We start from the raw sequence: 72089 nt of genomic DNA on the forward strand, positions 1-72089 counted from the left end.
GTCAAGGTTAAATGCATGCTTAACACCTAGGGTGTTACACGCTTGGATTCAATCTTCCAGACCAACTATAAATGCTTATCCGACCCTAGCGAGAGCAACCCAATGACTTAGTTATGTTTCACTTCTGCTTGCCTCATCGAGTGCACTTGGCTCTGCTAGACCCTCCATGGTCTAATTCCTTACTATGAGGGTCTTGAGTGGTTAGAAGAATTCTTGTGCATAGGGCGATTGTGTCGCTCATTTCAGCACCTTATCGAGCAAGAGGATCAGCTGCTGCGGTTGGAAGAATTCTTGTGATGTCACCTGAGTTTTCTGACCATTAGCATAGAGTTGTTCTAGTGTTTACAAGGGTTCAAATGTGTGGACACCTTCCCCTTGTTCAATCTATCAAGTGCTCATGCTGAGAAATTGGTTGGATATATGGGCATGTTTTTAGCAGGCGGCCCTTTCTCTCCCCTAATGCTACTTCTATCAGCAGGACGATATGACTCAGTTCATGATGACCTTAGGCCTTATGGGGATCCAGACTCCCTTCGATCTAAGGAAGTCTTAGTGGGTCAATTGTCGATCAATGTAAACCCTTTGTATCAATCTCATGGTATCTATAATTATGGGAAGCAATAAGTCAGAATTCCGTTGTGCTTCCATGAACCATTCCCTGAATTTCCATAGTGTTGATCCGTTTCCATAACTAACTTCTATTCGATACCCCTGATGAAGTCTATCTTCTCATCTCCCAGGCTATATATACGGGCCATGGTTGTGGATCAAAAAACAACCTGCTTTGTCCCAAACCTTCTATGCCTTCGATGTGTTTTGCTTTCTAATAGGCTTGAAGACATGGAGAATGGCAAAGACATCTGCCAGAGAGGCCCTTGATGAGTCTGTGCCACCATACCAGCGTCTTTGTCACCAGGAGAATGCAACCCATGATCTTGGGCAGATGGACTTTCATCTAAATACGCTCTAGGATGCTCTCATCATCTCGAAACATGGGGCCAACTCCACTCAAGTGAGGCTAGCCGAGGCTAAGGCCAGAATTATGGGTGAGATATCCACCACAATTCTTTATTTATTTTAGTGCTATCTTAAAGATCTTAATTATCCCTTCCTTGAATATTTCAGAACCTATCGGCATAGTTGGAAAGCCTTCGATCAACTATAGGGTATGCGGTAGGATTCATCAACGCGAGGGGTGCCATGCCGGTGGTTCGCCTGTATGATGTCCCAAACCACGTCAGAGAAGTTGCCCTTCATGGTGTTCATCATGGTGCTGTCATGGCATTGGCTATTATGCAATCTTGCTCTAGGCCACGAGCTTTGACATCTTCCCCATGGTTTCCCGGCCACCGGACACCCTAAGGACCATGAGTGCCTGGTCAAGGACTTCTTCAACATCGCCAACTCTGTAGCCCTTGCTTCCCAGACCGAAGACATAGTGAACAAAGTATTCCCCTGACCCTTAGTTTGTAACCATAGAAGCTAGCAAATAATTTCTTTGTTTTATGTGTCTCCTCTTTTGCCCTATACTCATGTTCCATGTACCAATTTGTAACTAGTTATCTAGCCTATTGCCTGTCTCCTCAAGGTTCAATAGAATAGCCATTTTGGATTAGCAGATTTCAACTTGCGATTTGATCTGACTCGATTAAATCTAAAAACGGCTCTCATGGTAAAACATTTTCAAATTCCTCCCCAGTCATCAATCGCTGCATTTTCCCTCGGTACTAGTAGAATGGTGCTCCCTCTTACATTAATTGGGCTTGCCTTTGCATATTCTAAGATATCTATCATCCCATCTCTGTGGCTATAAACACCGACTAAGGGCATTGGCTTCAAGCATATCTACACTTGCAACTGCCTCTATTCTCTATACTTCTCTACCTTCACAAACCCTATAGCAGTTTCCCTTCTCCTTCCATGATCTAGGCTAGCATCCATGGTAGGAGAAGATCACCGTGGCAAGTGCGTAAGTGGAAGATCTCCTAGAGGAGGAGCTCCCGGTTAGCCAGCAGCTCCATCGCATGAGGTAAGACTGAATGCTCCCATCCATAGTGTGAATCATCTCCTAATGCATCTGTAGGCTTGTCCTCAATGTCAGCCTTCGGTCACTTGCTCCTAGGACCAGTGAGCCTTCTATCACCGCATCTACTAGTACCACGCTAGACTCATCGTCAGACTCCTCTGACTCCTACAATGGCGATAATGCACGACATTTCCTCTAGGAGATGAGGGCTGCCAAGGACCATTACTCCTAGGCGACTCAGGAGAATGGTCAGCTTGAGAGCCACCTTGAGGCTTCTCAAGCTACCCTCCTTGCTGCTGAGGAAGAAGCCAATGCCGCTCGAGTGTGGATGGCTAGGTCTGACACAATGGTGGCGGGTAAGGGGAACTCCAAGAAAACCTTCATTTCAATTTACACTGTCTTTATCTTGATAGCTCCTTTCTTTCTGTGGTTTCTAGCCTTGATAGTGCAGATGGAGAACCTCCAACTGGCGGTGAATGCGGCTATAGCGGCCATCAACGCTCGTCTGTAGGACGTCCTAGTGCGCGTTCAGGAGATCACCCTCCATGGCGTTCACCACGGTGTGGCGATGGCTCTAGCAATGGCATAGGTCTAGACCAGACATGACTCCACACCATGGAGCCAAGCTTTCCGATGTCCGACGACCCCATCACGCATGAGGACCTAATCAAGGACTTTGAAGACATCGCAGCAGCCATCATGGACATCACTTCAGCTTAGGACGTTGTAAATAGGGTGTTAAATTAGCTTGTACCCAGTACAAACTAATCAATGAATAAAATCCCTATTTTTCTATGATTGCATCTTAGTGAACTTCCTACAATATCTTTGTATACATCATGATTATCTCTGTGTTTGTTTTTGCTCTATAGGCGATACATATCTTATCAGCTTTTACCCCTTTGGGTTCTTTTTTTGAACTAGAGGCGATACCCTTCCAGTACTGCTATTAGTGCCAATGACTAAACAAACCGGCTCTCAAGTATTAGTCCAAATGCTAGGATAATATTTGTTCAGACATTTTCCATTGATCACTTCTTGATAGGTTGCATCAGAACTCTTTAGACCAAAGATCATTACAACCCATTCAAATAAGCCGATTGCGCCAGGGCAACTTAAAGTTGTCTTCCTTAGGCCATTATATTCTACATTGTCACCCATAAAAACTAATAACCTTGTGCCCAGCTACTGAATTTACCAACATATTGGCTATCGGCATTAGATAACCATCCATGGGTGTAGCCTTGTACAGATCTCTGAAATCGATGCAAACTCCTAACTTCCCATTTTCCATATACATAGGAACAACACTCGATATCCATCTGCATATCAGCATGGTCAGAAAATTTTGCTCCTAGTAATCCTTTAGTCTCCTTTTTGACATCATCAAGAACATTTGGGTTAAATCTCCTCGAAGCTTGTTTAAACGACCGATATCCAGGTCTGATTGGTAACCGATGTTCAATAATTGATTGATCTAGACTAGGCATCTCGTAATATTCCCAAGCAAAACAATCTTTAAATTCATTTAATAAATAAATCAACTCTTGCTTATACTCATGATCCAACTTAGCACTTACATACATTGGCTTAGGCCTATCTCCAAAGCCAATATCTATTTCCTCTAATTCATCGGCCGATGTAAACCCATGTCTTAGTTTACCATCTGTACCATCTATTGGATTATCCATTAAAACAAACTCTTAGAGCCAGCTGCTTGGATTGGCTGTTGGCTTTCATCATTGATTTTAATGAAGCCTCCTTCCCATAGCTTGCAAGAAAAACATTCGAAGTCTTCTAGTTCCCAATACATTGGATCAGTTGTTGCTATACTCATAGAATCATCAGCATGAACCATCTCAACATCATCTCCATGCCACTAAATCAAGCATTCATGCATAGTCAATGGTACACAACAATTTGCATGAATCCAATCATGACCAAGGAGTAAACTGTATGAACCTTTTCCATCAATGACGAAGAATGTGGTGAGCAAAGTCTTACTTCCGATTGTCAATTCGACATTTATTGCCCCCCTGGTCTTAGAATGCATTACCCTCAAAATCCTTAAGCATCATGTCGGTCTCAATCAAATCTCCTGGTCCCTTGCCAAGCTTGCAAAAGGTAGTATAAGGCATAAAATTAATAGAAGCACCTCCATCCACCAATATTTTGCTCATCGCCTTCCCATCAATGAAACCTTTTACATATAAAGCTTTTAAGTGTAGATGCTTGACTAGCTTATCAAATATAGCTTGCTATATAACTATCAACTTGGCAACTATCTCCTCATATTCTGATTCGTCAAAATCTGAATAGACTTCTTGATCTACTAGAGCTCTGAATTCTGACGGCAATAGAAAAGCCATTTGAATATTAGCCAATGGTTGACCCCTATCAGTTGTTTGTTTAGCACGCCACACTTAAGGTTTACCAGGTTGCTGAGCCTGTTCCAACTCTCTATTCCTTAGGCATTGTACCCTTCTTTTTTTACTTCTTGTCAAACCTCCTAGACACCATTGCCCTTCCTACCAAACATACTCTTCCTCATTACCTTCTTCTTCATAATCAATCCAGTTTTGATCAATAACTCACTTCCCAAGCCGATCATGAACACTTCTATTTTTAAGTGTCGATCTATATTATTATGATGATACTCATATCGAGCATGGACAGACCGACGATTGACTTGAGATTACCTAAACTCCTAATATTGCTCACTGCACTCTGGGCAATTATTTCTAGTAGGCAATTTCAAACCTTCATTCCAATAATGTTTGAAGAAAGAACAATTCCAATGTGATTTAGCTTGATTTCTTTTATACCTCTCTTCCTCCTATTGATGCTGGTATTCTTTCTATTCTAACCGATGCTAATAATCCTTTTCCTTCTGTTCGCTGCCACTTATTCAACAAAATTCGAGATGTCACATGTGGCCTTATCGCCCTGTTCCTTGATGTCTCTCCCTACGCATATTGGCTCTTCTGTCGATCATGATGCCTCTTAATTTCTCTATATTCATCAGCCAATATTTGCATCTCTGGATCAACTCTTCCAGTTTCTTTGGCCCTATTTGTTCTTAGGACTTTAGTCTTCCCTTTGAGCATCTTAGCATCAACCATGTTCTGATCTCTTGGGAAAGGATTATCATCAACTTTCATCTTCTGAGGTGCATCAAATTTAAGCTTTCCTTACTGAATAGCCCTCTATATATATTGCTAGAAAATTATGCACTTGTTAGTAGAATGAGAAGTAGCATTATGAAACTTGCAAAACTTCTTATTCTTCAACTAATCAGGAGGTAACATAACATGATTGGCTGGCAATTTGATCTAGTCCTCTCTCAAGCAAGAAATCAAAGAGCTTGTCTGATTTTGTGATGTCAAAATCATAGCTCTCCTCAACTCCTTTCCCTAAGGATTTGGCACCATCACTGTCTTCTTACCCCAATTCCATTTGGCCATAGCAATCTCTTCTTCTTCATCGTCCTCATCACTGTCATCAACTGAATATGGATTATAAGCTTCAGCAATTGAGGCACTTTTCTAGAATCGGGTATCTATGCATATAATGGAATTGGCTATTGAGTGATGCCACTCATTGAGCCAACTGACCTAAATTGTCAAACTCTTGCCCAAGCAAGCTTCTCCCTCCATGTTGGCAACATTCCTTGAACAGCTAAAGCAACTAGCTGATCATCAGTCAGATTCAATGAGAAGCATAAATTCCTAGTCTCTTAGAACCTCTAAAGAAGCTCGGCACCCGATTCATTAGTTCTTTGCCTTATGGTCACCAAATCTGTGATTTTCTTTTCTCTTGTCCCAGTATAGAAATATGTATGAAAGTTCTTCTCTAGGTCAGTCCAATTGGTAATGGAATTAACTAGCAACGATGAAAACCAAGTTAATGCTGGTCCTGACAGGGACAAGGAGAAGAAATGAACTCGATGTGCCTCTTCAATGGATGCTTTGCCTAACTATGTAAGATACTGATTGACATATTCTATTGTACTTGTGCTATCTTGACCAGTGAACTTAGCAAATTCTAGGATATGGATGTTTGTACAAAAACCTCTGCCCTTTTGGTTTCAAACCAAACTGATTCTTCATCATCTTCGGTCACTCTAAGCAACAACTCATCAGCATTTGAATCTAGATTTCTCTACAATTGTTTACACATCTACGGATTAAAATTTTGGGTACCTTGATACCCTAGATTTGGAATCATATGAAGGGTATTAGTAATATGTGCCATAATGATATCCTTGTGGAATCTCTATCTATTGGGTCCATTGTTGATTTGCTGCTTGAAGTCTCTAGGTTGTAATGTTGGGATATGTATCTCTATGAATCCTTTGAACTGATGGCGCTATTTTTTGAGCCAACGGCAGGTATTTGGCCTGATGTGCCAAAATTAACCACTTGATTCTAAACTTTCCCTAATGGCTATTGCACATGCTGCACTGATGGTCTAGGATTGTATTGTATTTCATTAGTATCAATACCCTGAACTTGCCTAGATGAGCTTTGAACTACCTGGACATCATCGTTGCCAGCTAGTGTTGCTTCTTGAAGGCTAGTACTGGCTTGATTAGTCCCCTGAGTCAATGGATGTGGAATGTTGTAATAATCAGGCCCAACATGATCAATTGGATATCCATGAAACACCTCCTTCATGGTATTGTGGAATGTGTTTAAGAAAGTTGTATTATGGTTCAACATGGCATCATGAACAGATTTGTTTACAGCATCTACGAAGAAACACCTATCATCAGCTTCACCTACATCTGACTGCCCATGCATCAAAACTCTCGGTAGTGGATATTTCTAGATGACCTTGTTGTCACATGTGGTGTAGGACAACAGACACTTGTTCTGGAATTCTTCTATAGCTTTTCTAAAGATGTCCTTATCCTCATCAGGTAAGTTTTCATAAGGCACCTAAGAATGTACCTGTTGTTGTGAGTTGCCATTAGGCAATTATGGGTTCGAGTCCCACCGAGCATGCTAGAACGCGTGTCAGCGCCAAAATGTGGTAGCCGCGCCGGGTTGACACGTAGCATGCCAGAACAATCTAGAGATCTATCTAGCTTCAACGTAGAACCAGTCAATCCTACGAATTTCTCGAGAGCGTGCCAATCAATTTGACCTGTAATTGACTAGGAGAGAAAGTTTATTAGTAATTTAGGGTGGAACATGCTGGTTTTGCCCCAATAGTTCCAAGTGTGCCACTTCAGGAGCAGCTAGATGGAAAAAATCAACTAAATAGCCGACACGAGAAGAAATCGACTGTTAAGGACTATAACGCTCGTGGGTCATGATTGATTTTATAGTAAGAAATATAATGCACCCTAGTTTTAATCATCCTTTCCCTTAAAATATTAATATGTATGCATCAAAGATACATCACTGGCTAAATTAGATTTGATCAATACGTAGTGTAGAGCCAATGAATCCGGTGAAAAGTGATATGCCACAGAAATAATCGACTGTTTGATATAGATAGATCTACAAACTATCTAGATATAATCTATTACGTCAACAGTGAGGTTCGACCATATCAATGCAGCTATGATGATGATGATAGTCTAGAACCAGAAAATCCATAGAACCGACCATACTTTAATAGGTTCATGAAAGCTGAGCCATATCTGTGAAAGCACAGGCAAATTGGCTAAAATAGCCGATTCAGGTAGAAAAGGGATTACAGCATGTGAACAATCAACTCTTTAATATGGACAGATCAATAAACTCATCAAATCTAATATGTTATCCTTAACAGTGGGGTTCGACCAGATCAATGGTAGCCATGATAAAGATAGCAGATCAAACCTTTAAAATAAATAGACCTATTACATTTAACAGAATCATGAAGACAAACTATAAGCATTGAAGTATGGGCAATTGTCTATTTAGACGATGTAGGCATATCAAACAGTTAAGGTCATGCCTGGTCGAAAGCAAATCTACCAACTAGCATACTCCGATTTAAAGTGCTAACAATGGGATCTACCAGATCGTTACAGCCATAATAGCGAGCTATAGACCAGATTCAACTAGCTAGTAAACCTTCTCAAGATCAGACATGCCTTAGCCATGTACTATGCACGATCAAGATCGAAAGTAGAATGGCCGATAAAATATAATCTGTCATTTAAAAGAACCATCGCAATGTGACAAAATAAACAATGGACTAAAAGGATGTGAGGTCAATCTAGATCGATCTCGATCGGGCAAGTTGATATTGCTGAAAACTAATGACAACAAGAACATCAGCAAGATCAGTAACTTAATGAATCTACCCAAAGGATGCCACCCTTAGGTAGAGCCGATAACTTGACCTTAATCTAATTCGAGTAGTGGAGGTTGAACTTAACTGATGCTGCCATACTTGAACTAGATAAGGATCAATAACTAACTTATACTAGAGCTCATAAGATGTCGACCAGACCGATGTAGCCTTACAAATAAAAGTATAAGCCATGATGGTACTTATAGACAAGCCAAAGGTCGATCGGATCGATGCATCCCTACTTGTTGATGAACTCATCGAGATCTACAGTACTCCTACTCCTAAGGGTTGGCATGAAGCCAAAAAAAAGTAATTGGTATTAATTGATTGGATTCCTCTTTTACAATAGATAGGGACAAATATTTATACCCAGAACCTAAATATGAATCCTACATAAGTATGATTCATTACAATCTTTGGTATAAGAGAAAACATTCCTAACTGAAGATAACTTGGACCCTAATCTTTCCCTTTTTGTAGAGTCCAACATGTTTCCCCCTCAACGCCATCCATACATAGTCTGTTGATATTGTCTACTGACATCATCTATAAAATAGCCAATTCCAACACTACATCAAAACTAGCTGACCTCGATTCACACCCAATCGGTCCCTTGAGGATACAATTTTATAAGCCTTGAGTTCTCACGTTCTTCTTTCCCAAATTTTGGTGTAAATAGCGGTGAGGATGCGGTCGGTAGCTGGCGAGTGCACCTTGGCATGATGCAGCTGGCACACCTAGTATGGCCCATAGCTGGCGCTAGTCCACGGCACACGCTCGAGGTCGACATGGCCCGCGCACTGCAGTGCCATAAATGGCATGGCGACGGTGGTCTAGCCCTGCGCGCACAGTGCCTAGGTAGAACAGAGGCACTAGCACAGTGCAAGTGCAGTGGCAGGCAAGAGTGAGATGATAATGCGACAGCAGCAACAACGTCACGATGCGTGGTGGGGCAGCGCGTGGGTTGTGCGAGCAGCAGCAACGCATGACAACAGCAATAGGTGGTGGGGCAGCACGACGGGATGAGTCAGCATCCATGACTCTGCGCGGTGGCAGGCCGAGGAGGCTAGTGATGCGGCTAGAGCAGAAGCATGGTAGCGGGATGGGATGTCCACAAGGCATGGCGGCAACAGTGGCTATGACGACAGGGCCTACATGGTAGCAACAATGCACAGCCTAGGCCAACTGGCCCACGGTGGACAACCAAGTGCGCCAACACGCGCACGCACAGAACGCCCGACGCGGCAGCGATGACCACTAACGCGCGGTGACTGTGCCCACGCGAGGGAAACAAACCAGAAATGTGTTATGCACAAATTTTAAAGCATTGACCATGACTAAACCGTTGATCCATTAACCAAACCACTTTCGCTATACCAAAGAGGTTACATTAGGCTAATAAAATAGGCCCTGACACTACTCTGCTTCTTAACTCAATTTTTCTACAAAAATTGATGAACAAAGCAATGTCTACCCTTTCCAAAGTTCAAGAAATTTTCTAAGTTTTTAGTTGAACTCTATTTCAAACTGCATTTCTAAGCTATTGGAAATCTTATCTAGTAATATCATTTTTCGACCGCATGTATTTCATTGTCATCTACAAAGTTTGTACTTCAAACTTTATTCAAGTATCACATACATGTTCTATAACATTTTTGCTTAATAAAAATTGGGTTTAAACCCTAAGTGATATAACATGACTATGGAATTAACTTTCATTTCACATTTCTGTTGATCGTTCTGAGTTACGAAAATTGATCTAGACACTCTATTACATGCATTAGCACATAAACATGATGCTCATGACATGTTTTAGTAAATGATTTATGGTGTAACACCGAGGGTGTTACTAACCTACCCCCTAAAACAAAATCTCGTCTCGAGATTTCACGTGCCTAGTGTGGGAAAAGAGATAAGAAATCAATTCTAATTTAAACAATTACCTCGGTTAACTAGAAAGAAGGTGGGGATAATGCTTCAAGATATAACTTTCTTGCTCTCATGTTGCTTCGTCCTCCGAGTGGTTTTGCCACTAAACTTTATAGAACTTCACCACACTGTTTCTAGTCACTCTTTCTTTCTCATCTAAGATCTTGACCGGATGCTCAATATAAGACAAGTCGGGCTGGAGGGAAAGCCCTTCAATTTCAACAGCTTCATCAGGGACCCGCAAACATTTCCTTAACTGGCAAACATGGAAGACATTATGCACAGCTGAAAAAATATCCAAGAGTTACAGACAATAAGAAATAGGACCACATGGCTCCAAAACCTTATAAGGCCCAACATAGCGAGGGGCTAGCTTCCCACGTACACCAAATCGATGTACACATCTCATGGGAGATACCTTGAGATACACATGATCACCAACTTGAAATTACAAGGGCCTTCTTCGCTTGTCTGCATAAGTTTTCTGATGACTTTGAGCTGCCTTCAAATGGCTCTAAATAATACTGACTTGCTCTTGAGCTTCCCTGATAAGTCTTAGAAGTATTTGTTTATAGACAACTAGTTGATTATTGTTTTATAAATCACTTAGATGGCTGCATATGTAGTTTCTGTTGTGGTAATAATTTCATGATTATAATGACCTTTTCTATGAAACTTGTTAACAACAAAGTTGTAAATAACTTACTTATCTACCTTCTGTTAAATTTTCATAGTCATAGGACTTATGGTTTAAGAATTATAGCTGTTAGAAGTCCGCTGTCAGAAATGCTTGCTCCCTAGACAGATCTGAAAGATTGAACTATTTGACCTAGATAACTATTGAATCACTATTATATGATTAAAATAAAGTTTTAGACAATTTCATAAGATTTCCAGAAAATCCACAACCAAATTATTTAGATGTGTATAGCTCCAATTATGGTCAAAACAAGTGGTTGTTGTCTTGCAGTCCAGAAAATTGCTTAGATGCGAATTTGTTTAGTTACTAGAGACGAGATATGCACCTACTCAGTAAAATAAGATGTAACTTGTTGGGTTCATAAACCTAGGGTCCCTCACGGACCAGCTTCCCCGCAAAGGCTCGGCCCAAGTAGACAGCGTGCAACTCATGGGCCGGCCTAAGAGTCTAAACAACATGCTAGAAGGGCGGTCCAGTCACCGACCGGAAGGTCTAGCCGAGGAGGAACAAGTGCCCGCTTGTTGACTCTAGGCCCACCTCTCCTGACCCCAAGCGCTCACTTTGGTCTCTAGCCACCTCCGAATAGTCTCTTCTGACCAGAAGGCCTGGCAAAGCACCACCTCTGACTCCAACCCCACGTCTTCGATAGAGGTATGCAAAGACCCTGCTCACTGCTCTTCTCTGACTGGCATAACCAGAGCCAACTGGGACCAACCGACCGGGGATGCCCACCCAGAAAGGACTAGGGAACAAATGGAGAAAGCAAGGCAAGGCACTCAAGTCAAACCATGATACTAGGGACCGTACCCTGTACACCTACAGAAATAGTACTCTGCAATCTCCCTGACACAAATAGTATTGTAGGCACCGACATTTCCCTCTACAGTATTGTGGGCGTCGTTAACTCCCATACGGTAAGGCCCCCCACATGCCTCTAGGCATCGACAATATTGTAGGCGCTGGGATTTACCGTATCGAGTGAACATGGTGAAAGTCCTCACATGCCTCTAGGCATCAATAGTATATGTAGGTGCCGACATCTGTCATACCCAAAACAAGATGATGTAACCTCCAACGTACAACCAACATCCAATAGTGTTGTGGGTGCCTGCCATCCTCCTATACCTATCAGCATGGGCAACAAGACTTAGAAGCATACGTACTCTCTCCCTCTCACTTGTAAGGCCATCCCCTTCATCTATAAAAGGGGATGCGCTCTCTCCCAAGAGACATAGTTGATTCAAGTTCATACAAGTTAATTCAGATCGATCAAGTTCACTAGCTCACAACCACAGAACCGCCAGGTTCGGACCTCAAGCACACGCTTGAACACTTAGCTCATAGAGGAGCTCCTATTGCTCTTGGCCCTTCCGATCAGAGCCAACCGGACCTCTCGTGCACCCCATCTTTCTCCTTCTCATTTGTAACCCCACTGCAAACTTCGAGCACCTAGGCTCAGGAATAAAGTCACCGACCGACTCAAACTGGACATAGGGCACATTGCCTGAACCATTATAAACCCTGTGTCATTGAGTGCTAGGCCACCTCCAATCACAATATACGGCAAAACTATGAATATTTACTTGTTGGTCACTTTTTGCACCAACAGTTGGCGCCGTCCATGGGGAAGACACTGTATGTTCAACACTTTTTTTGTCATCGGATGGCCCACTTTTCCGCCACCCTCGCCGTGGCGGGCTCTGGCGATTCAGTTCGCTTCGGTTGACTAGAGTTTCTCATGCTCCCACCTATTGGGATGTGGCTTCCACCTGTCTTCGAGCCATCCTAGGCCTTCCTCCTCAGAAGCCTAGACTTCGTCGCCAACCGGCTTGGCAAACTACACCTCCACGAGGAGGCACTTGTTCTGGCACCCATCAGAGGGGCGCCCTCCATCGACTCCGGGATGCATGACTTCAATGATGTGGCATTCGCGCTTCATTCCGAGCAAACTCTCTGCTCAAAACCTGCTGTTAGTAATGTACATATTGTTATTTACTTACTATTCTCTATCTTCCACCGATTACCTGGAGCGACCCCATTGTCCCCGATGCGACTGCCATACGACCGGTTCCCCCATGGCCTCGCATCTCCTACGGACATGTACGCTCGAGGGCTCCAAAGGATGCTGACATCGCACCCTCTCACATCCGAATTCATGGGGATGGCAAGCTACGCCCCCACCTGTTTCCTCGACCTCATGGATGACGATGTTGAGAATGATGGCTCCAGCATCAGTGACGTGGCGCCTAGCCACCGTCCATCCTAGGAGTGTGCTATGGTAGACGCTCTAGGATAGCCACCGGTGGTAATGTAGTCCTTGTAGACTCATGCCCCTCTAGATCCTCATGTGGGGACCCTCGAGCTCACACGCGAGCATGGAGAGGAACCATGACAACAGGGCTGCACCAGCCACTGACTGCGCTAGTGATGTCGGCACACCACACTGTGCCCTATGCACATAGACCAATGAGCGGCGCCCGGGGTCGTGCCCATCGGGTCTAGCACAACACCATGGATAGGGTGAAAGATCCCCCAATGTTCACTCAGGCCAATCAAAACATCGCCGCCATGGCAATGCTTCTGCATGGCCTATCCGAGCCAAATGAGCCTCATGAACAGGTGATACACCAGAACCTCAGGGCACTAGTGGAGACCGCCGCCATTCAACAAGCGGATAGCTCAGTATCGTGATGCCGACTCGCGGCCTCACTCCCAACCAGGGGAATGGGGACGTAGCATATGGGTCGCTCCACCAGATCATCGCTACAACTGCCGAGCATGGCATAGGAGGCCGCATTGGCACCTCATCTTGACTTGACGATTGCTCCACACCGACCGCCTATATACGCGTGGCTCGGACCAAACTAAGACACACGCAGCAGCGACTGGAGTCCCAGCCTTGATAGCCTAGGATGATGGACCTTTGTCCAACACCTCCAGCAAGCACCGCTCCCATCGTGCTCCAACGAAGGCCAGGGCAAAGGTAAGGCCAAGCACCAAGATCAGGATGAGGGCCCCTCCATGCAGAGGGGAAAAAGAATAGAAAGGATCACCGCCAACCGGCCAACTCCGCGTTGGTCACCACGGCTGATCACACGGGCACGCAACCCTAGCAGGACCCTCTAGGCCACTTCCACAAGCTCATGGAGAGCCCTAGCAGGACCCTTTGGACCAATCATGGCTACCCCATCAAACACCTCTACAAGGACTGTTAGCTCCTCAAGCGCCTTCTGCAGCAGGCCAGCAGGCCAAAGGAAGAAAAAGGCGAAGAAGCAGCGACCGAGAAAGGGGGTGTAGCGGGCAAGGATCCGGACGACTGAAGGTTGAAGTGATCTGATCGGACGCCTACCGACTGAAGGACAACAATGACGACATTCTCTCTGAATGCTTGGAACAGCTATGTCATTTTCTTCCCCTAAGTTTCAGTCTTACCATTATTTACTTAGCATATGCTCCTATAAAAGCTCCCCGACCCGAACACTTTTTGGCCCAAGGTGCTCGGGGGCTCCACTGTCGCAGAACCGACCAATTTATAAGAATACAAGTATAATGGCAATCCGCGAGCGGTCGCGCTGTCATACTTGAACCCATATAAACCCGGTAGTCCGTCGAGTACCACGACGGGTCTCGATAAACGATTTACAACAACCAAGACCGTACAGGATTCAACATACATGCCACATATTACATAAAGTTCACAGATACGTTTCATCATCAGAGTACGAATAAAAGTTATTACAAAACAAGTTTGATAAACAAAGCGGAAGCAAATAAGTTTGAGATAAAGTTTTCCAACATAGTTTACTACAGTGCCAAACCAGATCACGGTCCACAAAAGCAAAGATAGGAATTACTAAAGAAGCCTGCCCACGGCTTACTCCTCATCCACAGCGGGATAGAAGCAACTCTTGCAATAACCATGATACACAGTGCCATCTGCAACAATGGGAAAATAAACCCTGAGTACGAGAAGGTACTCAGCTAGACTTACCCGTCATGAACCAGAAATAAAATGACTCCAAGGATTATGCAAGGCTGTATAAGTGGACGTAACTTGACAACATTTTGCGAAAAAGGCAATTAACCGTTGTACAGTTGTGATTCTTTTATCAAGTTAATTATAACTATCCAGTTCTAGGTTAGCAACTATCCTATGCCAAACATGTGGTATATTATTTAGAATCATACAATAGTAACCATAGCAAGTATTGTAATTCCATATTCATCTGAACCATCATGTTTCATAACACAGTTACTACGATGTTGGAGCTAGCCAAGTTTCTCACTATCCGGGAGAGACGGCGATTCGAATCGATTTCAACCAGCTGGGAATTTATTCCTAACACAAACCCAGATCTATCAGCCACGATAGTCTTAGGTCACCTTTGGTACAACTCCGGTACACATTTCGCGGGTTCGTACTGCGCCGCACAATCTGGAACACCAGATGCCAGGATGCTCAGGCCAAACCTGCCCTTGGGCTCAGTCTGATCGTTCCCCGGAAGGAGCGCACAACAGAACGATTCCCGGCCTGAGTTGAATTACTCGGCTTCGCGGTCGGAACGAGTTATCCGGCCAGCTAAGTGAGAGGCATGCGTTCAATCTTGTCAGAAGTTCCAACAACGGTACGGTCCTTAATCGACACAGACGGGGATAAGTCCACACCCAAGACCTCCATGCCTTGTTGCTTCCCTATCGACCTCCCGTCCGGTCTCAATTTACTTTTACCACATGGTTCTGTTCCACGATAGCAGATATAGCCAACCGTGCTCCGGTATCCACCTATATCTCGCAGGTGACAGGACATCACCCGACTTCTACCAGGTCTAAGCATGGCTAAGCATAAATTCGATCCTGGACCTATACCGGTTAAAGGTGTAATTTCTGGACAAGGAATGTACATGCATCAAGTGGTTTCATTCAACTCTTATAACCTAATGCATCAATCATAAATACGTAAGTAAACATTTGTAAATTACTGGGAGACTTATAATGCTCCGGGGCTTGCCTCGCAGAAAGGAAGTAGGACGATGGTCAGGGCACTCCGGAAGCTCTTCAGGGTTCTGCTCCACGCCTTCGGGAGCGGGGACTTGCGGATTCTCCTGCGGGTTCCCTTCCTCGGCTTCTTCGAATTCCAGCAACGTGATCTCTTCCTCCGATCCTAGATGCATGAGTATGGTATGAGTATTACGAATGCATAATGTTAACAAGTGCATCACGTTGTTTGAGTAGGTGCATATCTCTTCTCGCTTACTACTTAACTACTTCTACAAAGCATCGACTATGCCATTAACAGTATCTACTTGTTTTACTCATAACTGGAGTTCTACAAATTCAAAAGCAGTGATCCTAGACTTTCTGGAAAGCTTATCAAATTTTCTACAACTTTGTTATTAACCATTTTTACAGTCTACATCAGTTTCAACATGCAACTCATCATATTCTAGAATCAGTCCGGAAATGACTTAACATGCAATATAAAGTAATAACACCTCTACTTCATGTAATTTTTCACAAATTGACAACCTAGAACCTACCAACAGTTTAAGCATACCAAACATAGTTAAGATAATATAATGGCAAAGCCCAAACTATTTATTAAATTGCCTTTATTATTTTATTTAGATATCTAGGTTAAATAATAAATATATATCAGATGTGCTTAATAAATTCCCAAAATTTTACAGAGCCTTACTAATGCTATCAAAGGACTACTATAAAAATTTCATGTCATTTTACTAAGTAGAACATCCTATGCAAAAATGATAAGGAAGCAAGGCTTGAAATAGCATAAATGGAAAATCCTATTGAAAAGTGTCAAGCAACAGATTTCTTATTTTTCCTAACATCCATATGGTACTAGTATCACCTCAAACAAATTTCATGAATTTTGGACTCATAATTAATTTATAAAAATTCATGCAAGGATTAACTATTTATAAAAGAAAAATCTATAACTATAGATCTACACATGCACTGGTCCTCAAATTTTTATCCAAGCTCATGTATAACAAGAATAGCCTACCACAAAAATTTCATAATTTTTGGAGTACAGGAACTCTAGATATAAAATAAACAAATTTGAATGCATTCAAAAGCACATTTGAAATCCCTATTTAAATCTCCAAAAATTTCTACTGTTGAAGCCAAGAACATATTTTTCCTAAATACTACACTTCCTAAGGAACACAACCATATTTATTTCAACATTTTTGGAGTTACCAATCTGCAGATACAAAAATAACAAAACCACTCAAAAACTGGATTCAAAAATGGTTTAGCCTACACTACTGCTGTCGCTGACAGGTGGGACCCGCTGGTGCAGGGGACCCCACACGTCATCGACACAGAGCAGAGCAGCGGCGCTGCTGGGCACTGCGCGGCTGCGGCTCGACGGCGGCGAGCTTCGCCGGCGGTGAGGTCATCAGGGTAGGACCTACATGACCTGGCGAACCTATAGAGCCACATGGCCGGCCCTATTGCTGACCCTAGAGCTAGCGGCGGCGGCCATGGCGGAACGGTGACGCTGGACGACTGGCGCTACTCCGGTGACGACCTCGGCGGCTCAATCAAACGCGCGGACAAGCATCTACGAGCTACTGGAAACCTAGCGCATCAACTAACGCGTGGAGTGGTAGACTAAAACGGCGTGGCCGCGACGACGAGGTTGGCGGCGGAGCTCCGGCGAGCTAGCGCACGGCGCTGGGGCTTACCGAGTGCTAACAGCGGGCACGGTAGGGCGCAGGGGGGTTGCTGGGAAGACGGTGGAGGGTTGCGGTGGGGATGGAGGAGCTAGGCGCGAGCTGGCGCCTCCAATGGCGATGGCGGGCTCTCGGCACCGGGGTTGCAGCGGCTGCGGCGAGGGAAAAGGCCGAGGTGAGGCGACTGGTGAGCTCGGCTGAGTGCGGGCGAGCGCTGGGAGGGTAAAGGCGCGAGCTGGCCTGCCCTGGCCGCGGTGGGCAGGGTGCTGGTGACGCGCGGCCGCCGCTGGCTCCACGCGGCGCGCACGCCCTGACGGTGTCGGCCACCGAAGCCGATGTGCCGGACTTGATTCAGTTCGCCAGAACGCGATGGCCGAGCCTGACGACGAGATTTGACGCTGAATTTCCCGCTAATTAGTTGCTCCAAAGCATCAGTCGTCTAAACAAAATTTATAGCCCTATGTACCAGCTTCAATTGTTGTTCAATGATCGAGCTCTAATTCTCACCCAAACTCGAGTTATAAAGCCCTGAAGGTTAGCTTGTCAGGCTGTCAGGGTTTCACGACTTAGCAAAATTTGCTAAGTGTAGAATTTGTGATTTCTCTGATTTTTGAAACCCAATTTTACACATGTTAGGAGCTGATTCAGTCAAAGGCCCAAAAATCAAAGTTGTTCCTTATGTCAAACACTACAACTTTGCTTTAGTGAACTCCTCCATGCAAGGTTCCTAACACCTAGTTCAACTTTAGTCAAACATGTCACTTTGAAATCAAGATACACATTCAAACTATGGCTAAATGACCAAACTAGCCCTAGCACTAAATACCAAAGTTGTTCATGATGATACTCTAAGCATGTTAAAACAATTTGCAAGGTCATTTAAGCATTTCAAGTAGTTGTCACTCATATAGCTATTTAGTTCAACACATGAAATAACACTTAAGTGCTTGATCATGAAATATGGCCTTCGTGAACAAGGTTCCTCTTGTTAACCTAAGTGTGGCTAAAGTGTTGTAGTGACTAGCATTACCCACTTGCATTCATTTATACATGATCATATGCATATGTTCTAAGAAACATGAAATAACAAGCAATGTTTCATATGTTTCGATCAAATGTTTCAATTGTAAATGATGATTTATGGATGCTTGATGCTCATGCTCATTTTATGCAAGTCAAGTTATGCAAAGCTAACACCCGAGGTGTTACAGCCCCTCCCCCTTATAAAAATCTCGTCCCGAGATTTGCAAGACCTACCATTCTTGGAAAAAGGCGGGGTAAACTTCCTGCAGATAATCTTCTCTTTCCCATGTAGCATCTTGTTCACTATGATTGTTCCACACCACCTTATAGAACTTAATGATCTTACTCCTTGTTACTCTCTCCATCATTTCTAATACTCGAATTGGCTTTTCTTCATAAGTCAAATCCGATTGAAGCTGCACGTTGGTGGGTGCAATAGCTTCTTCCGGTACTCGAAGACATTTCTTTAGCTGCGAAACATGGAACACATCAAAGATTGCACTCATCTCTGATGGTAGTTGTAGCTTGTACGCAACGTTTCCTTTTCGTTCCAAGATTTTGTATGGCCCTACATATCTTGGTGAAAGCTTCTTTTTCATCCCAAATCTCTTTACGCCTTTCATGGGTGATACTCTCAAGTACACATAGTCACCTACTTCAAAAGTTAGTGGTCTTCTTCGTCTATCGGCATAACTCTTCTGTCTTGATTGAGCTGCCTTCATGTGTTGTTGGATGATACGTACTTGTTCTTCGGCTTCATTGACAAAATCAATCCCAAAATATCTCCTTTCACCGGGCTCAATCCAATTCAATGGAGTTCTGCACTTTCTGCCATACAAGGCTTCAAATGGGGCCATCTTGATACTCGCTTGATAACTGTTGTTATAGGAGAATTCAGCTAACGGTAACCATTTCTCCCATGACCCTTTTGAAGATATAACACAAGCCCTAAGTAAATCTTCTAGGATTTGGTTTACTCTCTCTGTCTGTCCTGAAGTTTGCGGATGATAAGCTGAACTTCTGATTAGCTTGGTTCCCAAAGCTTGGTGTAAGTGCTCCCAGAAACGAGCTATGAACTGCGGTCCTCTATCCGATATTATGGTCCGGGGTACTCCATGCAACTTCACGATCTGGGAAACATATAACTCAGAATATTTACCCGCGTGATATGTTGTGTGAACTGGTACAAAATGGGCTGACTTTGTGAGACGATCAACAATGACCCAGATTGAATCGTGACCTTGGGGCGTCGTTGGAAGGCCTGTGATAAAGTCCATACTGATCTCCTCCCATTTCCATCCTGGAATAGGCAATGGCTGAAGTAATCCAGCGGTTTTCATATGGACGGCTTTCACTCTGCTGCAGTTATCACATCTAGCAACATAGGCTGCGATCTCTTTCTTCATCTTAGTCCACCAAAAACGATTTCTTAGATCTTGATACATTTTACTACTACCCGGGTGGATAGACAATTTGGACGAGTGAGCTTCTTCTAAAATCTGATTCCTTAGCTCACGGTCTTTCGGCACCACTAGCCGGTCCTCAAACCATAATACACCTCTTTCGTCCAATCTAAAGTGTTTTGTTTCTTGCTCTTGCATTTTTCTCTTGATGTGACTTATTCCTACATCTGTCTGTTGTAGCTCTATGATTTTGCCTTCAAGCGAACAACTGATTGTGATATTGTGTAGTACAGCAGGATGTAGCAAGTTGAATCCATCTTCCAATAGTGCTTCCATAGTGTTGCAATGGGACTTCCGACTAAGTGCATCGGCTACTACATTAGCTTTACCCGGATGGTAATGCACTTCCAAATTATAGTCCTTAATCAATTCCAACCATCTACGTTGCCTCATGTTCAGTTCTGGCTGGGTAAAGATATACTTGAGGCTTTTGTGGTCAGTAAAGATATGACATACATTGCCCAACAAGTAATGTCTCCATATCTTTAGGGCATGGACAACGGCTGCAAGTTCCAAATCATGTGTAGGGTAGTTGACTTCATGTTTTCTCAGTTGCCGAGAGGCATATGCAATTACTCTCCCTTCTTGCATAAGTACACATCCCAAACCTATTCCTGATGCATCACAAAATACATCAAAAGGCTTTTCAATGTCTGGTTGTGCTAGCACTGGTGCTGTAGTCAACAAGGTTCTGAGGGTGTGAAAAGCTGTTTCACATTCTGGTGTCCACTTGTATTTCTCATCTTTCTGAAGTAGTCTGGTCATAGGCTTAGCTATCTTTGAGAAGTCTGGAATAAACCGACGATAGTATCCTGCTAACCCTAGGAAACTTCGAACTTCATGCACCGAAGTTGGGGCTTTCCAATCCATGACCTCTTGCACCTTTGATGGGTCTACTGAGATTCCATCTCTGGATAAAATGTGACCTAAGAAAGGTACTTTGCTCATCCAGAATTCACATTTACTAAACTTGGCATAAAGCTTATGTTCCCTGAGTCTGGATAGGACAATCCTCAGATGCTCTTCATGGTCTGACTCAGTTTCTGAATAAATCAATATGTCATCGATAAACACGACCACGAACTTATCAAGTTCGGGCATGAATACCGAGTTCATTAGGTACATGAAATAGGCTGGAGCATTTGTTAGTCCGAAAGACATAACCAAATACTCGTATAAGCCGTACCTAGTAGAGAAAGCAGTCTTCGGTATATCCTCCGGTCTGATCTTTATCTGATGGTAACCTGATCTTAAGTCAATTTTGGAGAATACTTTTGCCTTCGCTAGCTGATCGAACAAGATGTCGATGCGGGGTAACGGATATTTGTTCTTGATGGTCACAGCATTGAGTGGTCTGTAGTCTACACACATTCTCAGTGACTTATCCTTCTTTTTCACAAACAATGCTGGACATCCCCACGGAGATGAGCTAGGCTGGATAAGACCTTTGTCCAATAGATCTTGCAATTGAACCTTGAGTTCTGCTAACTCATTGGGTGGCATTCTATAGGGCCTTCTGGATATGGGTGCGGTACCTGGCACTAATTCGATCTTAAATTCCACATCCCTATCCGGTGGTAGACCTGGTAATTCTTCTGGAAATACATCCGGAAACTCACAAACCACTGGGATATCACATATGGTGGTGGCTTGGATAGCACAGGCTAAATGTTGGGGTTCGAAATCGCGGGAGAGTGGAACTAGGAAAGCATTCCCTCCCGTGGGTTCTCTCAACATGATAGTACGGGTGCTAGTGTCAATAAGAGCACCATGATACTTCATCCAATTCATGCCTAAGATTACACTTATCGACAACCCCGGCAATATTATCAAATCTGTGGTGTACTCCTGCCCTTGTATCAAGATGAGTACATTTTTGACTATCTTTTTGGTAATAACAGTTCCCCCTGCTGAACTTATGTTAAAACCCCCTTTACTTACTTCAATTATTTCTTGATCATGTCTAGATGCAAATGCTTGACTCATAAATGAATGAGAAGCTCCTGAATCAAACAAAACAACAGCGGGGTGTTTGTTGACAAGAAACATACCAGCCGTGACAACTTCTCCGGCGGGCACCTCCTCCACAGCGGTATAGTGCACTTGTCCCTGACGTGCCCTGGCATTCACCTGCCTCTGATTATTCTGATTTGGGTTGCCATTCCTCTTGGGGTGGGGGCACTCCTTGGACCAATGACCTAGTTGGTTGCAGTTGAAACAAGGTTGATTACTTTTGAATCCGGTGGAGCTGTCCTGATTACCATTTCCTTTTGGTAAGGCAATAGTGAACGCCTTACGAAACGGTTTCTGTGGCCTGTTATTCTGAGCTTTCGGTGGTGGGGGCCTGAACTTAGGTGCAGGTGGACGGAATTGTGGCCTAGCTGTGATAGGCGCTTTTGACTGAAAAGATCCGGATGCACTGGCCTCATATGCCCTCTTGCGACCCTTAGCAACTGCATGCAGGTTGTTGTGGTTTTCTTGGGTCAAGGCATCACTAATAAACTCATTGTACGTGGCACATCGGGAATTTGCCATAGTCTTCATTAGTTTGGTACCCAACCCTCGCTTGAAACTCTCAATCTTTTTCTCTTCAGTATCCACGAAACTGGGAGCATATCTTGACAAGTTGTTAAAGGCGTGCATATATTCTGTGAGTGACTTGGTTCCCTGAGTGAGCCTCATAAATTCTGCTGCTTTCATGCGCATCAGGCCCGAGGGAATATGGTGTCCCCTAAAAGCCAGCTTGAATTGATCCCAGGTCACTCTCGCATTAGCAGGCAGAGACGACAGAAAGTGCGTCCACCAGATTCCTGCTGGTCCTTGCAATTGATGAGAAGCATATTCCGCTTTCAGGTGCTCTGTGACCCTTAGCAGACGAAATTTCTGCTCGATGGTATTCAGCCACTCATCGGCCTGCAGTGGTTCCTCGGCCACCTTGAAAATCGGAGGCTTTGTGTCCAGAAACTCCTTGAATGAACTGTGCTGATTTGGCTCGGCCCCTGGTTGATGTGGGTGGCCACGAGCAGTGTTTTGCGCGATGAGGCGCAAGGCTTCTTCCATGGTCCTCTGGCTACCCAAGAACTGGGTAAAGAACTCCTGAGCAGACGGTGGCGGTGGGGGTGGCAAATCATCCTGGTTGCCATCCTGACCGCTACTAGCTCCAGCACGGGTGCGCGTCATCTGCGAAGTTGCAACAATAAGCGATTATGGGTCGATGCCAAGAGATTGCAGACGAATTAGGTACTCATGCCAAACTGAAATTACTGGAGAAAAATTCTCGAAAGCACAATAAAAACAGAGGCATATTAATTCATTCTTCGCAACATGACATCGCCAATTTGACCACTTATCGTGCTCATAACGCATGCAAGTTAAAGCGTGATGACCGACAAGGAACTAAAATTGCATTAACGTTTACCCAAACGCTGCGATTAGCATTACATGATAGTCTGGTTACCAATGCCAATTTGGACTACTAGGTCCATTACATAAATAAAGGTGATACATTAGTCTTCCCACTACACGCTAAGTGATCTAATCCTCATCATGATCACTATCGAGGTTAGATGCAGAATCATCTCCTTCCTCAGGTTCGACTTCCTCTTCAGGTGCCACTTCTTCTTCTTCCTCGTACCCTTCTAGATCCATTTCTGCGGCTCCAGGTGGTACATAGGGTGGAGCTGATTGTGCAGTAGGTGAACTTCTTCATGCAGATTATCATTGTATCCCTCCGCATTGGCCAGCTGTTGTTCCAGCTCAAACTGTCGAGCTCTCAGGACATCTTCCCTAGACCAAGCTGCATTCCGCTGATGAGTTAACCTAGTCATCTCCTCGGTGAGCCTTTCAATCTCGGCGTCGTGCTCCCTCTGAAGCTGACGTCGGTCCTCGCGGGCATGACCAAGAGCACCAGACACACGTCTGAGGCTACCTTCAACTCCATCCAACACTCTCATCATTGCAAACATGGCGCTCATTGCAGGGTTATCGCTGTTCTGCCTTTCTGCGGCACCAATTTCCAAGGGTTTTCCTCTTGCCTGCTGCCATGAGTCAGTGGAGGGATTGCCCTCTTGGAAAGACTCCAACCAAAGCGGCTGCCAGCTCCTGAGGAAAACGATCCATGATATCCCTCAGGATCCCAAAGGCTGCCCTGCCAGCTGCTTCTTCAGCAGTCCTGCCAGTCGATTCATAACACCAACCGGTCCACTCAGACTCGTCACCTCGGGGACGGACAACGGCCTCCACGGTAACTAAGAGACCTTCTCCCAACCGCTCATTCGCCCAGAAGTAGCGGGGTTCCATTCCATCAGGATAGCCTACATAGCTGAGCACTCTCCATAAAAGTGTAGGCATCCCAAACTCTCCAAGGAACGTGTGACGTTGACGGGTACTGTGGAGCAAGCTGACGGCTAGGAGCTCTACCTCCGGTGGACTTGCGAGCAGTCTGCTTGGTGCGTGCCATCTGCACCACCAACATGTACCCTTTGGTGAGACAATGCCATAATGGATAAGAGTTACATAACCGAGTAAGAATCTTATAAGGGGAGGAACAATTGTAATTATGTGAATGATAGTTTAACATGATGCATGCTCGTGCCGTACGTCCTCACAAACTTAGGAAAAATTTGTTTCTAACGGTAGACACGGTGGCATACATACGTTCTCTCATAAATAGCGTAACTAGTCGAGCTACACGTTTCGTTGTTAGTGTACCTGCATAAAATTTCATTTCAGCCCTAAACCCATAAAGACTATGCAGAATGTAATTGTAAATACTTCCATATATGTATCCCCATACACATACTTCCGTATCAATCTACCCAACAATAATTTAAACCCACAATTAAATACGTACCATATACACATGCAAGCATGCATACATAGCCGTACCAGAACTAACTCTTCCCGACCGCACGCTCACATCTTGCGGTCATATACTCATCTTACCTTGGCGTAGAGGCATTTGATCCATACATTACCACTCAAGTGAATGGCATCCATACTATAGCATGCCGTATGGACGACGAAGTAAAAACCCCCATGTTAGTACTTAAATAGCCACCTAATAGTCCTTAATCTGGGCATAAGGAAAGTGATCATTGGCACACTTTAGATTTCAAACACCTATTATATTGACTATTAGTTGCTAGAGAAGGGTTTTTAGAAAACAAAAACTTTTGTTTTAAATACACTTGTGACAAGTAACGTTGAATCTTGCTCTGATACCAGCTGTCGCAGAACCGACCAATTTATAAGAATACAAGTATAATGGCAATCCGCGAGCGGTCGCGCTGTCATACTTGAACCCATATAAACCCGGTAGTCCGTCGAGTACCACGACGGGTCTCGATAAACGATTTACAACAACCAAGACCGTACAGGATTCAACATACATGCCACATATTACATAAAGTTCACAGATACGTTTCATCATCAGAGTACGAATAAAAGTTATTACAAAACAAGTTTGATAAACAAAGCGGAAGCAAATAAGTTTGAGATAAAGTTTTCCAACATAGTTTACTACAGTGCCAAACCAGATCACGGTCCACAAAAGCAAAGATAGGAATTACTAAAGAAGCCTGCCCACGGCTTACTCCTCATCCACAGCGGGATAGAAGCAACTCTTGCAATAACCATGATACACAGTGCCATCTGCAACAATGGGAAAATAAACCCTGAGTACGAGAAGGTACTCAGCTAGACTTACCCGTCATGAACCAGAAATAAAATGACTCCAAGGATTATGCAAGGCTGTATAAGTGGACGTAACTTGACAACATTTTGCGAAAAAGGCAATTAACCGTTGTACAGTTGTGATTCTTTTATCAAGTTAATTATAACTATCCAGTTTCTAGGTTAGCAACTATCCTATGCCAAACATGTGGTATATTATTTAGAATCATACAATAGTAACCATAGCAAGTATTGTAATTCCATATTCATTTGAACCATCATGTTTCATAACACAGTTACTACGATGTTGGAGCTAGCCAAGTTTCTCACTATCCGGGAGAGACGGCGATTCGAATCGATTTCAACCAGCTGGGAATTTATTCCTAACACAAACCCAGATCTATCAGCCACGATAGTCTTAGGTCACCTTTGGTACAACTCCGGTACACATTTCGTGGGTTCGTACTGCGCCGCACAATCTGGAACACCAGATGCCAGGATGCTCAGGCCAAACCTGCCCTTGGGCTCAGTCTGATCGTTCCCCGGAAGGAGCGCACAACAGAACGATTCCCGGCCTGAGTTGAATTACTCGGCTTCGCGGTCGGAACGAGTTATCCGGCCAGCTAAGTGAGAGGCATGCGTTCAATCTTGTCAGAAGTTCCAACAACGGTACGGTCCTTAATCGACACAGACAGGGATAAGTCCACACCCAAGACCTCCATGCCTTGTTGCTTCCCTATCGACCTCCCGTCCGGTCTCAATTTACTTTTACCACATGGTTCTGTTCCACGATAGCAGATATAGCCAACCATGCTCCGGTATCCACCTATATCTCGCAGGTGACAGGACATCACCCGACTTCTACCAGTCTAAGCATGGCTAAGCATAAATTCGATCCTGGACCTATACCGGTTAAAGGTGTAATTTCTGGACAAGGAATGTACATGCATCAAGTGGTTTCATTCAACTCTTATAACCTAATGCATCAATCATAAATACGTAAGTAAACGTTTGTAAATTACTGGGAGACTTATAATGCTCCGGGGCTTGCCTCGCAGAAAGGAAGTAGGACGATGGTCAGGGCACTCCGGAAGCTCTTCAGGGTTCTGCTCCACGCCTTCGGGAGCGGGGACTTGCGGATTCTCCTGCGGGTTCCCTTCCTTGGCTTCTTCGAATTCCAGCAACGTGATCTCTTCCTCCGATCCTAGATGCATGAGTATGGTATGAGTATTACGAATGCATAATGTTAACAAGTGCATCACGTTGTTTGAGTAGGTGCATATCTCTTCTCGCTTACTACTTAACTACTTCTACAAAGCATCGACTATGCCATTAACAGTATCTACTTGTTTTACTCATAACTGGAGTTCTACAAATTCAAAAGCAGTGATCCTGGACTTTCTGGAAAGCTTATCAAATTTTCTACAACTTTGTTATTAACCATTTTTACAGTCCACATCAGTTTCAACATGCAACTCATCATATTCTAGAATCAGTCCGGAAATGACTTAACATGCAATATAAAGTAATAACACCTCTACTTCATGTAATTTTTCACAAATTGACAACCTAGAACCTACCAACAGTTTAAGCATACCAAACATAGTTAAGATAATATAATGGCAAAGCCCAAACTATTTATTAAATTGCCTTTATTATTTTATTTAGATATCTAGGTTAAATAATAAATATATATCAGATGTGCTTAATAAATTCCCAAAATTTTACAGAGCCTTACTAATGCTATCAAAGGACTACTATAAAAATTTCATGTCATTTTACTAAGTAGAACATCCTATGCAAAAATGATAAGGAAGCAAGGCTTGAAATAGCATAAATGGAAAATCCTATTGAAAAGTGTCAAGCAACAGATTTCTTATTTTTCCTAACATCCATATGGTACTAGTATCACCTCAAACAAATTTCATGAATTTTGGACTCATAATTAATTTATAAAAATTCATGCAAGGATTAACTATTTATAAAAGAAAAATCTATAACTATAGATCTACACATGCACTGGTCCTCAAATTTTTATCCAAGCTCATGTATAACAAGAATAGCCTACCACAAAAATTTCATAATTTTCGGAGTACAGGAACTCTAGATATAAAATAAACAAATTTGAATGCATTCAAAAGCACATTTGAAATCCCTATTTAAATCTCCAAAAATTTCTACTGTTGAAGCCAAGAACATATTTTTCCTAAATACTACACTTCCTAAGGAACACAACCATATTTATTTCAACATTTTTGGAGTTACCAATCTGCAGATACAAAAATAACAAAACCACTCAAAAACTGGATTCAAAAATGGTTTAGCCTACACTACTGCTATCGCTGACAGGTGGGACCCGCTGGTGAGGGGACCCCACACGTCATCGACACAGAGCAGAGCAGCAGCGCTGCTGGGCACTGCGCGGCTACGGCTCGACGGCGGCGAGCTTCACCGGCGGTGAGGTCATCAGGGTAGGACCTACATGACCTGGCGAACCTATAGAGCCACATGGCCGGCCCTATTGCTGACCCTAGAGCTAGCGGCGGCGGCCATGGCGGAACGGTGACGCTGGACGACGGCGCTACTCCGGTGACGACCTCGGCGGCTCAATCAAACGTGCGGACAAGCATCTACGAGCTACTGGAAACCTAGCGCATCAACTAACGCGTGGAATGGTAGACTAAAACGGCGTGGCCGTGACGACGAGGTTGGCGGCGGAGCTCCGGCGAGCTAGCGCACGGCGCTGGGGCTTACCGAGTGCTAACAGCGGGCACGGTAGGGCGCAGGGGGGTTGCTGGGAAGATGGTGGAGGGTTGCGGTGGGGATGGAGGAGCTAGGCGTGAGCTGGCGCCTCCAATGGCGATGGCGGGCTCTCGGCACCGGGGTTGCAGCGGCTGCGGCGAGGGAAAAGGCCGAGGTGAGGCGACTGGTGAGCTCGGCTGAGTGCGGGCGAGCGCTGGGAGGGTAAAGGCGCGAGCTGGCCTGCCCTGGCCGCGGTGGGCAGGGTGCTGGTGACGCGCGGCCGCCGCTGGCTCCACGCGGCGCGCACGCCCTGACGGTGTCGGCCACCGAAGCCGATGTGCCGGACTTGATTCAGTTCGCCAGAACGCGATGGCCGAGCCTGACGACGAGATTTGACGCTGAATTTCCCGCTAATTAGTTGCTCCAAAGCATCAGTCGTCTAAACAAAATTTATAGCCCTATGTACCAGCTTCAATTGTTGTTCAATGATCGAGCTCTAATTCTCACCCAAACTCGAGTTATAAAGCCCTGAAGGTTAGCTTGTCAGGCTGTCAGGGTTTCACGACTTAGCAAAATTTGCTAAGTGTAGAATTTGTGATTTCTCTGATTTTTGAAACCCAATTTTACACATGTTAGGAGCTGATTCAGTCAAAGGCCCAAAAATCAAAGTTGTTCCTTATGTCAAACACTACAACTTTGCTTTAGTGAACTCCTCCATGCAAGGTTCCTAACACCTAGTTCAACTTTAGTCAAACATGTCACTTTGAAATCAAGATACACATTCAAACTATGGCTAAATGACCAAACTAGCCCTAGCACTAAATACCAAAGTTGTTCATGATGATACTCTAAGCATGTTAAAACAATTTGCAAGGTCATTTAAGCATTTCAAGTAGTTGTCACTCATATAGCTATTTAGTTCAACACATGAAATAACACTTAAGTGCTTGATCATGAAATATGGCCTTCGTGAACAAGGTTCCTCTTGTTAACCTAAGTGTGGCTAAAGTGTTGTAGTGACTAGCATTACCCACTTGCATTCATTTATACATGATCATATGCATATGTTCTAAGAAACATGAAATAACAAGCAATGTTTCATATGTTTCGATCAAATGTTTCAATTGTAAATGATGATTTATGGATGCTTGATGCTCATGCTCATTTTATGCAAGTCAAGTTATGCAAAGCTAACACCCGAGGTGTTACATCCACTAGGGGACACTATTACCTCTCTATTTTGTTTACTGTCATATGGTGAAATTTCTTGCTACCCGATCAAAAGGGGAGTTTGTTCCTTTAATCTGCCTTACGTAGCTTTGCTTTAAAACATTCTGACCAATCACACCCTGCCTTTTCATATGGTTATGAGCAGCTGAGCCTCATGGACCATGCCCTAGGCTCCCAAGGTTGCATCCTAAAGGACAAACGGGCAGGTTGTCGCAGAACCGACCAATTTATAAGAACACAAGTATAATTGCGGCCTGCAAGTGGTCACGCTGTCGTACTTGAGCCCATATAAACCCGATAGTCTATCAAGTACCATGATGGATCTCGATAAACAATCCACAAACAACCAAGATCATACATGATTCAACATACATGTCACATATTACATAAAGTTCGCAAATACATTTCCATCATCTGAGTATGAAATAGAGTTATTACAAACCGAGTTTGATAAATAAAAGCGGAAGCAAATTAAGTTCGAAAGTAGAGTTTCCAACATAGTGTGATACAGTGCCAAATAGGATCACGGTCCACAAAAGCAAAGATAGGGATTAATAAAGAAGCCTGCCCAAGGCTTACTCCTCATCCATGGCGGGATAGAAGCAACTCTTGCAATAACCGTGATACACAGTACCATCTGCAACAATGGGAAATAAAACCCTGAGTACGAGAAGGTACTCAGCTAGACTTACCCATCATAAACCAGAAATAAAATGACTCCAAGGAGTATGCAAGGCTATATAAGTGGAGATAGCTTGACAACATTTTGCCTAAAGGCAATTGACTTATTTGTACAATTAGGCTTCCTTTATTAATTAATTATAACTATCCATCTCTAAATTAGCCACTATCTTGTGCCAAACATGTGGTGTATCAATTTAAAAGCATACAATAGTAACCATAGCAGGTATTGTACTTCCATATTCATTCGAACCTTCATGTTGCATAACACAGTTACTACGATGTTGGGACTAGCCAAGTTTCTCACTATCCGGGAGAGATGGCGATTCGAATCGATTTCAACCTGCTAGGAATTTATTCCTAACACAAACCCAGGCAAACCACGTGAAGGTAGCCTTAGGTCACCTTTGGTACAACTTAGGTCCACATTTCGCGGGTCCATACCGCATCACACAATCTGGGACACCAGATGCCAGGACGTTCAGGCCTACCTAGCCCTTGGGCTTAGTCTGATCGTCCCCCGGAAGGAGCGCATAACAGAACGGGTCCTGGCCTGAGTTGAGCTACTTGGCTTCATGGTCAGAACGAGTTATCCGGCCAGCTAAGTGAGAAACGAAGTAGGGCGGTGGTCAGGGCACTCTAGAAGTTCCTCAGGGATCTACTCTTCTTCTTCGGGAGTTGCGGCTTGAGCAATCTCCTGCTGGTCCCCTTCCTCTCCTTCGTTGATTTCCAACAACGTGATCTCCTCCGTCGATCCTAGATGCATGAATATGGCATAAGGAATTACGAATGCATACATGCGTACAAGTATAGCATGATGACACAGGATGAATGCATTCATATAAGTATTCGTAACAGCATGGTGTTAACAAGTGCATCATGTTTATTGAGTAGGTGCATATCTCTTCTCGATTATTTAATTAACTACTTCCACAATGCATCTACTATATCACAAAACAGCAGCTACTTGTTTTACTCATAACTGGAGTTCTACTAATCCAAATGTAGTGATCCTAGACTTTCTAGAAAGCTTATCAAATTATCTACAACTTTGTTATTAACCATTTTTACAGCAAACATCATTCTTATCATGCAACTTATCAAACTACAGAACCTGTCCGGAATCCTTTTAAATTTGCATTTTAAAGCAACAATACTTCTACTTCATGTAATCACTCAAAGTTTGACAACATAAAGCCTACCAACAGTTTAAGCATACCAAATACATTCAAGACAATATAATGGTGAAGCCCAAACTATTTATTTAAATGTCTTTATTATTTTATTTAGATATTTAGGTTAAATAATAAACATATACCAGATGTACTTCATAAATTCTCAAAAATTTATAGTGCTTTACTAAGGTTACTAAAAGACTGCTATAAAAGTTTCATGCCATTTGATACAGCAAAACATTCTATACAAAAATGACAAGACAGAAAATCTTAAAGTAGCATAAATAGAAAACCCTAGTGAAAAGTGTCAAGCAACAGATTTCCTATTTTTCTTATCATCCTTATGGTACTAGGATATCCCCCAACAAATTTCATGAATAATGGAATCATAAATAATTTATAAAAATTCATACAAGGATTCACTATTTATAAAAGAAAAATCTATAACTACAAATCTACACATGCACTAATCCTCAAATTTTTACCAGAGCTCATATATGTCAAGAATAGCTTACCACAAAAATTGCATAATTTTTGGAGCACAGGAACTCTAGATATAAAATAAACAAGTTTACATGCATTCAAAAACACATTTCAAATCTCCATTTAAATCTTCCAAAAATTCTACTGTAAGTGTCAAGACTATATTTTTCCTAAATACTGCACTTCCTAAGGAACATAACCAAATTTATTTCACAATTTTTGAAGCTACCAAACTAGAGATATAAAAATCACAAAACAATGCAAAATCTGGAATCAAATGACCTATCCTATCTCCTGTCGCTGACAGCCGGGCCCCCTTCGCCAGTTGGACCCACACGTCAGCGACGTGAACATAGAGTAGCTACGCTGCACGACAGTGGCGTGGCCAAAGCTCGCCGACGGCAAACTCGCCGGCGGTGACATCATCACGGCATGACCAACGTGACCTGGCACATCGATTGAGCTACGTGGGTGGCCTTCTCGTCGGAGCTAGCGGCTACGGCGGCGACTATGGCGGCACGGCGGGGTGGAACAACGGCGGCACATCGGAGGAGGCCACGACGAAGCAAGCTCAAGCTCGGATGAGCATATACTACCCAAGACGAACTCAACGCGCTAGCTAACGCCTGGAGAGGTGGACGGTGGTGCTCCGGCCATGGTGACGGGGCTCGCGGTGATGCTTCGGCGAGGTCGTACGCGGCACGGCGGCTTACTGGGCGCTGTTGGTGAGCACAGGCGGGTGCAGTGAGACTCGGTGATGGCAGTGGAGTGGCTGCGGTGATGAATGGGCAAGGTGGAGCGAGCCGGTGCCGGTAATGGCGACAGCGGCACGCCTAAGCTACGGTGGCTGCTGCGGTTGCGCGCAAGGACGAAGGAGGAGCCAAGGAAAAGAAAAATGGGGTGCAGGATGGATCGGGTGGGCGCTGGGGGTGATAATGGCCGGCTCTGGCCCGTTCTAGCCGCGTTGGATAGGGCGTTGGCGACGCACGGCCGTCGCGGCCACCACACGGTGCGCAAGCTCTGCTTCTATCGGCCACTGACGATGGCCGATTTAGTTGGTTAAGCGCTCGCGAAACCGACTGACGGCGCGATTTGGCGAGGCACAAACTTCTAATCCGTGAAGAGTTAGCGTACAAAATCTAAAACAAAGTCATAGACCTACATACTAGCTACCATTCTTGTTCAAGGCTCCAGTCCTAATTCTCAACCAATATCGAGTAAAATCATCGCAAAACTGGCTGCATCGACACTATCAGTTAAACTGACTTAGCAAAAATTTGTTAGTGTTGAAAACAGTGCATTGTTGGATTTTGTGAGCTCAAAAAGACTAAGCTATGCACCTTATTAGTTCATGACCCAAACATAAAAGTTGTTCCCCACATCAAATACTACAACTTTGCTTTAGTGATCACATACATGCATAGTCCCTAGCACCTAGTTCAAACTTGGTCAAACATGCTACATTCAAATGATGACTTGAACAAGAACTATGACTTAGTGATCTATTTAGCCCTAGCCATGAATACCAAAGTTGTTCATAATGTTCTTCTAAACATGTTTAAGCTATTTGCAAGGTCACACCATCATTTCATGTATTAGTCACACATAGGGCTATCTAGGTCAACACATGTAACATTACTTAAGTGCTTGATCATGAAAGGTGACCTTCATGAACAAGGTTCCATTTGTTAACCTAAGCGTAGTTAAGGTGTTTTAGTGACTAACATTACCCACTTGCATTCATTTACACATGATCATATGCATATATTCCAAGAAACATGAGATAACAAGCAATGTTTCATATGTTTTGATCAAATGTTTCAATTGTAAATGATGGTTTATGAATGCGTGATGCTCATGCTCATGTTATGCAAGTCAAGTTATGCAAGGCTAACACTCGAGGTGTTATAGCCCCTCCCCCTTATAAAAATCTCGTCCTGAGATTTGCAAGACCTACCATTCTTGGAAAAAAGGTGGGATAAACTTCTCGTAGATAATCTTCTCTTTCCCACATAGCATCTTGTTCACTATGATTGTTCCACACCACCTTATAAAACTTAATAATCTTACTCCGTGTTACTCTCTCCATCTCCTCTAACACTTGAATTGGCTTTTCTTCATAGGTCAAATCCGATTGAAGCTACACGTTGGTGGGTGCAATAGCTTCTTCGGGTACTCGAAGATATTTCTTCAACTGAGAAACATGGAAGACATCAAATATTGCCCTCATCTCTGGTGGAAGTTGTAACTTATACGCAACATTTCCCTTCTGTTCCAAAATCTTGTATGGCCCTACATTTCTTGGTGAAAGCTTCTTTTTCATCCCAAACCTCTTCACCCCTTTCATGGGTGATACTTTCAAGTATACATAGTCACCCACTTCAAAAGTTAGTGGTCTTCTTCTTCTATCGGCATAACTCTTCTGCCTCAATTGAGCTGCCTTCATATGCTGTTGGATGATACGTACTTGCTCTTCTGCTTCATTGACAAAGTCAATACCAAAGTATCTCCTTTCATCGGGCTCAATCCAATTCAATGGAGTTCTACATTTTCTGCCATACAATGCTTCAAATGGAGCCATTTTGATACTCGCTTGATAACTATTGTTATAGGAGAACTTAGCTAAAGGTAACCATTTCTCCCATGAACCTTTTGAATATATAACACAAGCTCTAAGAAGATCTTCTAGGATTTGGTTCACTTGCTCCGTCTGTCCTGAAGTTTGCGGATGGTATGCCAAACTTCTGATTAGCTTAGTCCCCAAAGCCTGGTGTAAGTGCTCCCAGAAACGAGCTATGAACTATGGTCCTCGATCTGAGATTATAGTCCTGGGTACTCCATGCAGTCTCATGATCTGGGAAACATATATCTCAACGTATTTCCCAACTATATACCATGTGTTCATGGGTATAAAGTGTGCTGACTTGGTGAGATGATCAACAATAACCCATATTGAATCATGACCTTGTGGTGTCATCGAAAGGCCGGTGATAAAGTCCATGCTAATTTCCTCCCATTTCCAACCTAGAATAGGCAATGGCTGAAGTAATCCGGCGGATTTCATATGAACAGCTTTTACTCTACTGCAGTTATCGCACCTAGCGACATAGGCTGCGATCTCTTTCTTCATCTTAGTCCACCAAAAACGGGTTTCCAAATCTTGATACATCTTACTACTACCCAGATGGATAGACAATTTGGACGAGTGAGCTTCATCTAAAATTTGATTCCTTAGCTCATGGTCTTTTGGTACCACAAGTCGGTCCTCAAACCATAATACACCTCTTTCGTCCAATCTAAAATGTTTGGTTTCTTGCTCTTGCATTTTTTCTCTTGATGTGACTTATTCCTACATCTGTCTACTATAGCTCTATGATTTTGCTCTCAAGTGAACAACTGATCGTGATATTGTGTAGTACAGTAGGATGTAATAAGTTGAATCCATCTTCCAATAATGCTTCTGTAGTGTTGCAATGAGACTTTCGACTGAGTGCATCTGCTACTACATTAGCTTTACCCGGATGGTAATGCACTTCTAAATTGTAATCCTTAATCAATTCTAACCATCTTCGTTGTCTCATGTTCAGCTCTGGTTGGGTAAAGATATACTTGAGACTTTTGTGGTCAGTATATATATGACATATGTTGCCTAACAAATAATGTCTCCATATCTTTAATGCATGAACAACTGCTGCAAGTTCTAAATCATGTGTAGGGTAGTTGACTTCATGCTTTCTCAATTGCCGAGAAGCATATGCAATAACTCTTTCTTCTTGCATAAGCACACATCCCAAACCTATTCTTGATGCATCACAAAATACATCGAAAGGCTTTTCAATGTCTGGTTGTGCTAGCACAGGTGTTGTAGTCAACAAAGTTCTAAGGGTGTGAAAAGCTGCTTCACATTCTGGTGTCCATTTGTACTTCTCATCTTTCTGAAGTAGTCTGGTCATAGGCTTAGCTATCTTTGAGAAATCTAGAATGAAACGACGATAATATCCTGCTAACCCTAGAAAACTCCAAACTTCATGAACCGAAGTTGGGGCTTTCCAATCCATGACCTCTTGTACTTTTGATGGGTCCACAGATATTCCATCTCTTGATAAGATGTGACCTAAGAAAGGTACTTTGCTCAACCAAAATTCACATTTGCTAAATTTCATATATAGCTTATGCTCCCTCAATCTAGATAAAACAATTCTCAGATGTTCTTCATGATCTGACTCATTTTCTGAATAAATCAATATATGATCGATAAACACGACCACGAACTTGTCAAGTTCGGGCATGAATACTGAGTTCATCAAGTACATGAAGTAGGCTGGAGCATTTGTTAGTCTGAAAGACATAACCAAATACTCATATAAGCCGTACCTAGTAGAGAAAGCAGTTTTAGGTATGTCCTCCGGTCTGATCTTTATCTGATGGTAGCCTGATCTCAAGTCAATTTTGGAGAATACCTTTGCCTTCGCTAGCTAATCGAACAAGATGTCGATGCGAGGCAATGGATATTTGTTCTTGATGGTCACAGCATTGAGTGGTCTGTAATCTACACACATTCTTAGTGACTTGTCCTTCTTTTTCACAAACAAGGCTGGACATCCCCATGGAGATGAGCTAGGTTGGATAAGACCCTTGTCCAATAGATCTTGCAATTGAACCTTAAGTTCCGCTAACTCATTGGGTGGCATTCTATAGGGCCTTCTTGAAATGGGTGCCGTACCTGGCACTAACTCGATCTTAAATTCCACATCCCTATCCGGTGGTAGACCTAGTAATTCCTCTAGAAATACATCTAGAAACTCACAAACCACGGGGATATCACAAAGTGTGGTGGTTTGGATAGCACAAGCTAAATGTTGGAGTTTGAAATTGCGGGAGAGTGGTACTAGAAAAGCATTCCCTCCCTTAGGTTCTCTCAACATAATAGTACGGGTGCTAGTGTCAATAAGAATATCATGATCCTTCATCCGATTCATGCCTAAGATTACACTTATCGATAACTCGGGCAATAATATCAAATCCGTTGTGTACTCCCTCCCTTGTATAGAGATGAGCACATTTTTTACTATCTTTTTGGTAGAAATAGTACCCCCTGCTGAACTTATATTATAACCCCCTTTGCTTACTTCAATTATTTCTTGATCATGTCTAGATGCAAATGCTTGACTCATAAAGGAATAAGAAGCTCCCAAATCAAATAAAACAACAGCGCGATGCTTGTTGACGAGAAACATACCAGCCGTGACAACTTCTCCAGTGGGCACTTCCTCAACAGTGGTATAATGCACGTATCCCGGACATGCCCTTGCGTTCGCCTGCCTCTGATTATTCTGATTTGGGTTGCCATTCTTCTTGGGGTGGGGGCATTCCTTGGCCCATTGACCCATTTGGTTGTAGTTGAAACATGGCTGATTATTCCTAGGTCCTATGGAGCTTCCCTGACTGCCAGTCCCTTTTGGTAAGGCAATAGTGAATGCCTTACGGAATGGTTTCGGTGGCCTGTTATTCTGAGCTTTAGGTGGTGGAGGCCTAAACTTGGGTGTAGGTGGATAGAATTGTGGCCTAGCTGTGATAGGCGCTTTTGATTGTGAAGATCTGGAGGCACCTGCCTCATATGCCCTCTTGCGACCCTAAGCAGCGACATGCATGTTGTTGTGGTTTTCTTGGGTCAAGGCATCACTAATAAACTCATTGTACATGGCACACCTAGAATTGGCCATGGTCTTCATCAGTTTGGTACCTAGACCCCGCTTGAAACTTTCTATCTTTTTCTCTTCTGTATCAACAAAACCTGGAGCATACCTCGATAGGTTGTTGAATGCGTGCATGTATTCTGTGAGAGTCTTTGTCCCTTGAGTGAGCCTCATAAATTCAGCTGCCTTCATGTGCATTAGGCCTAGGGGAATATGATGTCCCTGAAAAGCCAACTTGAACTGTTCCCATGTCACTCACGCATTAGCAGGTAGAGAGGACAAGAAGTGTGTCCACCAGATCCCTACCGGTCCCTGCAACTGGTGGGACACATACTCAGCCTTCAGATGCTCGGTGACCCTCAACAGACGAAATTTTTGCTCAATTGTGTTGAGCCACTCATCATCCTACAGTGGTTCCTCAGCCACCTTGAAGATTGGAGGCTTCGTATCCAGAAATTCCTTGAATGTACTGTGCTGATTTGGCTCGGCCCCTGGTTGATGTGGGTGGCCACGAGCGGTGTTTTGTGCGATGAGGCACAAAGCTTCTTCCATTGTCCTTTAGCTCCCCAAGAACTAGGTAAAGAACTCCTGAGCAGGACAGCGGCGGCGGTGGTGGTAAGTCATCATTATTGCCATCCTGGCTGCCACCAGCTCCAGCACGGGTGCGCGTCATCTAAGAAGTTGCAACAATAAGTGATTATTAGTTGATGCCACAAGATTGCAGATGAATCATAATCATGCCAAACTGAAATTACTGGAGAAAATTCTCAAATTCACAATAAAAACAGAGGCATAACAATTCATTCTCGCAACATGACATCACCAATTTGATCGCTCATTGGACTCATAGCACATAAATATCCAAATTAGGAGCTCCAATGGATCAACTGGAATTAGAGTTTTAACCGAACGTGCGATAGGCATGCAAATAACCATATTACATGATAGTTCAAATTACCAACACTAAATCCAAACTACAGGCCCATTACATAACCAACGATGATACATTAAGTACTTATACTAAGTACTACGCGATCTAATCCTTGTCATGATCACTATAGAGGTCAGAGATAGGATCATCTCCTTCCTCAGGCTCCTCATCATCATCTTCTTCCATATCTGGACCATCCTCTTCCCCATCAAGGATAGGGTTTAGCTGGTTGTTCAAATAGTGCACTTCATGCTGAAGATTCATTACTTGCAGTTGAGCTTGTGCAAGCTGTTGACATAGGCTCCTTTCAGCATGATCCTAAGCGTGGCTCATGTCGTGGTGCCTATCTCGCTCTATCCTCAGGTTAGCAACATGGTTTTCTGCTGCATCACACTGACGTCTAGCGGTGGACACCCCCACATAGGCGGTTTCCAACTGTTCCTGTAGTCCTACAAGTATAGCTTGATCATTAGCTCTAGCTTCTTAAGCTGCTGCTCTCTGCTGATCCTCTTGTTCCATTTGGCATAAAGAGCGCCTAAAGCTTCATAAGCTTGGTTAGATTCCCTTTGGGCTTTACTTGCAGCTTTCTTTTGCTTGCGCACACACTTCTTGAGCTTGTTTTGCACGGCTTCAGCTCTCATGAGTTTGTCCATGTAGGTGGCATATGATTCCTGCCAGAAATCCCTAGTGTCCTGGCGTGCACAAAACATCTTCATCACGGCAAACATTGCACTCATGGATGGACTAGAGCTATTCACGTGCTCATCCCGATCTCTGATCAACACATTTTGGCTACGTTGTTCCCAATTGGCGGTGGACAGATCCACCCAAGGAAACACACTCGTTGCACTGCCAATAAGTGCATCTCCATGTTGCTGATAGATTTGACTTAACACCTCGAAGGCCACTACTTGGGCAGCCTCCCAAGGAGTCCTCCCTTCTGATTCTGCCTTCCACTCCTGCCAAAAGGGTGGTTGTGTGTGGGCTAGAATAGTGAGCCGCACCTCGTACCATGGCTGTCCTTCCATGTACTCTTCGATCCAATGATACTGGGGCAGTTCATGGTACCCCGCAAAGTGCAGAACTCTCCACAAGAGGGTAGGCATTCCAAAAACATTCAGGAAATTCTCACATCCGACGGGTGTTGCCATCTGTACCATCAACATGTACACTTGGTGAGACAAGGCCATAATGGATAAGAGTTACATAACCGAGTAAGAATTTTATAAGGGGAGGAACAATTTAATTATGTGAATGGTGATTATCATGATGCATGCTCGTTCCGTACGTCCTCACAAACTTAGGAAAAATTTGTTTCTAACGGTAGACACTGGTGGCATACATACGTTCTCTCATATGTCGCGTAACTAGTCGAGCTACACATTTCATTATTAGTATACCTGCATAAAATTTCATGTCAGCCCTAAACCCATAATGAAATATGCAGAATGTAATTTTAAATACTTCCATATATGTATACCCATACATATACTTCTGTATCAAGCTACCCGACAATAATTTAAACCCACAATTAAATACATACCATATACACATGAAAGCATGCATACATAGCCATACCAAAGCTAACTCTCCCCGACCGCACGCTCACATCTTGCGGTCATACACTCATCATCTTACCTTGGCATAGAGGCAGTTGATCCATACATTACCATTCAAGTGAATGTCATCAATACAATAGCACGCCGTATGGACGACGAAGTAAAAACCCCCATGTTAGTACTTAAATAGCCACCTAATAGTCCTTAATTTGGGCATAAGGAAAGTGATCATTGGCGCACTTTAGATTTCAAATACCTATAATATAACTATTAGTTGCTAGAGAAGGGTTTTTGGAAACAAAAACTTTTGTTTTAAATACACATGTGACAATTAATGTTAAATCTTGCTCTGATACCAGCTGTCACAGAACCTGACCAATTTATAAGAACACAAGTACAATGGTGGCCCGCAAGCGGTCGCGCTGTCGTACTTGAGCCCATATAAACCCGGTAGTCTGTCGAGTACAACGATGGGTCTCGATAAATGATCCATAAACAACCAAGATCGTGCATGATTCAACATACATGTCACATATTACATAAAGTTCGCAGATACATTTCCATCATCAGAGTATGAAATAGAGTTATTACAAACCGAGTTTGATAAATAAAAGTGGAAGCAAATTAAGTTTGAAAGTAGAGTTTCCAACATAGTGTGATACAGTGCCAAATAGGATCACAGTCCACAAAAGCAAAGATAGGGATTAATAAAGAAGCCTGCCCAAGGCTTACTCCTCATCCACGGCGGGATAGAAGCAACTCTTGCAATAACCGTGATACACAGTACCATCTACAACAATGGGAAATAAAATCCTGAGTACGAGAAGGTACTCAGCTAGACTTACCCGTCATAAACCAGAACTAAAATGACTCCAAGGAGTATGCAAGGCTATATAAGTGGAGATAGCTTGACAACATTTTGCCTAAAGACAATTGACTTATTTGTACAATTGGGCTTCCTTTATTAATTAATTATAACTATCCATCTCTAGATTAGCCACTATCCTATGCCAAACATGTGGTATATCAATTTAAAAGCATACAATAGTAACCATGGCAGGTATTGTACTTCCATATTCATTCGAACCATCATGTTACATAACACAATTACTACGATGTTGGGACTAGCCAAGTTTCTCACTATCCGGGAGAGATGGCGATTCAAATCGATTTCAACCAGCTAGGAATTTATTCCTAACACAAACCCAGGCATACCATGCGAAGGTAGCCTTAGGTCACCTTTGGTACAACTCAGGTCCACATTTCGCTGGTCCAGTACCGCACCGCACAATCTAGGGACACCAGATGCTAGGACAGTTCAGGCCTAGCCTGCCCTTAGGCTTAGTCTGATCGTCCCCCGGAAGGAGCGCACAACAGAATGGGTCCTAGCCTAAGTTGAGCTACTCAGGCTTCACGGTTAGAATGAGTTATCCTGCCAGCTAAGTGAGAGGCATGCGTTCAATCTTGTCAGAAGCGCCAACAACGGTACGGTCCTTAATCGACATAGACGGGGATAGATTCACACCCAAGACCTCCATGTCTTGTTGCATCTCTATCGACATCTCGCCTGGTCTCAATTTTCTTTTACCCCATGGTTCTGTTCCACGATAGCAAATATAGCCAACCGTGCTCCGGTATCCACCTATATCTCACAGGTGACAGGACATCACCCTGACTTCTACCGGTCTAAGCATGGCTAAGCATATATTCGATCCTAGACCTATACCTGGTTAAAGGTGTAATATCTGGACAAGGACTGTATATGCATCAAGTGGTTCCATTCAACTCTTATAACCTAATGCATCAATCATAAGTACTTAAGTAATCATTTGTAAAATACTAGAAGACTTAGAATGCTCCTAGGGCTTGCCTTTCAGAAAAGAAGTAGGGCGGTGGTTAGGGCACTCCAAAAGTTCCTCAGGGATCTGCTATTCTTCTTCAGGAGCTGCGGCTTGAGGAATCTCCTGCTGGTTCCCTTCCTCTCCTTCGTTGATTTCCAGCAACGTGATCTCCTCCGTCGATCCTAGATGCATGAATATGGCATAAGGTATTGCGAATGCATACATGCGTACAAGTATAGCATGATGACACATGATGAATGCATTCATATAAGTATTCGTAACAGCATGGTGTTAACAAGTGCTTCATGTTTATTGAGTAGGTGCATATCTCTTCTCGATTATTTAATTAACTACTTCCACAATGCATCTACTATATCACAAAACAGCAGCTACTTGTTTTACTCATAACTAGGAGTTCTACTAATCCAAATGCAGTGATCCTAGGACTTTCTGGAAAGCTTATCAAATTATCTACAACTTTGTTATTAACCATTTTTACAGCAAACATCATTCTTATCATGCAACTTATCAAACTACAGAACCTGTCTGGAATCCTTTTAAATTTGCATTTTAAAGCAACAATACTTCTACTTCATGTAATCACTCAAAGTTTGACAACATAAAGCCTACCAACAGTTTAAGAATACCAAATACATTCAAGACAATATAATGGTGAAGCCCAAACTATTTATTTAAATGCCTTTATTATTCTATTTAGATATTTAGGCTTAAATAATAAACATATACCAGATGTACTTCATAAATTCTCAAAAATTTACAGTGCTTTACTAAGGTTACTAAAAGACTAGCTGTAAAAGTTTCATGCCATTTTATATAGCAAAACATTCTATACAAAAATGACAAGACAGAAAAGCTTAAAGTAGCATAAATAGAAAACCCTAGTCATAAGTGTCAAGCAATAGATTTCCTATTTTTCTTATCATCCTTATGGTACTAGGATATCCCCCAACAAATTTCATGAATAATGGATTCATAAATAATTTATAAAAATTCATACAAGGATTCACTATTTATAAAAGAAAAATCTATAACTACAAATCTACACATGCACTGATCCTCAAATTTTTACCAGAGCTCATATATGTTAAGAATAGCTTACCACAAAAATTTCATAGAGCTCATATATGTTAAGAATAGCTTACCACAAAAATTTCATAATTTTTGGAGCAAAGGAACTCTAGATATAAAATAAACAAGTTTGTATGCATTCAAAAACACATTTCAAATCTCCATTTAAATCTTCCAAAAATTCTACTATAAGTGTCAAGACTATATTTTTCCTAAATACTATACTTCCTAAGGAACATAACCAAATTTATTTCACAATTTTTGAAGCTACCAAACTAGAGATATAAAAATCACAAAACAATGCAAAATCTAGAATCAAATGACCTATCCAATCTCCTACTGTCGCTGACAGCCGGGCCCCCTTCGCCAGTTGGACCCACACGTTAGTGACGCGAAAATAGCTACGCTGCGCTGACAGTGGCGTGGCCAAAGCTCACCGACGGCGTACTCGCCGGCGGTGACATCATCACGACATGACCTACGTGACCTGGCGCATCGATTGAGCTACGTGGGTGGCCTTCTCGTCGGAGCTAGCGGCTACGGTGGCTGACTATGGTGGCACGGTGGGGTGGAACGACGGTGGCACGTTGGAGGAGGCCACGGCTGAAGCAAGCTCAAGCTCGGACGAGCATATACTACCCAAGATGAACTCAACGCGCTAGCTAACGCCTGGAGAGGTGGACAGTGGCGCTCCGACCACGGTGATGGGGCTCGCGGTGATGCTCCGACGAGGTCGTACGCGGCACGGTGGCTTACCGGGCACTGTTGGTGAGCATAGGTGGGTGCGGTGAGACTTGGTGATGGCAGTGGAGTGGCTGCGGTGACAAATGGGGAGGTGGAGCGAGCTGGTGCCGGTAATGGCGACGGCGGGGCGCCTGAGCTGCGGTGGCTGCTGCGGTTGCACGCAAGGATGAAGGAGGAGCCAAGGAAAAGAAAAATGGGGCATGGGATGGATCGGGCGGGCACTGGGGGTGATAATGGCCGGCTCTGGCCCGTTCTGGCCGTGTTGGACAGGGCAATGGCGACGCGCGGCCGTCGCGGCCACCACGCGGCGCGCAAGCTCTGCTTCTGTCGGCCATTGACGACGGCCAATTCAGTTGGTTCAGCGCTTGCGAAACTGACTAACGGCGTGATTTGGCGAGGCACAAACTTCTAATCCGTGAAGAGTTAGCGTACAAAATCTAAAACAATGTCATAGACCTACATACCAGCTACCATTCTTGTTCAAGGCTCCAGTCCTAATTCTCAACCAATATCGAGTAAAATCATCGCAAAACTGGCTGCATCGACACTGTCAGTTAAACTGACTTAGCAAAAATTTGTTAAGTGTTGAAAATAGTGCATTGTTGGATTTTGTGAGCTCAAAAAGACTAAGCTATGCACCTTATTAGTTCATGACCCAAACATAAAAGTTGTTCCCCACATCAAATACTACAACTTTGCTTTAGTGATCACATACATGCATAGTCTCTAGCACCTAGTTGAAACTTGGTCAAACATGCTACATTCAAATGTTGACTTGAACAAGAACTATGACTTAGTGATCTATTTAGCCCTAGCCATGAATACCAAAGTTGTTCATAATGTTCTTCTAAACATGTTTAAGCTATTTGCAAGGTCACACCATCATTTCATGTATTAGTCACACATAGGGCTATCTAGGTCAACACATGTAACATTACTTAAGTGCTTGATCATGAAAGGTGACCTTCATGAACAAGGTTCCATTTGTTAACCTAAGTGTAGCTAAGGTGTTTTAGTGACTATCATTACCCACTTGCATTCATTTACACATGATCATATGCATATATTCCAAGAAACACGAGATAACAAGCAATGTTTCATATGTTTCGATCAAATGTTTCAATTGTAAATGATGGTTTATGAATGCGTGATGCTCATGCTCATGTTATGCAAGTCAAGTTATGCAAGGCTAACACCCGAGGTGTTACACAGGTATGAGAAAGAAAGAATAAAAAACAAAATTTATGCTAAGGGAAAACTGAGGAACAAAAGGGAACAAGCTTCCCCGAACGGTGTGACTCCATCATAGAAAACGAAACCAACTATAGTTATTAAGCACACAGGAACATTTACACGGGGGCTCCCCTATGAGCTTAAACTTTTTACGTTCACTAAACTACTTATATTTTACAAGCTATTGGACCGGCTCGGCGACATCTACTGTCTGTGCGACCAGCGAAGGCACAGGCTGCTCACTCCACGGCGGCACAACATTTGGCACGGTCAAAGCCAGGGCAATGTCCACCTCTGACCTAGGCTCCATGCCATCCACAGGCTAGGCAACGTCCACCCCATGCATGCTTCTGGCCATGTCTTCATGGCGGACATCCATCACCCCCTGAGTAGAGACTTGCTCTGCCACTGAGCTTGCATGCGGCAGCAAGCTCTCCCCGATCGATTGGATGTCCTCCATGCTCAAGCCATCAGCATACCCACTATAGATAGTAGCAAAGTCTAGGTTCGGATGATGCGTTGCCACCGAAGTCAACACCCCCAATGCTCCATAGAATAGCCTACTCGTGATAAGGTCTTAGACCACATCTGGGACCTCCGCCAGCTGGACGGTGGGCGTGCTAGTACTTGGCGCTAATCCAAAGACCTCTGAGACAACGAGTTGGGCAATGTTGCGGATCTGGTCAAGTTCCCCCATGAGAGCACGTCGCTCTTCACAGGACTTGCCCAACTCCTCTACATTCTGGCTGAAAGTCACCTTGATCATCTCCAAGTCCTGCTCCAGCATCTTCACCCTTCCGCCCAGCTCTAAAAGAAGGGCGACAAGCTTAGAAATAGGCTGAAGGAAAAAATCAACACGACAAAAAACATAAAAAGTATGTGTCGACGTGAAAGTTCTCAAGGGTGGAGAATTCCTCTGCATGTCGGGCCACCTGCTTGCGCAGCCGAGCGCTCGCCTCCACTGTCCCCAAAACTCAGCCCTAAAGCACGAGCACTTCTCGGTCTGCCTTCGACTGGGCCTTCTGTTCTGACTCTAGGGATTTCTGCTCTGACTCCAGGGATTTTTGCGCCAACTCCAGGGTGTTTTGCTCCAATGCCAAGGCGCTCCACTCCAACTCAAGGGTCTCCATGGATTTCTAGAGCAGCCACTTCAGTGTTTCACCAGGGATGTTCATAACTCCACCTCGGTCTCCGGCTGGTGGGCCTTCACCGCCTCGAGCCCCCGCTTGGCGGTGATCGCCCACTCTACTGCATGTTGCCCCTCCGCCCATGCCATGGTCGCCTCGGCCACCTGGTCCTAGGACTCACGGTGAGTGGACTCTAGCTGACGCTCAAGCTCAGCCATCTGGGCATGCTCCATTCGAAGGAAGCGGGACTTACAGGATGACATCCCCTTCAGACTCTACAAAAAACAAGCATGCTAAGGCAACCAACAAAAGATTTAGAGGTGAAGGACAATTATGGGAAACTTACCTCCGTGGCAAGCTGCAGGTCAACCTTGACTAACTGTTGAGCAGACTTATCCCACTCCTGGACATTTCTGAGCTTTGTGAACAGGTTGGTGAGTTCGGACACCGTGGCATGTCCTTGCTCTCCAAGGATGTCCGAGAGCTAACCCTCCTACTAATGCCGAAGGATGAACCACACCTTTGTCGGGTCCTCGAGGCAAGGCCACTCTAGGTCACCCTTTGGTAGCCCACCAGAGGGCCTCGCCTTCGACCAAACCACCCCCAGCTCCTACGATGACATTGGCAGCTTAGCCACATCTTTTGCCTCATCGTCAGATGGGATATCCATCACCTCAGGTGCGCAGGCCTCCACCGGGCATTCCAACTCCATCCTAGCCATGTCTCCCTCTGGTGCTTTCAGCTCCAACCATAAGGGTGAGCCGTGCAGCTCCCTGACTGGTGAGGCAAGAAGCTTGGTCTCCCTCTCCTCTTTTGCCATGGCTGGTGGAGGAGGGGCCATGAGAGTTACCTCTAACATGACCTCTGCCATCAGCACTAGGATCGCCGCCAATGCCGCCGCCATTGTTGCCACCGTACCAGCAACTGACCCGAGGGGCACCACCCCTAGAAGGGAAGGACTCATCGTTGCCACCTGGTTCCCCCCGCCACTTGCCACAACATGCTGTAGGGTGGGCCTCCAAGTCACCTACATGGGAGTTGGGGTGATACTCAATCTCATCATCGCCTGGCCACTGACAAAAAGGGCAGGTAAGTTAAACTCCAAAACGACTCAACAGCAAAAGATCAAAAAGAAATAAAGGAAAACGCACTGGGTGGTGAGCGGTACCACTCTAAAGGAAAGACTCAATGTTGATGGGCCTATAGGACAAGGACCACTCCCGAGATGCGACCCACGCCCCCTCACTTCAGCCAGGGGTGGAGTCACCCCAACTGGCTCCTGCCCGGCCTATGGGTTGCCATGACCCTTGGCTTAGGACTTCCTGATCGGAGCAGCAGGCGAGGCTTCCTCTAGCTACAAGTTATGTGACGCATGAGTGCCAATCTGCTCCTCAGACCGCCTAGCTTGCTCAACTGCATCTGCGGCAAGCAACGATGGGACTGGCGATGCCACCAAGGGACGCGGTGACCGTGTTCGCTTTGCCTCCCGTTTCACCGATGGCATCCATGCTCGCCGCACGCTTCCTTGGCGTGGGACCTACCACGCACCGTTCTGCCTCCTGCTCATCACTAGCGGATGTCACTGTAGGGTCACGATGCTCTACCTGAGGTCACAATGAACTCATGACTTTCATCCTCCTCGGAGAAAACCATGTCATCCGCATCCATGGGATCCTCTGACACGAGCTCTAACTCGACGTCACTCCTACAGTTCCCCTAGCCTTCACGTGCACGGGCGATCTCCTGCTCCTTCTCTTGCTTCCACCGAACCTTCCTGGTTCTCTTCTTCCTCCTGGCATCCGCCGCCTCCTTCTAGGTGACCTACTGGGCCATGCCCTTTGGTCCCTTGGGAAGGTGCAAGCTGGGACTTGTAAACTCCAAGCCCCTATGCAATGAGTGGCCTGAAATAAAAAATAGGAAAAGCAGTGGAAGAAGCATGGACAAAATAAAAGGGAGCATACTACTCTGGACACGCTCACGGAGTTGAAAGGTGCGGGCTTCCCTTCGACCCTCTCTTTAGGGCTTCAGCTGTAGCACCTGGCCAAGGCGACTCTAGACCTTATTGTCCGGTAGCTTCTCCGGCAACGCATGGTCCGTGTCTGATGGGCCACTGCACATCCACATCAGGCCACGTCCTCTCCACCAACGATGCAACCCGCATGGTGATAGAGGGTGTGGAACACTCGCACCCTATCAAGACCGTGTCGTATGATCTTCTGGAGCTCCACCTCAATAACCTCCACCTTCTTCTCTTTACAGGCACAACCCCACTGACTAACTATCCTGCTTCTCTAGCCTCCCACTGGTGAACACCGGGAACAATGCCTCTATTGGATTCCTGATGTAAAACCACTCCCCATGCCACCCTCAGTTGGAGTCACAGGGGATGTATGCGAGATACGAACCTCCCGCGCTCAGTTTCCTCTGTAGGGCGAAAACCTCCCACCGGTGCGATCTTGGTCAGATTCCCTTCTGTCAAGGCTCTCCTAGAGAACAACCACTGGAAGAAGTCCACGTGTGGCTCCATCCCAAGGAAAGCCTCGCAGATAGTGACAAAGCCAGCAATCTGCAACACCCTCATCAGATTAAGGTGCTATAGCTCCAGACCCCACTCATTAAGGAGCCCATGCGCAGGAACCAGTGCAGTGGGGTATCCTAACCCACACTCATGGAAGGTGAGAAAGGACACCACCTCGTCAGGCTGAAGGTTGCAAGAACTCCCTCCTTGGAGCCCTCTAGTGCACCACCTCCTTCGATGACAGGAACCCCTTCACGATGAAGGCCTTCAACACTAACTCCCTCATGGTGGATGACCTCCAGTCTGACATTTCGCTCTAAGATTGCAAAAGGATTTGTGAGTTTCTTTTTCCCTTCTCCCTTGCTCTCTCCCCTTTCTTTCCTAGAGACCATCGTGGCTCTCAAGAACACTCTCGGCGAAAAGGAAGAGAAAGGGAGCGGTTGATGAGGAATAGGTGAAAGAACAGGAGCAGCAAACCTTCTCCCTCCTCCTACTTAAGGAAAAGGGTATAGCAGTTTGGGGAGGGCGTGCCGATTGGGAAAGGCGAAATGGCAGAGCAAAAAACCCTCTCTCTTTCCCATTTAATGCAGATGAGACACGCCCTGACCAATGAGACATGCCCTACCTGACAGAACAACTCCTGATCAGATGGGACATGGCCTAGGTATGGCCCACCACTACCACACGCCAGCCACTACCACAAGCTAGGCACGAGAACCAAAGCACCACCGCATGTACGTGGCCCTCTGCTTCCCTAGGCAGGGACATGGAAAACCCAAAATGGGATCTTCGCTGGGAGAGACCATTGGGTTTCCTAAAGGTTGATCGAACGACTTAGGAAAACACACCGTGAGATAGGTAGGGAGCAAAGGGACACCTCATGTAGGCCATGCCGACTCCATCACAAATGACGAGCATGGGTCCTGGTCAGACATTTCCGACTGCGGCTCTTTAAACCCTGTGACTTGAGTCATCAAGGTAACGCTACCAACCCCTGCTATTTTTTTATTTAAATCATTTTCATACATCCATACGTGCATTCATTCCATACGCCCATGCCCCCTAGACAATTCAGGCCCTAAACTACTCAGGGGCTCGGGAACTAAGCATCACACGAGCAGCGAAATGCATCACAACGCTCTATGTTGCACCACGAAGCGGCGATTGCCTCATTCAACATGAGCAACCAATAGAGCTAGGGGAGAAAAATGCAGATGGGCCCCATGCGGCCCTCGCCCAATCTGGCAGACTAGGGTCATCTCAACCTTCTCATTTGATCCTAAACCTCTTGCCAAGCCCACAAAATCTCCATCGAGGGAAGGCCATTAGGCCACCTAAGTCAGTCTCTAAAATGACCCAGGCATCTGCCTGGGTTGCAGGTAAAGGAGCAGTGGAATGTCACAAGAGGGCTATGCTGACCCTATCATAAACGACGGACCTAGATTCCACTCGATCATACCAGTTCATGAACTCACCGAGCGTGTCACTTGAGCCCGACCGATCGGGACAAGCGACAAAACTTAGCCCCTCTGGTTGTGAGGAACCGAGGACAGGGTAACGCACACAACTCACACCAACCCCTACTAAGGCCTAATAGGGCTCGGGGGCTCAAGACACAAAATGCCTGGGTCTGTGACCCCAAACTCGTCCCATCCAGCTATGCTCTGACTGTGCTCCAAAACTACCTGGGTCTACGACCCTAAACTCACCCCATCTGGCTATGCTCCGATTGCGCTCCAAAACACCCGGGTCTACAACCCCAAACTCGCCCCATCCGGCTACGCTCCGACTACGCTCCAAAACACCTAGGTCTATGACCCCAAACTTACCCCATCTAGCAGCGCTCCGAATGCGCTCCAAAACACCCGAGTCTGTGACCCTGAACTCACCCCATCAAGATCTACCAGCTTTGGCTCGCTCGATCCTAAACTAACTAAACTAACTACCTCAGTTGCGTGGGCCGCAATGAAGCTAGGATCCACAACTCCGACTTGCCCGATCCCACAGCACGCACCGACGCCAAGATCCGCAAGCTCTATCTCATCTGATCCCTAAAAAACAAACTGCATCACCCAATCCCATGGCGCGCATCAATGCTAGGATCCACGAGCTCCGTCTCACCCAATCCCTAAAAAACAACTAACCACCTCAACTGCACGACACCTTGGTTAAATAACTCCATCTCAACTGAAAAACATGCACACATGCCTGCTAAACAAACACACCCAAATCACCTAGGGGGCTCGGGGGCTACACCCGTGGGCGCGCTCGCGCGCACCCGCTGACACAACAAAAAACTCCACAGCTGACAACACAAAAAACCCCCCCAGACGGTTCTACCCAAAACCACCTAGGGGCTCGGGGGCTACACCCATGGGTCAAGGCAAAAATCCCCTAGACAATTCTGCCCAAAACCGCACGGGGGCTACACCCGCGGGTTGTAACACCCAAAAATTTTACGACAAATTAGTAATTAATTCTTAGCCTTTATTAAGTTTTCTAGGTATTTTTAACTTAGGCCAAATAGTAAACATTGGTTAAATAAAATAAACTATAAGGTTTAGAAACATGTTTGTTGCATTCATGCCAAAGCATATTGTTTTTGGTTGAGTGTAGGGCTAGTTGATTTGAAGTTGAATTCAAATTATATTTGAATTTGGCTTAGAAATGAAAAATAGATTTGGAAAAGGAGTTGTTTTTGAAAAAATTACCTTTTTTCCATTCTAGCCTAGCCCTAGATCTGGCCCGGCCCTCTTTTTCATTTCCCTTCGCAATTTCGGCCTACTAGCGGCCCAACAGCCCTTCCCTTCTCTTCCTTTCCCCTTTCTTTTTCTCCTACGGTCGGCCTGTTTTGGTCTAGCCTAGTCACCAACCCACTCCGCGCGGCCCTTTTCTTCTCCCGCGCGCGCACCGCATAGCGCGGCCTAGCTTGGCGCACCGACCCGCTCAGGCCTTCATCACCTAAAGCATCGCACCGCTCACCCTCCCTCTTTTTCTCTCACTACGCTGTTAGCCCACCTGTTAGCACCCTTCTCTTCCTTTCCTTTCTTCTTCCCTAGAGTTTCCTTTCTTCCCCGGTGCTTTCCTTTCTCCATCATCACCGTTAGCGTTGCCGGCATGGAAGGCCACCGCCATCGCCCACATTTGGCAGGCGACCAATCCCGCCTAGATATCCTTGCTCCCCTTCCTTATTCCCCTCACCATCTAGCCTATAAAGCTCCGCGCCATCCCTTCTCCCTCTCCCATCCTCTGCTTTCATTTTCCAGCAGATGCCACCATAGTTCATCCTCACTGTGCCTCAGAACTCGATGCTGATGCTACTCCGAGCTCCATAGGTACCATCAATTTGGGGGTTTGGTCATAGCTTGATCGAATTCATCCTCACCCACGTGCTCTATCTCTCTCCAGAGCACCGCCGTCGTCGACCACGCTTCTAGGAGCCCATCTCGAACACCGTGAACGCCTCCACTGGACCCACAGTGAGCCCCTTGACCTTCCTATCCCATTGTCCTTGAGTTTAGTGCCCTAGAGCACCACTTAGGGAAGCTCCCATTCATCCTGGCCTAGGGTGCCGCCGTGGACCAGATGCTCCAGCAGGTACCCCATCTTGGCTTTGTGTCCTTGTTTACACGCTTGTGTAGATCATTTTTGTGCATCTTGTTTCGATTGGGGAGGTCCCGAGCGCTATTCTGGTGTCCGCTGCCATGCTGCTTCACCGTCGGTAATGGAGGCTCACCGGTGTCACTATGCTGCCACCGGAGGTTCACCCGCACACACCAGTGCCGTTGGTTTTTAGATGGACGGCCGAGATCACGTACCCCTTCGGGGATTATAACTGGTCCACCAGTTGGACAGTGGACTCGATCTGCAGTGCCACATCAGCACACCCATGCACGCATGGTGCACCGTGCCACTCACACACTGCCATGTGGCCAGCCCAGTCAATAGCTAGGTAAAACCCGTAGTCAAGCCATGCCCGTTTTGTAGAAAAACCCCTCTGTTTTCGCTAGATTCAACCCGTAGTCCAGTTTAATTCAAAGTAATTGTTTTTCAGTCCTGTTTTTATTCACTTTAGACCCTGTATTTTCCAAAATTAGTACCCGTAGTCCTATAACCATGAATATTCATATTTTTAATTGTTTTAATTCAAAAATGGGTTTAGTTTATTTATAGAAATGCCATTACATCTTATTTCATGCATAACTTTCACGTTTTAAGTCCGATTTGAGTGATTCTTTCGCTCACGTGTTCATAGCAATACATAGAATAGATTTATAAGCTTTTCAACTTATGTTTTACTGTTTGGTGTACTGTTCTAATAGAAGTCTATCTTGTATGCATGTAATGATTGGTATGATGCTTGATTGGTGAATGAAACATGATCAGAGGGTGAGCCATTTAAGGTGACTGAAGACCCACAGCAGGATCAGCAGTACTTCTAGGACAACTTTGAGGAAGGCAAGTGTACCAAAGGCCCCTTGTTACCTATGAACTATTACCATTCATATTCATGCATGTGTTTAATTTGAAATACCTTTAAGTCCTTTACCTAGATGATTACTTGTACCACATATCCTTGATACCAGGGGTTTTTGGGTAGGCATTTTGGATAGATGCTGCAGCGCTTAACATAAAATAATTGTGAAACATGACTAAAGGCTATATGCAAAGTGATAAAATGAAGCTTTGTAGTAACAGATAGGGGGCTAGAGTACGGGGTTGAGTACTCTAGTGCCTCTCCATAAGGACTTAATCCTAAAGCGGCAACCCAAGGAGGGTCCGTACAATCCTAAGTGTCATATGGCTCTAACTTTAACCTATTAACTAGATTGTACTAGCTTGTCTATAGCTCCAGTAAGGGTAAGAGGGTATCTTTCCTTTTTCTGCTAGGGTGTGTACCGTGCTACGATGCCCACGTGTGCCACTCCTTTGTAGCTATGGCTTGTTAGTGCAACTAGCTAAGGGTTTCATAGTGAAACCCTGCCACACTTCCTAGGAAGAGGTGTAGTGGGTCTCATGAACCCTGGCTTTGCGAATCACGGCTCGGTGGGTAAAGATGTATAATTTCTACAAAAATTTTAACCTGTTATAACAGCTGTGCTCACGGATACAAGCGGTCTGGATCCTTCAAGATTAGTGGTTACTATGGGTGGTGGATGGTTGGGAATTGAGATAAACATGACTATACTTTAATATCACTTGGTAATTGGGACTGTTCATTAAAGTAGTGATTTAGGAAGCTAAAATTTGATCAACTAAAATTGCGAACCGTAGTCAAACAGTGTCAAGCCTTTTGAGCCTTATAGATCCCATTGATATACTTGCTAAGCATGGTGAGCTTACACTTGCTTTACATCCAATGAAAATCCCAGATGGGTAATAGATAATGGATATGAAGAGTTTCCGGAGGATGTCTAGGACTACTAGGGAGATGTTCACCAGTTGGAGTCCCTATGGCAGTTGGGCTAGTTATTCCACTATGATTGTAATAATATTACCATTGAGCAAACTTTGTATTAACTTTATGATGAGATATGTGATGTAATAAGTATTTTACTTTGATACTATTGCAATTTGTGATATATGTGTGTGTTTGGACATCCTGGGTGCACAGATATGTGTACTTGGTTTTGCTATGCAAAATTGGGTGCGACACGGGTGCGCATACCTCGGTTAGAGACGTGGGGTCGGAGTCAGAGGTAGTGGATGGCCAAGCCTTCCGGTCGGAGAGACCATCCATACACCCGCCGTTAAGGCAAAAATACCGTAGACAATTCTACTCGAATTGCCCGAGGGCTCGGGGGCTCCTATTGGGTTTATAAACCCGGGGTCCCTCATGGATCGGCTTCCCCACAAAGGCTTGGTGCAATCAGACAGCATGCAATTCATGGGCCGGCCCAAGAGTCTAAACAATAGGCTAGAAGGGCGGTCCAGTCACCGACCAGAAGGTCTGGCCGAGGAGGAACAACGCCCGCTTGTCGACTCCGGCCCACCTCTCTAGCCCGAGCGCTCACTTTAGTCTCCAGCCACCTATGGACGGTCTCTCCAACCGGAAGGCTTGGCCATCCACTACCTTTGACTCCGACCCCATGTCTCCGACCGGGGTATGCAAAGACCCTGCTCACTGCTCTTCTCTGACTGGCGCAACTAGAGCCGACTGGGACCAACTGACCAGGGACGCCCACCCAGAAAGGACTAGGGAACGAACGGAGAAAGCAAGGCAAGGCGCTCAAGTCAAACCAGTGATACTAGGGACCGTACCCTGTACACCTATAGGAATAGTACTCTATAAACCCCCCTGACATAAATAGTGTTGTAGGCGTCGACATTTCCCTCTATAGTGTTGTGGGCGCCATTAACTCCCATATGGTAAGGCCCCCCACATGCCTCTGGGCATCAACAATGTTGTGGGCGCCAGGATTTACCATACCGAGTGAACATGGTGAAACTCCTCACATGCCTCTAGGCATCAACAGTATATGCAGGTGCCAACATCTGCCATACCCAAAACAAGACTATGTAACCTCCCATGTACAACCAACATCCAATAGTGTTGTGGGCGCCTACCATCCTCCTGTACCTACCGGCGTGGGCAACACGACTTAGAAGCATATGTACTCTCTCCCTCTCACTTGTAAGGCCATCCCCTTCATCTATAAAAGGGGATGCGCTCTCTCCCAAGAGACTCAGTTGATTCAAGTTCATACAAGTTAATCTAGATTGATCAAGTTCACTAGCTCACAACCATAGAACCGCTAGGTTTAGACCTCAAGCACATGCTTGAACACTTAGCTCATAGAGGAGCTCCTATCGCTCTCGGCCCTTCTGACTGGACCTCTCATGCACCCCATCTTTCTCCTTCTTGTTTGTAACCCCACTACAAACTTCGAGCACCTGAGCTCAGGAATAAAGCCACCAACCGACTCAAACTGGATATAGGGCACGTTGCCTGAACTAGTATAAACCCTGTGTCATTGAGTGCTAGGCCACCTGCAATCACAACGTACGGCAAAACTACAAATATTTACTTGTTGGTCACTTTCTGCACTGACATAACTTGTTATCACCTTAATACAATGCTATTGAAAACACCTATGAGAATGCATTTTATCATACCCCACCTTATCATACATGTCGTTATATATGCATCCACGATATCTTATTCCATGATCATGCATATAGGATCATCTGAGTGGATAACTCTTTTGGAGTTCAACAAAGAAGAAGAGGAACAGTAGGAGACACCTTAGGCCATAGCTCTAGAAGGAGAGGAGCAAACTCTCGGATCATAGGCCAACCTCTTTGATCAAAGGTAAGCCCCGGAGCATTCTAAGTCTCCTATGTTTTACAAAACTTCACTTGAAGTCCTTTTATATTTGAAGCGTTAGGTGATAAGAGTTGAATTGAAACCACTTGATGCATAGAACTACCTTGTCCAGATATATACACCTTTAACTCTATGTAGGTCTAGGATTGAATACATGCTTAGCCATGCTTAGATCGATAGAAGTTGGGTGATTTTCTATCACCTGCGAGATATAGGTGGATACCAAAGCACGGTTGGCTATATTTGCTATCATGGAAAAGAACCATGGGGTAATGTAAATGGAGGAAGGGTAGAGTCTATGTGTAGGTTGACTCATGTGAATCCATCTATGCCGATTAAGGACCATACTATTGTTTGAAGCTTCTGACAAGATTGAATGCATGCCTCTCACTTAGCTAGCTAGATAACTTGTTCTGACTGACGAAGCCAAGTAGCTCCACTTAGGACAGCCCCTTTCTATAAAAGTATGCACTCTAGATGGTAGTAAGGATGTGCGGGGAGCAAGACGTGAGCCTAAGGGCAGGCCAAGCCTAAAATTCCTGGTAGCTGGTTGTCCCTAATCGTGCAGTGCTGGGTGAACCCACAAAATGTGGACCTAAGTTGTACCAAAGGTGACTGTAGATCTAGTCTGCCTAGGTTTGTGTTAGAAAGAAATTTCCAACTAGTTGAAATTGATTCGAATTGCCATCTTTTCCGGACAGTGAGAAACTTGGCTAGTAGCAACAACTTAGTAACTGCATTATGGAATGATCATTATGATGAACATGGAATTATTATACCGACTATGGTTATTACTGTTATGCTACTAAATGATATACCACATGTTTGGTACAGGTTAGTTGCTAATCTAGAGATGAATAGCTATAATTAACTTGATGACTGAATTATAAAATGGATAGCTGAATTAGTGGCTTTTTATGCAAAATGTTGTCAAGCTAGCTCCATTTATAAAGCCTTGCATAATCCTTGGAGTCACTTTATTTTTGGTTTATGATGGGTAAGTCTAACTGAGTACCTTCTTGTGCTTAGGGTTTTATTCCCAATGTTGCAGATGGTATAGTTTATCATGGCTATTGCAAGAACTGCTTCTGTCCTACTGTCGATGAGGAGTAGGCATCTCTTATTAATCCCTCTCTTATGATTTTGTGGAAGTGTGATCGTGAGCTAGCACTATATTATAAACAATGTTGTAGATGTTGGTATCAAACTTTTAATTTGCTTCCACTACTATCTTACCTGAATGTGGTTTGTAATAACTTTAATTCGTACTCTGATGGATGAACCGTATTTGTGAACTTTATGTAACATGTGACATGTATGTTCAATCATGTACGATCTTGGTTGTATGTTGGTTGAATCAAGACCCTTCGCATTACTCTATGGGCTACCAGGTTTATATGGGCTCAAGTATGACAGTGTGACCGCTTGTGGGCTGCCATTATACATGTGCTATTATAAATTGGTCAATTTTGCTATAGATCGCACCCTGCTGAAAGCTTAGTTTGGTTTTGGTGAATTGATAAACCCTAAGTGCTAACCTAGTTTATCAAATTGATCATGAGATAGGTAGCACTATTCCATGTGATGGAGCATTGGTGAAGATCATGATGATGGTGTGACCACTGGTGATGATCAAGTACATGGACTTGGAAAAGAAGAAAGAGAAAAACAGAAAGCTCAAGGCAAAGGTGAAACTTAATAGAAGCTTTTTGGTTTCGTGATGAAGACACTTAGCGAGTGTGACACATTTAGGATTGATAGCCGCACTATTATGAGGGGTTAAACTCGTATGGAAATGCAGATCGATAGCCACACTAGATGCTCTAACTCATTGCATATGCATTTAGATCTAGTGAAGAGCAAACACCCTTGAAAATGTTTGTGAAAATATGCTAACACACATGCACAAGGTGAAACACTTGGTCATTAGCACATTTGAGCAAGGGTGAAGTTGGTGAAGTGGAGAAGTTGGTTGTCACTGAGAATTAGTGACCAGGCACAACCTTCGGGTTGACCAGCTAGTTTTAAATGAAGGACTATTGGCGGTCCCTAATGACCAAATCCGACCACCAATAAGGACATAAAAAGTGGAGACATTAACAAACTTAAACACATATGCATTTACCACTGACCAAGTTCCACATGTATTTAGAAGATTATTATTTTTGTAGGTCACAAACACAAATACATGGAGAAATGCACTGAAAGGCGCTTTTCAACGCTCAATTCTGCAAAGGAATGACAAAGACACCTAACAACTTAACTCAAATGAAGCAAAACACCATAGGGAAGTGATCCAGGTCTAGCCCAAAGCCTGCCATGCAAAGGCGGTGGCCAGAGGCGGTGGTCAAAGGGCGGCCGACCCTAGGGGCGAGAGATCCCCTCTAGGCACCTCCCTGCCTCTCCTCGCTTTAATGGTGGCATGCCTCCATGCTGAGGCAGTGGGAGTCAGTCCTCGCGCTAGGAATAGCCTCTAGCACCACCTCTCCTCCTTGTATAAATAGAGGGGTACCCCCTCTACTACACACACAACAAGGCAAAGAGCTTCTACACTTTTTAGCAACACAACAAGGGCTTAGGCCCTAGTAGCTAGCTAGAGTTGCAAGGCAGAGATCTGAGGGAAAGTTCGGGGAAGAGCCGGGCTTGTCAATGTAACACCTTGGGTGTTAGCCTTGCATAACTTGACTTGCATAACATAAGCATGAGCATCAAGCATTCATAAATCATCATTTACAATTGAAACATTTGAAGGAAACATATGAAACATTGCTTGTTATCTCATGTTTCTTGAAACATATGCAACGTTTGCTTGTTTTTGCATGTTTCTTTGTACGTATGCAAATAATCATGAATGAAAACATGTACTTGGTAGATGTGAGTCACAAAAACATGTAACCACACTTGGGTTAGCAATTAGGGCATGGTTCATGAAAGTCACTTTTCATAATCAAGCCTAAGGCATATTTCATGTGATTACTTTAAATAGCTCTATGAGTGACTACTACATAAAATGATTGAGTGACCTTGCAAATTGCTTAAACATGCTTAGGATATCATTATGAACAACTTTGGTATTTAGGGCTAGGGCTAGTTTGGTCATTAGTCATGGTTTGGGTATGTATCATGATTTTAAAGTGACATGTTTGACCAATTTGGAACTAGTTGTTAGAGACCTTGCATGGAGGAGATCACTAAAGCAAAGTTGTAGTATTTGGTATAAGGAACAACTTTTATTTTTGGGTCATTGATTGATTCAGCTCCTAACATGCTTGAATTTGGATCACAAGAATCAGCAAATTAACATTTCAATACTTAACAAAATTTTCTGTCGTGGGTCACTGACCGACTGACAGGCTCACTTTGGGGATGATTTTTCTTAGTTTTGGTTGCGAATTAGCACGAGATGATTGAACAACATTTGTAGCTGGTACTTAGGACTACAAAAGTCATTTAGATCATTTATGAATTGGAGCCACGGATTAGCAGTTAAATCAACGTGAAAACTCACTGTCAGGCTGCTCCTATCGCGTCTGAACTAACTGAATCAACCGGCACAGTGGCCGACCGGCTTCAGACACTACGCGCCGCGTGGAGGTCGCCATGGCCGCACGTCGCTAGCGCCCTGACCACGCCGGCTATGATGCGCCTAAGCGCGGCATTATCACGCCAGCACCCGCCCGCTCCCGTCCGCGCCCTCAGTTTCGCTTTCCCGCTCCTCCTTCGCCGTCCGCAGCACCCGCAAGCGCAGCCGCCGAGCTCCCACAGTGCCACCGTCATCGTTGATGGCACAAGCCGCGCCTAGCCACTCCTTCATCATCGCAATCCCTCCACCGTCTCCCTAGCACCCCATTGCTTCTCCCAGTGCCCACTGTTCGAGTTCGGTAAGCGCCAGCGCCGTGCAAATGCTCACCGGAGCCCCGTCGCCAACTCCGTCGTCGTGGCCACACTGCCATAGTCCACCTTCCGCTCCGTTAGCTAGCGTGCTAGGTCCTCTAGCATTTGTAGGTGCTTGTCCGCATGTTAGGTTGAGCCGCCGAGGTCGTCACTGGCGTACCGCCGACGTCCCGCCTCGCCGAGCCGCCATGGCCACCGCCATCGTCACTAGCGTCGACGATAGGGCCGGCCAAGTATACCAATCGACGCGTTAGGTCACAAGGATCACTCAGTGATGATGTCACCGCCGGCGGACTCGCCGTCGATGAGCTATGGCCACGCGAGCTTGCTCAGCGCCGCCGGCTCTGTTTTGGTCTCGCTGACCGGTGGGTCCAACTGACGCGTGGGTCCCTGCTGTCAGCGACTCTAGGTTTTAAAGATAGTTCAAAAATTCCAGATTCAAGTGTGTATTGTTATTTTTGTATCTTCAGTTTGATAGCTCCTAAAATTGTGAAATAAATTTGTGAGTGTTCCATAGGAGGTGTAGTATTTAGGAAAAATATGTTTTTAACATTTATAGTAGAAAGTTTTGGAGATTTAAATAGGGATTTGAAATGTGCTTTTGAATGCATTCAAATTTGTTTATTTTATATCTAGAGTTCCTGGGCTCCAAAAATTATGAAATTTTTGTGGTAAGCTATTCTTGTCATATATGAACTCTGGTAAAAATTTGAGGACCAGTGCATGGGTAGATTTATAGTTATAGATTTTTCTTTTATGAATAGTCAATCCTTGCATGAATTGTTATAAATTATTTATGAGTCCAAAATTCATGAAATTTGTTGGAGGTAATCCTAGTACCATATGGATGTTAAGAAAAATAGGAAATCTGTTGATTGACACTTTTCAATAGGATTTTCCATTTATGCTATTTCAAGCCTTGCTGCCTTATCATTTTTGTATAGAATGTTCTACTTAGTAAAATGACATGAAATTTTTATAGTAGTCCTTTGATAGCATTAGTAAGGCACTGTAAATTTTTGAGAATTTATGAAGTATATCTAATATATGTTTATTATTTAACCTAGATATCTAAATAAAATAATAAAGGCAATTAAATAAATAGTTTGAGCTTCACCATTATATTATCTTAAATGTATTTGGTATGCTTAAACTGTTGGTAGATCCTATGTTGTCAAATTTTGCATGATTACATGAAGTAGAAGTATTATTACTTTATGTTGCATATTAAATAGTTTCCGGACTGATTCTAGGGTTTGATGAGTTGCATGTTGAAACTGATGTGTACTGTAAAAATAGTTAATAACAAAGTTGTAGAGAATTTGATAAGCTTTCCAGCAAGTCCAGGATCACTATTTTTGGATTAGTAGAACTCTAGTTATGAGTGAAACAAGTAACTACTGTTTGTGACATAGTCGATGCATTGTCGAAGTAGATTCAGTAATAATCGAGAAGAGATATGCACCTACTCAATAAACATGATGCACTTGTTAACATTATGCATTCGTAATACTTATGCCATACTCATGCATCTAGGATCGGAGGAAGAGATCATGTTGCTGGAATTCGAAGAAGCAGAGGAAGGGAACCAACAGGAGGATCCGCAAGCCGCAGCTCCCGAAGGCGTGGAGCAGAACCGTAAAGAGCTTCCGGAGTGCCCTGACCACCGCCCTACTTCCTTTCTGTGAGGCAAGCCCCGGAGCATTATAAGTCTCCCAGTAATTTACAAATGTTTACTTACGTATTTATGATTGATGCATTAGGTTATAAGAGTTGAATGAAACCACTTGATGCATGTACATTCCTTGTCCAGATATTACACCTTTAACCGGTATAGGTCCAGGATCGAATATATATGCTTAGCCATGCTTAGACCGGTAGAAGTTGGGTGATGTCCTATCACCTGCAAGATATAGGTGGATACCAGAGCACGGTTGGCTATATTTGCTATCGTGGAACAAGAACCATGGGGTAAAAGTAAATCGAGACCGGACGGGAAGTCGATAGAGAAGTGACAAGACATGGAGGTCTTGGGTGTGGATTTATCCCCGTCTATGTCGATTAAGGACCATACCGTTGTTGGTGCTTTTGACAAGATTAAACGCATGCCTCTCACTTAGCCGGCCGGATAACTTGTTCTGACCGCGAAGCCGAGTAATTCAACTTAGGCCAGGAATCATTCTGTTGTGCGCTCCTTCCGAGGAATGATTAGACTGAGCCCATGGGCAGGCTTGGCTTGAGCTTCCTGGCATCTGGTGTTCTAGATTGTGCGGTGCAGTACGAACCCACAAAATGTGTACCGAAGTTGTACCAAAGGTGACCTAAGGCTATCATGGCTGGTAGACCTGGGTTTGTGTTAGGAATAAATTCCCAGCTGGTTGAAATCGATTCGAATCGCCGTCTCTCCCGGATAGTGAGAAACTTGGCTAGTCCCAACATCGTAGTAACTGTGTTATGAAACATGATGGTTCGGATGAAAATGAAATTACAATACCTGCTATGGTTACTATTGTATGCTTCTAAATGATATACCACATGTTTGGCATAGGATAGTTGCTAATCTAGAAATGGATAGTTATAATTAACTTGATAAAGGAATCATAATTGTACAACGGGTAAATTGCCTTTTACGCAAAATATTGTCAAGTTACGTCCACTTATACGGCCTTGCATAATCCTTGGAGTCATTTTATTTCTGGTTCATGACGGGTAAGTCTAGCTGAGTACCTTCTCGTACTCAGGGTTTATTTTCCCATTGTTGCAGATGGCACTGTGTATCACGGGTATTGCAAGAGTTGCTTCTATCCCACTATGGATGAGGAGTAAGCCTTGGGCAGGCTTCTTTATTAATTCCTATCCTTGCTTTTGTGGACCGTGATCTGGCTTGGCACTGTATCAAACTATGTTGGAAACTTTATCTTTGAACTTATTTGCTTTCGCTTTATTTATCAAACTCAGTTTGTAATAACTTTTAGGGATAATTGGCCACGGGACATGCCAAATGAGCACCGACGGCTGGTGGACACCCCAAATCCACAAAGTTGCTGCTGGACACTGTGTTTCCACTTTGAATTGCTAGAAGACACCGCGCCCGGTTTCAGCCAAGAAAGATAATGATTTGCCCAAATTGCCCTTGGCCCAACTGGTCAGCCCATTCTTCTTCCTCCCCCTTTCTTTCTCTGTGCCGGCCGCCGGCCTCCCGCCATTGAAGGAGAAATGGAGGAGAGGGCGCCGGCAGCAAGGTGAGCTCCGCATGGACGCGTCATGAATTTGGGGCAAAGGAGGCGCCGGAGCCCGCTGTTCCCGGCCGGAGGAGGCTTCCCAGCCGCGGTGGCGCACACATGCGCCCATGAGGCCATGGCGGAGCCACAGCTCACACGCGCGCCCATGAGGCCGCAGCGGAGCTGCTGCTCACGCGCGCCGGCGAGGCCATGGCGGAGCTGCAGCTCGCACGCGTGCCCATGAGGCCGTGTGGACCGGCTGCTCGCCCGTGCCGATGAGGCCACGGCGGAGCTGCTGCTCGCGTGCCTGCCCGTGAGGCCACGGCGGAGCTGCTGCTCGTGCGCCCGTGAGGATGCGGTGGAGCTGCTACTCGCGCGCATGCCCGTGAGGCCACGATGGACCGGCTGGTCGCACGTGCCGGCGAGGCCGTGGCGGAGCGGCTGCTCACGTGCGCCCGTGAGGCCACGGCGGAGCTGCTGCTCACGAGCGCCGCCATGTGTGGCCAGCTCAACGGCGGCGCGCGGCGCGGCCAGTTTGGGAGCGGCTAGCGTGCTCCCGCAGAGCTGCTTAGCTCGGCTAGAGGTGGTCCGGCGGCCACAGGCACTGGCAGCTGCGACCGTGTCCTTGCCGCGACGGGCTAGCACAGGCGGCGGTGACCAGGGAGGAGAGGCGCGGGAGCTGTGATGCGCCGATAGGGAGGCATGGTGCGGTCATACGGAGGAAGGGCGCAGCAGCGAGGCGACGGCATGAGCTCGACGGCCGGCGGCAGCGAGGGTGGGTTCGTCTAGGAGGCTATCTGGCTCGCTGACGAGGACCGCGTCGCGGCGGATGGAATGGACTGACCAGTTGGGCCAAGGGCGATTTGGGCAAATCATCACTTTTCTTGGCTGAAACCAGGGCGCGGTGTCTTCTGGCAATTCAAAGTGGAAACACAGTGTTCAGCAGCAACTTTGCGGATTTGGGGTGTCCACCAGCCGTCGGTGCTCATTTGACATGTCCCGTGGCCAATTGTCCCTAACTTTTACTCATACTCTGATGATGAAAAGTATCTGTGAACTTTATGTAATATGTGGCAACTATGTTGAATCCTGTATGATCTTGGTTGTTGTAAATCATTTATCGAGACCCATCGTGGTACTCGACAGACTATCGGGTTTATATGGGTTCAAGTATGACAGTGCGACCGCTTGCGGATTGCCATTGTACTTATATTCTTATAAATTGGTTGGTTCTACGACAGTCGATGTCTCCCCACCTTGTACCTCAATAGATACTTGTGCCTCAACGGGTTTTCCTGCTAAGTGAGTATTCGTGATCCCTTTGGTATAAAGTCTTTGACTAGTTAAGCTATACTCTTACTTGTTTGTGGGTTCTTCGTCCGTCCCCATGGTGGATGCTCTAGTAGAAGGGCCCTGATAGAGATGGATAACCGTTGGATGCATGCTAGAGTAATAGTTGATAGTGTAGATGTGGTGTCTAGGCTAGAAGCTATCTTCATTTGCTTCAATACCCATGGCTGAGGGGTAGGCAACAGGTGGTGATAGCCCTATCCGTCCCTCGTACTCCCCCACATCTAGGTTCAACATAGAGCGAAGGCCGGTATTGCGTGGCAGACCAGGGTTAAGCCAGCGCCCGAAGTGAGCAAGTAGGAGTCATGTTTATCTATCTATAGACCCTATAACCATAGGAATCCATCTCTACACTCTACCAACTCTACACTTATGTTGTCCTTGGATGAACTAGCTAAAAGAGTATGTCTATTCCCTGTAGAAAATACGATACCCTAAATACTTCCGGGTGAAGTGCTACAACGGTAATTATGTGAGGCTGCAGATTATTTCTATATGCATTAAGAAATACCAACAAGCATTTCTAGCGACGTTGTCGAGGACCGATTGCTATTTTCTTCGAACCTAGTTTGTCCTCATATTTGTATCTTATATCTTTTCTTTTTATAAAAAAATACAAAAATATTTCACCATGAAGCCTACACCAAATCCAACCCTTCCCACTTCAAAGGGGGAGTTCGCTAAGACATCTTCAAAAGCAAACCTGTCATCTGGCTATGAACTCCGCCCTAGCTTAATAGCCATGGTTTGGGCACAACCCTTCTCAGGGCACTATAATGAAAACTCCAACCATCTCCTAAATGAGTTTGAGGAGATGTGTTCATGTCTCTGAGCATCTCAGGCATGACACAAGAAACTCTAAAGTGGAAATTGTTTCCCTTCTCTCTCACAGGGAAGGTGAAGCAATGGTACACACATGCTGTAGAAAGTACAAATGGGGACTAGGATGAACTTAAAGACAAGTTTCACCTTGCATTCTTTCCTATGTCCCGTATCAACTATCTACCAAGGGCAATCCTCGACTTTGAGCAGCGCAATGAGTTAATAGGTGTAGCCTGGGCCAGGTTTTCAGCATTAAAACACACCCGACAACATATTGCTATGACTCTTTTGTTTGGGTATTGACATGGGTGCTAACCTATGCCTAGACATGATTGCTAGAGGTTGTTCTACACACAAGACTATGACATAACAAGTAGAATTCCTTGACCATTTCATAGACAAACACTCTTCTTCCATCATAAGAACTAAATCCCTCTAGGCAAAAGTTACATCGAGTGTAGAGGAGTCCTCACTAGTCAAATCCAAATCTATACCATCCTTAGATTCAACTTGTGAGCCCTCACACGAACCACAAACACTGAAGGAAAGACTAATTCATCCGTTGGAGTTCCCTATCAAATTCAGGGATTATGGCAAAACCTCAAAATATTTTGGGCACGAAAAGCTTACACGTCCTTCTGATTAAGTTACCCCTAAAATAGAGTCATCGAAGGAATGGCTATTGGAAGTGAAACATTCTTCCAAAGTAATTTGGATTCTTTCACCTTCCATGACAATACCATGTTCATTTAGGAGAACTATCATAAGAAACCCTACACAACCCCACGGTCAAGACTAATATCATATCTGAATTCGTTGCAGGAATCCATTTGGGCAAAATGTCGCTAGTCTCGACTAACAAACTCTTCAAAAGTCCATTAGGACTCATCTTCGAGTATTGTGGGATTGCTAGGTCAGTGCCAATCAAAATAGAGAACACCAAGGTTCATTTGGACTTCCACATCTTTGGCATTCTCAATTTCGATCTTGTTATAGGCTACCCTTTTGAAAAAAATTCCAATAAAAACCTCCCCATGGGAGCCTTAGCAAAGAGTTTGGGAAAATTGCTTCTGCCACTCACTTAGATATCCCCATGGCAGAGCATTATCCCAACCATAACCCATCCGAGGAGGTAAAGTTCATAACCCCATTCATTTCACTATCTCCCTCGCTCGTACACAAACCTTGTCCCTCTGGCCATTAAAACGTTGTTCTCGATGGTAGTCGAGATTCAACGTTGATCCTTAACATTATATCTCTTGAGAGCAAAAATTTATGTACCATGGACATCTTGTTTAGTCCCATATGCCCCTACGAGGATCACAACTATCTCTTGATCCTCGTTCCCAAACTTTTCAAGAGGATGGCTATTGATGCCTTCATTTATCATAAATACTACAAATCCCATAGTTGCATTGTGGCACTAACTTTGCAGTGTGAACGAAAATGCTCAATACTTTGTGGTGAAGTTAGGAACAACACCACCAATGATAGCTACAAGATGAAGTTCTCAAGGTCAAGCTTATGACCATAAACAAAGCACTACTGGGAGATACCCTGGATTATCATAAAAGGAAAAAATGGGGGTTATTATGAAAAAACAACTGTCCTATTAACAAAAAGCAAGAACATGTTATCAAGTTAGTATGCACCTTGGGTATTCTTGTGGGTGAACCCTTTCATGTTAAGATCAAGAAGAATAGGGACATACGATGCCTAAAAACATGAGAGGTACATCGACTACATGCCTTGATGATCATTGGTAAGGAGACCCTAATCCTGTAGACTTGACTTTAACACAAAAGTCCAATTGTGGGGGAGGATGGTGAGAGTCCCAAAGTTCCATATACACCAATGATCATCTTGCTTAGAAAAAATCAAAATGATGATGTTAGCTCTACCTTGCTATAAAAAAGAGAATAGAAGAAAGAAAAGAAAAAAATCTATTATAAAAAAATGAATAGATAGAAAAAAGAAGGAGCATTCTCTTCTTCTAGACCTTTGTTATCACTAAAGCCCATGGTCCATACACACTAGTATTGTGTGTCCTAGCCCTGATGATAACCTGTGAAGAACACTCAGGTATGCAAAGGCAAATAAAATGTTCACCAACATGTTTTACTCATGTTTATTTCCATGAAAATTTATACCAGTTCATGCTTCCTTTCTTCATGACACATGCTCTGGTTTGGGTGTATTCTTAAGGTACATCTGTAAGCTTTTTAAATTAAGCATGGTGCTTAGGTTAAAATAGCCTCCTTTAATTAAAATTTGACATGGTGTTGAAATTTGATTAATGAACTTTGAGTATTACTTTCATAAACAATAGAAAAAATCTACTATGGAGATAAATCAAGGCTATGTTTATTGTTGCAAACTTTACCTTAGCCTTGTTTATGCTAAATGATAAAAAATTAGGTGAACACATAAAATAAAATAAAATAAATAATGATAATAGTAACAATAAGTAAAAAAAGGGGTAATAATGGTTATAATAAAATTAAGGCTCCCTAGTGTTTTCAACTGGTAGAGCCCTTATTAGTTTCCACTTTTGTTTCTCTTTATCAAATAAAATAAGTACAAGAATAAGTGTGGGGGAGATCTCTCACACATGGCGAACATACATTAGAGATCTCCCACCAACACGTTGCACAAATATCAAACGATTCAACATGCAAAAGGACAAATAGATAGTTCTAGAGAGGTTTGGTTTAGTCAAACCATCTCTGACTCCCCAGAGCTCCTTCTTCTTTAACGATGGTTTGTGCAACACTACCCTCAACTCCCTCCAAATTCAAGTTTGAACAAACATAAATCTTGATCACTAAAATTAAACTCAATTCATCCCTGTTATCTCCTCATGATGAACAATGCCCCTATGCACCACACTTCATCTAAATTTTTTGAAAGGTGACATGTTCATAACATGTTTAAGATAGAAGCTTGCATAAAGTTTGTTCCATATACATACACTTATGCTTGTGGGAAAATATTCTAATAGGACAATCATGTTGACTAAATTATTGTGAGGTGTGATATAGTTATGACTTAAAAATCCTACCATTTCTATTCAAAGTACTTGGAGAATTTATTTTGATAAAAAAATTCTTATAAAATCATAGTATCACATACTCCTCAATTGGTGAGAAATTCCTACCAAAGCCAAATATGATATCTTGTAGGATCCAAACCTTCTACATATGTTGCTTGTTATTGTATTAAGCTTGGTCAAGTCTTGTTGATCCTTGTTGAGAGATTTATCATTCTCCCAAGATCAAGATCACGTACACCCACATATACATGCTGCTCCTACACTAGGAGTATGGAAAAACATGTCTCCATCCACCAAAGATTTTGCTCCTACACTGGGAGTAGACAAAAGTTTGTTGGTTAGGCAAATACTCCATGTCCTAAAAAGATAAAGATCTCTCTCCAAATATGTGGTTTAGAAGAAGAAACATTGGCTATGCAAAAATCTTAAAAAATATGGACATATAAAGGTCCAAGTTAAAAAATATGGGCACATGAAGGTTCAAGCACAAAAGAAAAATGATGAGCACATGAAGTCTCATGTATTGAAAAAAAGAAAGATAGCCATGTTTCAAAATAATAAGTTATAAAGAGAGACCATATCTACAAAAGGAGTATAGTTTAGTTTACCCTTTTTCACACACATGCACATTTTGATCTAAGAGTATGGCACTTCCCTCCTCGGATCCTTGATTTGACTTTACAACATATGCAATACAGGTATGCTATATTGTTCATCCCTACCTAAAGCTCCACATAAACCTTTTTAGAAGTAGGAGAAAACAAAAGAAGACAAAACATAGCTATGCCTTGGTAAGGATTTATACACCATTGAGTGATTTGAGAGTTCACTTGAGGAGTATAAAGTGAACTATGCTTTTCTTAAGAAAAACTTTCAAAACTCCAAGTTACTAAGACGAGAAATTGGGAAGATGACTTTATTTTGAGAACTGTTCCACTTTTCAACAACCCAAGATAACATGTTAGCTAATGCCACAAATTCCACTTGTATAAAGAATGTGTTGGAATAACTTTCATGTAAGCCATATATCTTAGGATGTTATGCTCATGATTACCTTTATTTCTAAGCTCTGCTCGAGGACAAGCAAAGTGGTAAGTGTGGGGGAGCTTGTTGGTGGTCCCTAACAACCAAATTCGACAACTAATAAAGACATGAAAAGGGGAGAAATTAACAAACATAAACACATATGCATTTACCACTGACCAAGTTCCACATGTATTTAGAAGATTGTTATTTTTGTAGGTCACCAACACAAATACATGGAGAAATGCACCAAAAGGCACTTTCCAATACTAAATTATGCAAAGGAATGACAAAGACACCTTCCAACTTAACTCAAATGGAGCAAAACACTACTAGGAAGTGATATTGGTCTAGCCCAAAGCCTACCACGCAAAGGCAATGGTTAGAGGTGGTGGTCAAGGGGCGACCAAGCCTAGGGGGTGGGCATCCCCCTCTGGGCGCCTCCCTGCCCCTCCTCGCTCCGATGGTGGCATGCCTCCATGCTGAGGCGGTGGGTGTCAGTCCTCGTGCTAGGAATAGCCTCCAGCACTGCCTCTCCTCCTTGTATAAATAGAGGGGTACCCCCCTCTAATACACACACAACAAGGCTATCGATAGAATATCATCGGTAGTCCTCCGAGGGGTATCCCATGAAGGTAGATTGATTGGTAGAGTAGTGTGAGATCAAGAACAAGAAGGCAACAGACACACACGAGTTAGATAGGTTTAGGCTATCAGTATGACGTAATACACTAATCCTGTGGTCTGCTAATTTATATTAGCTATCGTCTAATATTGCGTGTGTTTGGAGGGGGTCCCTACCTGCCTTATATAGTTCGGGGAGTAGGGTTACAAGTCGGTTAGATCTGAGAGATAATTGGAAAGTAATAACTGATTACAGGAATCTTGGTATCATACATATCCTAATAGATCTCATTGTATCTTTGGGATATCTTCTAGATGTCTTACGAAAGGCGCTGACTAGAGTCGTGCCCCTCTAGGCTTTGTCTTGTGGGCTAGGCCACCCCTAAGGGCGCAGCCCATGTGGTCTGCCATGGGTATCCGGGGTCATACCCTCCATAGATAGTCCCCGAGTGCCTTATTCCCATTGTGCAACGCCATCTTGAGCTTGCCGGACAGGTGTGAACAAAGCCGAGCAGTCAAACTCATGGTCCGGCCACCGTGATGAGTTGCCGAGCAGTTGTGAGCGGTTGCCAAGCAGCGTGTACTATTTTTGAGCAGCACGAACTATAGCCGAGCAGCACGAACCATAGGTGAGCAGCATAACCCAAGCATGGTTTGCCATAAGGGTGTAAGGAGCTCAAGTTCATAATTGAAAATTTCTTCATAGTGGATGAAGTGTGCCCACATAGAGTCTATCCATGAGAAAAGGAGATAATCTTCCTTAGCTTCGAGAGGCACGGAGTCATCTAGAATAAGGCAAGCACATTCACCATGAGGTGAAGTGTGCCCACTTAGTCCCCAAGCCTAACAGTAGATGACATAGTCATATGGTGCTAGGGTCCAAAGTAGAAGAATAGCAAAAGAACAGCCGAGCAGGCAGCCAGTCCTTGAGCGCAGCCTTGAAATGAGAGAGAGCACATTCACTGCAAGGTGAAGTGTGCCCACTTAGTCCCCAAGCCTGATAGTAGGTGGCATAGTCATGTGGTGCTAGGGATAGAAACAGAAAAATATTAAAAAGACCAACCGAGCAGGCAGCCAGTCCTCGAGTCATGTATAGAGATATCTAAAAAACTCCACCATGGAGAAAAAACCAGAGTAATGGATGTTCAGTAACCGTTACTGAGCCTCAATAAATGGTGGAGAAGGTAGCGATTATTTGGTGAGTAATAACCAATAGCGGCGATAAATGAGCTACATGGGCTATAGTTATGCAAAAGTCCAAGCTACGGCCCATTAATCCACGTCAGAGAATTCGGAGGGGCACAAATTGCAGGCACGGTTTCCCAAAAACCCTCGAATGCGAGAGGGTGGGGAAAGTGCTTTATAACTGTGCCACCGCATCTCACGGTCATACCTTTGCCATTCTGTCATTCCGTCTTCACTCTCAATCCTCATGTTGCTAGATTTGCTTCCACATTTGCTTTCGCCGCCAAACCCCAATCACATCGGAGAGATGGCGTCGAAGAAAGGAGCTACCAAATCGAAGAAAACAAGCCCCAAGAAGGCAAGCACTGGCACCCGATGGGATGAAGAGTGGGTACCATCACGAATGGGAGAGGCAGAGCTTAATAGATTGGTGGAAGCTAGCGTTCTTCCTGACCGTGCCACCGCCGGATGGTGGCCAGCCCTTGGTGAGGCCTTCCCAAAACCTCATACCGATGAAGTGGTGGTATTCGAGGATTATTTCTGGCGCGGGTTGGGATTTCTTGTTCATCCGTTCCTGAGGGATCTGTTGGAGCTTTAGGTAGTTAGTCTATGCAACATCCATCCTAATACCATTCTGCATATTTCAATCTTCATCCATTTCTATGAGGCATATCTCAGAATCCTCCCCCATTTCAACCTCTTCTGTTACTTGTTCTAGCTGAAAAAGAGATTCGAT

This window comes from Miscanthus floridulus, chromosome 4, assembly GCF_019320115.1.
Source record: "Miscanthus floridulus cultivar M001 chromosome 4, ASM1932011v1, whole genome shotgun sequence".
NCBI lineage: Eukaryota > Viridiplantae > Streptophyta > Magnoliopsida > Poales > Poaceae > Miscanthus > Miscanthus floridulus.